Here is a 70,480-nt window from a genome sequence, read left to right on the forward strand (position 1 = left end):
ATCCCGATGAAATGGAGCGAGTGCGGTCCACCCTGTCCCTCCCACTGAACGGGGCCTGAGCAGGGACGGCTGCAGGGCTCTGACTAGGAAGTGGTGGCAGGTGGACTGGGGAGGACACCAGAGCTCAGAGTGCCACTGACCGGCCGTGACTTTCCCCCGTGTCCTCTGAGTCCCCCGGGCTGGGTTTGGGGCAGCCCCGGAATTTGAAAATGAGCACGAGGTTTGGATGAAGAGAGCTCTCTCTTGTTCTGGTGCAATTAACATTCAGCAAGTGGGCCGGGGGGGGGGGACCCCAACATGTGTGAAAGGCAATTAGGTAGCATCTATCAGAAATTGGAATCTGCCTGCCTCTTAACCCTCAGTTCCACTCCTGGAAATTTAACCCACTGAAATATTTGTGATGTGCTCAGGGGTGCTTACTGTGGTCTTAGGTGTAATGGCAACTGAATATAATCATTAATAAAGCATGATAAATGACGATAGATGAACTTACATTTAAAGTATACATAAAACAATAAAGTCTAGAATATCACACTGTGGTAATAATGACCATTTTAGAACAGTTATATTGGAGCCAGGTCTACTGGCATGGGAATAAGCTGTGATATATTGTTAAATGACAAAGACATTTGTTAAATAGTGTACACATACACCCACAACCCGGGTTTTATAATTGTGTGTGTGTGTGTGTGTGAGTGAGAGAGAGAGAGAGAGAGAGAGAGAGAGAGAGAGAGAGGGAGAGAGAGATGACAATTGGATAATTGACTGGAAAAGGAGCCGGAAAGATAAAAACCAAGCTGATATCAGCAGTTATTTCTGAGGAGTAAGATAAGAAAGATAGAAAAGGTACTTGCACTTTTTTACTAGCTGTGTGTGTGTGTTAACAAAGAACAAGTGTTTTTTTTAAATATGTTTTATTGATTTTGGAGAGAGAGAAGGGGAGAGGGAGAGAGGGACCTGGATAGGTTGACTCCTGGACATCCCCCGACCGGAGATTGAACCCGAAACCCTGGCTCGTGCCCTGACTTGGGATGGAACCGGTGACCTTCTGGGGCCCAGGATGATGCTCAGCCAGCGGAGCCACACTGGCCAGAGCAAGAACAAACATTACTCTTGACACTTTTCTAAAAATGGCAAAAGACCTACTTAGGCAAGTTTGATAGCAGTATCCTCCGGTGTTCTCATTTAGAAATTCACTCGCTAGTCTCACTGTTTCTGGGAATTTAGCGTTTTGTTCATTTTCCTTAAGGAAGGTCTATTATCTCACTTAGTATCTCCCAGTGCAGCGGTTCTCAACCTTTTTCATCTCCTGGTACACAAACAAATTACTAAAATTCTGCGGCACAAGGCAGGACAGTTTGCCGATCTGACCAAAAAAAAAATAATAGATGTAATTTTGATCATTCCCACCGGATGGCTGTTGTGGTGGTGGCCGTTGTCATGTTGTTATATGACGATCTAGAGGAAAGGTGGCCTGTGCCCTGACTGAACAGGCAGGTACTTCATGTGGGGAAAATCCTCGCGGCACACCGATGAAAAAATCGCCCTCCTGGTGTGTTAAGTTTTCTATTGTTGCAACACAAATTACCTCTGCATTTACCAGCTCAGAACAACCAAAATTAATTTTTTTCACGTTTTTATTGATTAGTTTATTTGAGAGAGAGAGAAGCATCAATTTGTAAAACAACCAAAATCATTATCTCGTCTCGTCCCTGAGAGCCAGGCGGCCGGGGGTGTCTTGGCTGGGCGCTTCAGTCAGGGTCTTTCTGGAGGTTCAGTCAAGCTGTCGGCCGGGGCTGCCGTCTCTGAAGGTCTGACCAGGCCTGGAGGGTCCCCTCGCAAGCACCTCACACAGCTGCTGGCGGCAGAGCTGGGCTCCTCGCCGGCTGGGGACAGGGGCCTCCGTTCCTCCTCACACAGGACTCTTCCAGGGCTGCTCACAGCGTGGCAGCTGGCTTCCCCTCCAAGCAGGAGCCAGGGCGACCAAGGTGGAAGTTGGGATGATTCTTCAGCGTTATCTCAGAAGTTGTGACGTACTATCCTTCTGTTATAGTCCAAGGTCACACAGACCGACCTCGGTACAACATAGGACAGGGGCGTTTGAGGGCGGGGGGTGGAATACACTAGACCACGAAGGCAGACACCATTGAGGGCTGTCTTGAAGATTGGTTACCACAGCTGCTCACTTTCTCTTCTCCCGAAGTTCATAGACCTTCTAAGAACATGTCAAGTGCAGCTCTATCCCTACAGCATCATTGGTCCATTTAGGGGCTCTGGAACATCCATTCCTTCACCAAGGAAAAGGCTATGCACTAGTAGAAAACTCTAGTGTTCAAGAAGGCCCAGCCTTTTCCTGTGAACAAAGGAATTTTGATTTCCCTAACGTGTGATGATTAAGGAGAATTGGGTGAACGTGGGAAGGTAAAGAATTGGTCCAGAAGGAAAACATGGGTAATAACCAGGCACCTCAGTGAGAATCCGTTCAACAAGGGGCCGTGTCATACGCTCCTACCTTGCAGCCCAGTCTTTCATCCTTACAAGCCAGGACCGTCGCCTCTGTTCTCAAGTGGGAATTCCCATCAGCCGCGGAGACGAGGAAGTGGAAAGCTTGCCAGCTTGAAGATCAGCAGCAAAGGCTACTAGAATCATCTGCTACTGAGAACATATTAGATGGCAATCAATGAAACCTGCGGGTTAAAGGACCCCTGTGGCTATGCCCAAGAACAACATGAAGTACTGCAAGGCATGGCATAGCTGAGCAGTTAGAAGAGAATTTCTTGACATGTGCATACCCCTGACTGCAAAAGATGCATATTTACTCCTAGGAGTAAAATTGGATGGTGTTATTCTGTATAGCGCAGGTTCTGCCAAGCATTTAAGTCTTTCATAATATGCTTGTAGATAAGATAGAGAAAGGAAAGTAAGAGTTGATTCATCCTAAGTTGAGCAATCCTAATGCAAAGAGTGCTGACTAAATCATTGTTGTCAACTTGAAAGCAGTACCAGGCCTCAGGATTTTGAGTTTGGCCTTGCCTCATTTACCATAAACTATTTGAACAAAGAAAATGTGCTGATTATATTTTCGAGTGCTATCGACTTAGACAAGCGAGCCAAGAAGCTGGATAATAAAATCTGAATTCCCCAAGGTCTCCCACAGGCTGAAATGATAGGACAGAGCCCATGGCCTGACAATGGGCAGGAAGAGGCAGCATAAAACCCTGCCCAAGTACAAAATGGAAGAGACCTGGCACAAGACCAGCTGCTGCAGGAAGGCTTGAAGGGAACTACAAATTTAATATGAGTCAGCAGCTTGCCAGCTCTGCCAAGAAGGCAATGCAAAAAATTAGTCTGCATTGTGAAGGCCACAGAGCTGGGAATCAGGGAGCTCTTGATCTGATGAAATGCGGATCTCATCTGTAAAAATGTGCATTCCTGGAATGATTGACAGAGTCCTCTGTGACCGTATGTATCTCCTAACACCAAGGTTATACCGTTCTCGGTTTATAACACTTCCCTGAGTGACCAGTCTGGTAATTCTATTTTTAAAAAAAAAAAAAAGGAAATACATTGATTTCATTCTTTTTTATGTGTTCAAACGATATTTATTGAGAAAAAAAATATTTTCCAGGTACTCTGCTAAAAGTCAGGAACACACAAATACCTCTTATCCCAGTGATTCATTCAAACACCAATATAGGCACTGTTGTGAAGAGATTTGGTCAATGTAATTAAGGTTCCAGGTTCCAGGTTAGTAAACCTTAAGAAGAGAAATTATCTGGATGGGCCTGACCTGATCACATGGGCACTTCGAAAGTAGAGTTTTCACTGGTGGCAGAAGACTAAGTCAGAGGTTCAAAGCATGAGAAGGACTTTATGCACCATTGTTAGCTGGACAATAGAGGGGACCACAGGGTAAGGAATACTGCTGGCCTCTGGGAGCTGAGAGTTGCCCCCAACTGACAAGCCAGCAAGGACCTCAGTCCTACAACCACAAGGACTTGAATTCAACCACAGGATGAGCTTGGAAGAGGCACCTGAGCCCCAGAGGAGAAGGGCAGCCCTTGCCAACACCTTGATTTTCAGCCCAGTGAGACCCTGAGCACAGCGTTGGGCCACACCATGCCCAGACTTGTAACCCACAGAAGCTATGAGGCAACAAGCCGGTGTTGTTTACAACACTAAGTTTGTGACAGTTTATTATACAACAATAGAAAACTAACACGGAATCGATAAACAATGAAGTAAGTGCTCTGATGGAGCGACGTTGCAGCCTACCTGCTTGGTTGATCCATCAAAATCCATTTCCCCTTCTCTCTCCTCAACGCATGTCAGTTTTGTTCAGGTAGCCACTCCTCACCCATGCCTTCATGATCTGATTGGCTGTACCCCTAGCTCCCAGTGAGGGGCTGGTCGGTCTAAAACAGGGTCGCTCAACTTGAGCACTGTTGACAGTTTGGCCTGGATAATTTTGGGGGGGCGCAGGGGTCCTATCATTGTAGGGTGTTTAGAAGCATCCCTGGCCGCTACCAAATGTGTGCCAGTGGCATATGCTTTCCCTGTCCCCCACGGTGACAATCAAATGTGTCTCTAGATATTGCCAAGTGTCTTTGGTCTGAGGAGAGGGAGAGGGAGCAAAATCACCCCAATTGAGAACTACTGATCTGAAGGGTAAGTTCACCCACCTTGCTGATGATTGGCTAGAATAGGCATGTGACCACACTGGGGAAATGAGGTGCAAAGAGAGTTTTGGGAGAGGTTCTGAGAAGTCTTCCTTTTCCAGGAGGGTTACTGGGAGTTACTCTTTCTCTCTTTCTCTAGATGTGGTTCCGGGAGCAGCTGCAGCCATCTCGAACCCAGCATGGCGAGGAAGCCAGTCCTGAAATCTACTCTCCCTCTAGACTGCTCGTTATGGTGAGCCAGATAATTTCCTTATTGTTTAAGGCAGTTAAAGATTATTCAAGAGAGCCCAGGGAGTAGCTGGTTTTTGCAGCTAAAGTTGCCTACCTTGTGCCAGTGTCCAAGGTGACAGCCAAGTCCAGAGAAAGATGCATCTCCGAGGCTGAGGCAAGACAGAGAGAGAAAAGAGGGTAGGCCCAGAAGAGCACAGTCCATAGAGCGCTTCACGCCACACATTTTTTAAGAAGATCTCCTCTCTTTAGCAGCTTTCAAATATGCAATCCAGGGCTATGAGCCATCGTCACCACGCTGTACATTACATCCCCATAAATTCTACAACTTTGTAGCTTTTGACCCCTTTGCCTATTTCACCCACCCTCCACTCCCCGCTCTGGCAACCACCAATCTGTTATCTGTATCTATGAGCTTGGTTTGGGGTTGGTTTGTTTTCCTTTGGACATTCCACAGACAAGTGAGATCATACGGCATTTGTCTTTGTCTGTCTGACTTATTCCTCTTAGCATAATGCCCTCGGTGCGCATCCATGTTGTCACAGAAGGCAAGATTTCATTCTATTTATGGTTGAATGATATTCCAGTGTGTGTGTGTGTGTGTGTGTGTGTGTGTGTGTGTGTCTCACATTTTCTTTATCCATTCATCTATCGATGGACACTTAGGTTGCTTCCATATCTTGGTTATTATAAATAATGCTGCAATGAACGTAGGAGTGCATATATCTTTTCAAATTTGTGTTTTTGTTTTCCCAGAACAAAATATCCAGAAGTGGGATTGCTGAATCAAAGGGTAGATCTATTTTTTTAAATATATTTTTATTGATTTCAGAGAGGAAGGGAGATGGAGAGATAGAAATGTCAATGATGAGAGAGAATCACTGATCGGCTGCCCCCTGTACACCCCCTACTGAGAACCAAGCCCCCAAACCGGGCATGTGCCCTGACCAGGAATCAAACTGTGACCTCCTGGTTCATAAGTTGAAGCTCAACCACTGAGCCACTATTTTTTGATCTGTGGGCTATTTTTCAATCTTTTGAAGAAGCTCTATATTGTTTTTCATAGTGGCTGCACCAATTATAATCGCATCAACAGTGTACAAGGATTCCCTTTTCTCTATGTCCTCGCCAACACTTGTTATTTTTATTTTTTTTTATAATAGTCATTCCAGCAGGTGTAAGGTGATATCTCACAGTGGTTTTCATTTGCTTTTCCCTGATGATTAGTGATGTTGAACATCTTTTCCTTATCTGTTGGCCATATGTATGTCTTTGGAAAAACGTCTATTCAGATCTTCTGTCCATTTTTTAATCAAGTTGTTTGTTTGCTTGTTTTTGCTATTGAGTTGTATGAGTTCTTGATATATTTTGTAGGTTAACCCCTTATCAGATTATGATTAGCAAATATTTTCTCCCATTCAGTAGATTGCTTTTTCATTTTGTTGATTGTTTCCGTTGCTGTGCCGAAGCTTTTTAGTTTGATGTAGTCCCACTTGTTTATTTTTGCTTTTGGTACTAGATCACATCACATATTTGATCCTAACACCACCCCGGAAGAATATACTATTATCCTCAACGTATATCTCAAGAAAGTCAATGGCTTATTCATGGTTACAAGGCAATGATGAGTCAAGATTCAAACGCAGATTTTCTCCTGCCAGATATACCTTCCCCCATACTTCTTTAAACCACGACTTCTTTCTCATCATCCTCCTGCTCTACAATATTCAGTGCATTCCATTGTCTCTAGAAAAAAGCTCAGACTGAGGAGCTAAGGAGTCAACGTGTTCCATAAACTCGCCTCCACTGATCACTCCACAATGTGTGGAAACAGATGATTGTTTCTTCTCCACTCGTTTTAGTCCATTACTTCATAAAGTCCACGTTTATTCCTGAAATTGTGCAAAATAGCCCTAGCTGTCAATGAGGTTTCTTCCTCTTACCTCTTAGAGCATTTACTAAGCTCATGCCACCCCATGTCCTCAGGCTGCACCACATGGGGTCCTACTAGTGGTGTCATAAAAGCACTCGCCAGTCTAGTCCCCACCTGCTTAGGGAGACCCCATCACCATGTACCGTCTCCTTCTCATTCATCCTCACTGAGGCCTTCCTCTTGGGGAGCTTCACCCCATTTCTGCACGCCCTCTCACTGTGAGAACTCCGGCGTCTGCCTTCTGAAGCCCTGCATCTCAACCCTCCCAGTCCCAGAGGGGCCGAGCGTGGTGATCCACACCCAAAAAGCAAGGCCACTCTTGGTCACCTAAAGGCCAAAGCAGCTTTGCCGGCGACTTCGCTCATTCATCTCGCACCCCAAGGACAGAGTCCAAGGAAAACAAAAACAAACCTAGTCTTCAGCCTCCTTCTGCAGCCCCTTCCCTAATGGGGCTCTGTTGGAGTGAACACAGACCCCAGGCTGCCTCCTTCCTTCCTTGTGTTTCTAGAAATGACATTAGCCACTGGGTTTTGGCGGCTTACTCTGGGCCAGGCATTCGTATGCTAAGCACCAGACAACGTACCTCATTTAATTAGCACTTGGTAGGGTAGGTCTCCTTATTTATTCATTTTTTTTCAAAATAGTCTCTTACAGCGACGAGAGCTTAAGAAACTCGCCCAAGGTCGCACAGTTCCTCAGAGCCTGGCCTCTCCTAAAGTCCTTGCTTAATCAACAGTATACTGCTCGAGGTACCCAAGGCACAGCCTCCCTCTGTCCTCGCCAGTTAAAATAAAAAGCCCTTTAAAATGAGCTCATGCAAAGCGGCTCCTCAGGCACCTGCTCGCAGACGCGCTCGGACGTGCTGTATCCGCTGTTATAAATCATTGCTGACGCATACTGAGTGCTTACTATGTGCCCGGCACTAGTCTAAACACTTTGCATTATTAATGCATTGAATCCTCGTGACAACCCCGTAGGATAAGCATTATTATGATCCCCCATCCCACAGATGGAAGCAAAGCAGCAGCACTTTGGTTGAGAAGCGCACCGCTCCTGAGGGGCAGAGCTGGGCCGAGGACGCAGGCAGCCTGGTGCCTGTGTCCACCCTCTCCCCACCCTGCCACTGGTCCCTGAACACCTACTATGCTCCAGGCACTGGAGCAGGTCCTCTCTTACATTTCCTCTCATCTTCCCAACATTCCTGCGAAAGGGTTAGGTCCTTCGTTTTACAACCAAGGAACCTGGAAGTCAGAGAGATTACATAAACCTGCCTCAGATCTTGGTTGGTAACGGTAAACATCCAGATTTCACCAGCTCGAGGCCGTCTTGTCAAATCATTTGCCTTTTCAGACTGCATGATTTTTCTAGAGCCCCAACCAGATTCTCTCTCTCCGCTCCCCCCACCCCACCCCGATATCCCCCCCGCCACCGCCCCGCTCCTCCCAGGATCTCTCTGAGAGCTCTCGCTGGGTCTGTGTTCTGGGCACCGATAGGAGGAGGAGAAAGATAAAAGAAGGTGATGGCTGCCAGCTGCAGCTTCAAACAAAATAGAGCCACATTTACAAAGGCACCAGGGCCGGTTGCCTAGCAACAACGTTCTGCCTCCCCAACCTGCTCCGTTCCATCCTTACCCGCCACGCATTACACACAGCCCTTGGCCTGCAGTGCCCTCTGCGACATCTCCCTTCGAGGCCGCCTTTGTTCATTTTAACCTGATTTTCTGAGCAAATGCTTGCAGCTGGCAACTTGCAGGGAGTCCAGGAAATAAATTTGTTGCGCAGATGGCCCTGGGGCAGGCAGAGCAGAGCTGCCCGCCCGGCACGGCCCATACCCAGGCGCTCAAAGGTTGCCCAATGCTGTGGGAAGGAGAAGGCCTCGTTTCAGCCTCTTTGTCATCTCCCTAAAGGTTTTTCGTTTCTTTCTTTCTTTTCTTTCTTTCTTTCTTTCTTTCTTTCTTTCTTTCTTTCTTTTTTTTTTTAAGAGTTTTGTGTTTCCCATATGGCAGGTCCTTTAAATAGTTCCCTGAAATAAAAGTTTAACTGGAATAGAACTAAAGTAGACTGTCTGGACTTCTTTTTCCATCTTATCTCCCATGTTTGGAATTAAGAGGCTCTTACATTTAAACTTATCTTCAATTCAGCCAGCCCAGAAGGCCTTGGGGCTATTTTTGTCCTAGAGTCTCCAAAGGGGGTCGGAGAAGGTAGAATAGACCTTCTCTGAGCTCTTCCTTCGCGCCCCAACGCCGCCGAGGGGGCAGTGGTCGTGCGGCCGCGGCCAGGCCCAGGCGTCTCTGACTTCACAGCCAGCAGGTGATGCTGACCGGGACCCAGGGCTGCCCGTCACTCCCAAGGGCCCCTTTGTCCGTAACAGGAAAGAAAAAACATTAGCAGTTACCTTTGACAACTAAGCTGGTATGGAGACAAATGTAGTCCAGGCTGGATTCACTAATAGGTGCGTTTATTATTTGTGTTGTTCTGTGTTTATTCTTTTCTGATGTTCAAAGACCTGGAAACATGCCGTCGGCCCTGAAAGGATTGCGGGTCCAGGCCACGGCGCCGAGCGAGCCTCATGGATACGACGGCTCTGCTGCCAGCGGGCCAGCCTCACGGAGGGGTTGGTGCCCAGCCCTGTGCTCAGGGCCCTGAGGCTGGGGAAATGGAAGGTCTGGCCTGGACTCAGGCAGCTTCCCGCCTGGCTGGGGAGGAAGACAAAGGCGATGGTCGCCATCACCGAACCACGGGCACCCAGCTTGGCAGCCACCGAGAAAGTCATCTAGGCCCCTTTCTTGAGCAGTTGCCTCTCACTTAAAGAAATAATGCACTTTGTTTTTTTGTTGTTATGGTTGTTTTTAAATATATTTTATTGATTTTTTTACAGAGAGGAAGGGAGAGGGATAGAGAGTTAGAAACATCGATGGGAGAGAAACACCGATCAGCCGCCTCCTGCACACCTCCCACCGGGGATGTGCCCGCAACCAAGGTACATGCCCTGGACCGGAATCGAACCTGGGACCTTTCAGTCCACAGGGCGACGCTCTATCCACTGAGCCAGACCGGTTAGGGCGAAATAACGCACTTTGAAAACACAGCAGATTGATGAGTCCAGAGAGGTGGGAGGTGGCTCTGGCAAGCATGGGGTAGACTGGATATTGGGGTTAGAGACAGTCAAGGGAGATTTCTGGGTTGGGGCTGAAGTCACCATCTACATAGACAGCAAACAGAGAAAGAGGAGGCTTGGAGGAGGAGGCAGTGAGTCTAGCGTCGGGCAGGTTAAGTTTGAGATGCCTTTGGAGGGTGACAGGCAGAGACCAGGGCTGCCTGACTCCCCACCAGGGTCCCATTTCCCTGCAAGAGGATACGGATGGAGAAATCTAGTGCCTCATTGCCTTTATGGGTCTGATGCCCAATTGGACACGGGGACGAAAGCTAGAGTCTGGGGTGCTGTGGCAGATCCTGGCCTCAGACATCCACTCTCCCGCTGAAGGCAGCTGCCATGAGCACATGCAACTCCCTGCCTTGTTCTGGCCTCCGGAATAGACGTGAGAGAGTCAATGCCCTGGAAGCAGCCCTGAACCAGTCAGGGACAGGAAGTTGGTAGATCCATATCCCAGCGTCTTCGTCCTTCAGTTGGGATAACTCTGAGACACGTATTATACAGACTTCCCAGAATTCCCCAGTGAGACTGAGGTCCTAGAGTCCTGGGTGAGGCTGGAACCATCCTGGCCATACCTTCCTCAGACGAGATGGCTTCTTTGGCTGCAGGGCTGTGCAGCCAGAGCCAGGACCAGGTGCATCTGGAGAGGACGGGTTGGCATTCTTTTTTTTTTTTTTTAATATATTTTTATTGGTTTCAGAGAGGAAGGGAGAGGGAGAGAGAGAGATGGAAACATCAATGATGAGAGAGGATCATTGATCGGCTGCCCCCTGCAAGCCCCCTACTGGGGATCGAGCCTGCAACCGGGGCATGTGCCCTTGACCGGAATTGATCCCGGGACCCTTCAGTCCGCAGGCCGACGCTCTATCCACGGAGCTAAACCCGCCAGGGCAACATTCTTAAGTTCACTCATTTCAAGTGTGTATTTTGATGCATTTTTGTGTATTGATAGAACTGTACCACCATCTAATTCCCATCACCCTAAAGAGGAAGCTAGAGCCCATTAACCATCACCCCCACTCCCACCTCCGTCCCTAGGCAAACACTAACCTACTTTCTGTCTTTATATTTTCCTATTTTGGACTTCTTGTATAAATGAAATTACATAATATGCAGTATTTTGTGTCTGGCTTCTTTCACCGAACATGTTTTTGAGGTTCATCTGCGTTGTAGCGTATACTGGTACTTCGGTCTTTCTTATTCCAAATAGTATTTCATTGTATGGATAATGCTATACTATGTATTCATTCATAAGTTTTTTAAATTCATTTTCAGCTTTACTGAGGTATCATTGACAAAAAAATAGTACACGTATAAAGTGTACAAGATGATTTGACGTATGCATACTTTGTGAAATGATCACCACAATCAGATTAATTAACACATCCACCACCTCACATAGTTACCTTTTTTAAAAAAGTCCATTCATCAGTTGACAGAGAATGAGATGTTTCTGTTTGTTTTTAATATTGCAAATAATATTGCTGTGTGTATCTGTAAACATGTTTTTTGTGCTAACATATATTTTTATTTCTCTTGGATAGACACCTGGGAATGAAAGTGCTGAGTTGTGTTAGACTTTTTTTTCTTATTGATTTTTAGATATAGAGGAAGGGAGAGGGAGAGAGAGAGAAACATCAATGTGAGAAACATGAATCAGCTGCCTCCTGCACACACCCCCATCAAGAATCAAGCCCACAAGCTGGGCATGATGTGTGCCCTGACCGGGAATCGAACTAGCAACCTTTCAGTGCAACACCCAGCCAACTGAGCCACACTGGCCAGGGCTATTTGACTTTTTAAGAAACTATCAAAATGTTTTTCCGAAGTAGCTGCACCATTTTACATTTTTATCAACAATCGATGAAGGCTTTTCAATTTCTCTACATTCTCAATAACATGTATTGTCATCCATCTTTTTTATTATAGCTATTCTAGTAAGTGTGAAGTAGTATTTCACCATGGCTTTGATTTGCATTTTCTAATGACTAATAGTGTTAAGTATTTCCTCATATGCTTTTATTGGTCATTTGTATATATTTTTTCAACATGTGTCATCTTGACAACAGACGAAACTATTTTAAAAACTATTTTGGTAGTCAGCATGGGGCATGATCATCTAGATCACATCTGATCAGCATGGTGTGTAAGAAACCTGGTTGCCTGCAGCCCATACCCTGCACTTCTACAAATGCAGGCAAAAAGTTGGGCTGACTGTTTCAGCAGACACATGATGCCATAGCCTCAGATTAAGACTGTGGTCAACCAAATATCCCAGATCCTGTTCGCATTGATTACTGTGGACTGGGTTCCTCCCTTTTCCTATCTGGGCCGTTGATTTTGTTGAGCTTAGATGCTGGAGTGAACATTTATCCCTGTTGAATTTTATCTCGTCAGTGTAGACCCAATATGGTCACCTGTGAAAATAATCCTTTATTTAAATCTGCCATCTTCCTTTACCTGCCTGGCAACACCATTTCTGACGCCAGGATATTCAAGAAGTGAGGTTATTTTAGGCGTTGTGGTGGTTGTTGTTTTTTGTCTTTTCAGAATCAAAAGGAACTCTTACTTTTCCATAAGCAATCCAAAGACTCAGTTGCAACACATGAAATTTGTTTTTTAAAGAAAAACACACCTCAAAAATAAAACTAATATAAAAGACCTACAAAACTCTGGGTTGGGTTTTTTTTATTGTTCACAATCAATGCGGGAACATGTCTTTAAAAAGTTGTTAAAAGCAAGCACTGCCATTAAACTTGGCTGCGCTTGCTTTTAACAACTTTTAAATTCATTACAACTGGTAATGGCCAGTTGTAATGAATTTATGTTTTAAAATGAGATTGATGAGAAGAGAAAGCATATGCAATGTCATTGAAGTGCAGACATTTCACATGTAGGGTATCCTGTTAACATGTAGAGTCTTTCTAATTTCACTCTCAGTGGGAATTTTTCTGGAAATGCTGGAAGTGACTTACTGCCATGTTGAGCACAAATTATGTTACCCATCACCCTTTCACATCCCACCTCTTCCTTGAAGAGTCCTCGGGCCTTCCCAAACCACTCTGACCTTCTCCCAGTCCCAAAGCAGAATGGGATCACTCGTTCTCCTCGGTTCACAGCACATCTTTCTTGGTTTGCACGGGGCCTGCCTTTGTTTTATTTTCTCTTGTTCACTCTCCATCCCCAAGCCTCCTTCCTTCCCTTCAGTTCAACTTGTTGTTTAGATAAATGTGCATTTACATTAAAGTGTTCATATGTCTATGTTTTTAAGTTACATAAATACTGTTGTGCTGTGCATCTTTTTTTGTTTCTTACTTCCGTCTTCCAACACGATGCTCCTGGGAGGCAGCGCGTGCTCCCTCAGGCTGCATGCTGTTCCAGCAAATGCGCAGGCCAAGTGTACCTTCCGTGCACTTCCGCCTGGATCCTCAGGCTGCCTCCCAAACACTCCCTGAACATCCATGGAAATTTCCTGGACTCACACTGTTCTTTATGCTGTTCAGAGGAACCGCGCATAGAGAAGCGTCCTTTCTCCTTACGGACGGTTTCTCTGAGGTCTGTACCCAAGAGACGGATTGCTGAGTCATAGGACCATGCACACACAACTGCAATAAAAACTGCCAGGCCGTTCCCTGAAGAGCTGCTGGTGTTAGCCTTTCCACACCAGGGATGCAAATGTTTTGTGTGAACCCGTTCTCGCCAGCCATTGGTATCATCAGATTTAGGGTGTTGCCCGGGTGATGAGGGGAAGTACATTCTCGGTGGTGCCTCACTGGGCTCGTCTCTGATTGCTGGTCAGATTGAAATTCCATCTCCTCATATGATTAGTCACTGAGGATTCCTGTTCTGTGAAATGCCTGTGCATATCCATTGCTTGTTTGTTTGTTTGTTTTCATTGATTTCAGAGAGGAAGGGAGAGGGAAAGGTAGAGACAGTAACATCAATGATGAGAGAGAATCATTGATCAGCTGCCTCCTGCACGCCCCTCCCTGGGGCTTGAGCCCACAACCTGGGCATGTGCCCTGACCGGGAATCGAACCATGACCTCCTGGTTCATAGGTCAACACTCAGCCACTGAGCCACGCCAGCCAGGCTCCATTGTTCTTTTTTTCTACCATTCATTTCCATCTTTTTATTGCTATCTCCAGATACCAACTGTTTTCATCAGGGTTTGTTGTTGTTGTTGTTGTTGTTGTTGTTGTTTTTAAGTTGTGGGTGAGAGGAGAGACTCCCATCCCCTGAAGACCACCCCTGGCCCTGGACATCCTAATGGAGCCCATGAAACACGTACTCTGAGAATCTGATCTTGGTTGGTACAGGAGGAAGTTGCTGTGGCTGGTGAGATACTCTTCTTCTGCAAAGAGATAATCTGACAAGAATCCCGAATACTACCTAGAGCTATCCGTAGTCAAATGCAAACATTGCACATTTAAAAGTCTAATTGAAACAAATTGGAATCTTCTTGCTTTTTATTGTTCATCTTTCCCACTAAGCTATAAGTTGCATAGGAACAGGGACCTGGTCTGTCTCTCTTGTTCACGTGCCCATGTGGGACCCATGCACAGGGTGGATCCTCAATGCATGTCCTTTGAATGGATGAAGGGAGCCTAGACCTATCAGAAATGGAGTAATAGCTCCTTATGTCTTCATATCACACCTGGGCATCAGCTGACCTTTGTGGCCAGAGATGGAGCTACTGGATGGAAGAGGCTATAAAATGCTTTGATGGGGCAAACACTGCTCAGTTAAGTGGCTTCTCAATGAGCACTTTGAATTGATCTGCCCGGAATTAAGCAATAAACAGAATAAACACGCATTGTTCCGGACCTGACTTCACCCCCTGGCCTCAGTGAATCCACACATGCCTGAGTTTATCTTTCTGATAAATAGTAATCTGAGAGAGAGAGCCTGTGGAAATGGTCTCGAAATGAATGAGTAATGCAACTGGTTACAAAGTTCTCAAAGAAAGCTTGAAGATATCTCCTCCTCATCCTCTTGGGCTTCTCTGGCCTCTGTTCACCGGTTGGTAGGATTGGAGGGCAGGATTTATATAAAGTAATAATCAGTTGTTCTGGTTTTTTTCTTTGCCTCTACTCCTCTCACTTTATTTTTTGAGGGATGAAGAAGATAAGACTGGAAAGGTTGCAGATGTCTAATGAAAGCATAATTCTTTTCTTTTTTTTTTCATAACACTAAAACTATGAGGCAAACCAGTAGGGGGTGTTAAAGATAAAATTACCACTCAGAAATCAATGGAAATGTAGTTATACGCAATTATTGCATGTTCTCTGTGTCCCCAGTAAACGAATTGACCTTTAAAGATAAAATTGCTCTTGATTGTTTTTTAAACCTCACTTTCTGTGCTTCCAAGATTGTTTCCAACTGTTATCTGTATTTTTTTTTTTAAAGCTCCAAATGGATCATTATAAATAATAGTAACCCAAACTTCTTGGATTACAAACTTTCCCTTATGTTTTAAAAATATTCATATCTTACCATGAATAAACAAATCATGGTATTGCCCTACAATGGAATAGTTTGCAGCCATTAAATCGTATTTTAAAGGATATTTTGAGATATGGATATGCTCATAAACCTTATATTAAAAAGTCAAGACACAAAACCACATATAGAGAACATTCTTTGTGTTTGGTGATGTTTAAAGTGATGATTGTAGGGTTATGAGTGTGATTATGGATAAGTTTTATTTTCTTCCTTATATCATGCATCTATTTCTCTGTAATTTCCAACTTCTCTTCACTAAATGTCACTCTTATAATCAGAAAAAAAATTATAAAAATGCTCATATATCTTTTCAATAGAATTTAATTTGTCTTTAAGGTATCTTTTGAGGTAGGTAGGAAACAGACACTTTTTTTTCTCATTTTAAAGTGGATATATACCGAGGCATCATAAAGGGTCCTGCCTCAACTCACATCATTTATACCAAAGATCCGAGTCTGAGAGAGGAACTGACCTCCCTTACATAAACCCTGGGAGAAAGGCACAGGGCTGGTCCCTTCTCTGAGCCTTTTGGCGGCTGGCTCTCAGGTCTGCCTCCCTGTCTGCACTGACTGCCCCCCACGGAGACCCAGAGAGTGAGCCGTGGCTCCCCTTCCCTGGCTCAGCTCTCTCCAGCCTTTTGCCAGAGAAAGGAAGACTCTTGAAATGTATCTCCGGATTATCACAATTGCTAAATAACCTGCTCGATCTGTGAGGTCATTTCAGATCACCAATGCTATTTATTATTTGCTGGATTACTGGACGCCTAACTTCAGGATCATAGGACTCTTCTCTCCTTGAACATTTCTTAAGAATAGGGACTGTGTCTATTCTTTTCCAAAGATTCCCTGCCAAATTCCCAATACAGCGTTATTCCACTTGTCATGGAGTCGTTCTAAATACTCATTAACTCACTAACCATCAGCCTTAGGACCTTGTACCTTGAGGGCACTATGCAACATCTTATTACCACGTGCGATGATTCATTCATCAATGTGGGATCTCTAACTTTCCATTTGGAGAATCAATAAATCTTGGGATTTACTTTTTTTTTTTTTTACTTTAAATAATTTTTTTGTTTTTCAATTACAGTTAACATATAATATTATATTAGTTTCAGGTGTATACCCCAGTGATTAGACATTATATAACTTACTAAGTGATCATCCTGATAATTCTAGTACCCATCAGATACCATACATAATTATCACAATATTATCCTACCTTATAATAGAGAAACATGCAAATTGACCGCACCTCTGCTATGCCCACAGCCAATCAGAGTGAACAAGATGGCGGTTAATTTGCATATCCAGGCGCTGAGCGGCTTGGGTCCAGGAAACATCCTCTGGACCCAGGCCGCTCCTAGCCTGTAGGCCCATGCTTAGGTCCTGAGCGGCAGGGGTCCCAGAAAGCCCCCTGGCCACTCAGAGCCTATGGGTGTAGGCGCCAAGCAACCTGGCGGGCGGGAACATCCCCGCGTCGCTATAGCGATGCGGGGATGTTCCGCCCCGCCCCCAGCAGCTTGCAAAGGCTCCTGCACAAAGCGGTGGTTTGGGGCCACGCCCTCAGCCAGGCGCCCAGGACCGGGGGCTGCCACTGGCCTCTGGGGTGTGCCGAGACCCTGGCGGCCACTGCTGTGTGCTGCCCGGGGTCCCTGCAAGCCCCCAGCCTGAGCGCCTGGCTGGGGGCATGGCCCCAAACTGCCGCTTTGTGCAGGAGCCTTTGCAAGCGGTTTGGGGCCACGCCCCCAGCCAGGCGCCCAGGACCAGGGGCTGCTGCTGGCCTCCTGGGTTTGCCGAGACCCTGGCGGCCACCGCTGCGTGCTGCCCAGGGTCCCTGCAAGCCTCGAGCCTGGGGCCCATGGTGGGGCTGGCTTCTGGCCTTGGGGCATTTGGAGACGGGGATGTTCCCACCCCGACCTAGAGGCTTTCCAAGCTCCAGCACCAAGTGGCAAATTGTGTCCATGCCCCAAGCCTAGCGCCCTCCACAGGGGGATGGCTGCTGGCCTCTGGGGTGTGCGGAGACCCCGGCAGCCACCACCGGGTGGCAGGGACACGCCCCTAGCCCAGTGGACACAACTCAGGGGCTGCATGAGCTGCAGAGGATACACCTTTTTTTAAAAAAATTTTTATTGATTTTTTTTTTTTTTTTTTACAGAGAAGAGGGGAGAGGGATAGACAGTCAGAAATATCAATGAGAGAGAAACATCCATTAGCTGCCTCCTGCACACTCCCCACTGGGGATATGCCTCCAACCAAGGTACATGCCCTTAACAGGAATCAAACCTGGGACCCTTCAGTCTGCAGGCCCACGGTCTATCCACTGAGCCAAACCATTTTGAGAGTAAATACCTTTTCTGACAACTCATTGGCTAAGCTCCCTGTAGGCCACCAATTGCAGTGTTCTTGGTAATTTGGGTTATAAGAATCCAAGAAGGTAATCTAGGGTTTTTCCACCACACTCTTGAAGGAAAAAATGAAGGTCCCTTGAGGGGTCCCAGATTGGAGAGACTGCAGGCTGGGCTGAGGGACAACATCCCCCGCTACCCTCTCTTCCCGCTGTGCACGAATTTCATGCACCGGGCCTCTAGTTGACTATATTCCCTATGCTGTACTTTACATCCCCGTGACTATTCTGTAACTACCAATTTGTACTTCTTAATCCCTTCACCTTTTTCACCCATCCCCTTAACCCCCCTCCCATCTGTCAACCATGAAAATGTTCTCTGTATCTGTAAATCTGTTTTTGTTCTGGTTGTTCATTTATTTTGTTTTTTAGATTCAATTGTTCATAGATATGTATTTATTGCCATTTTATCATTCATATTTTTATCTTTTTTCTTCTTCTTAAAGAATGCCCTTTAACACTTCATGTAATACTGGTTTGGTGGTGATGAGTTCCTGTATCTTTTTCTTGTCTGGGAAGCTCTTTATATGTCCTTCAATTCTAAAGGATAGCTTTGTTGGGTAGAGTAACCTTGGTTGTTAAGTGCTTACTTTTTATCACTTGAATATTTCTTGTCTATTTCTGCTAGCCTGCAAAGTTTTTGTTGCAAAATCAGCTGAAAGCCTTATGGGAGCTCCTTTGTAGATAACCAACTGCTTTTCTCTTGCTGCTTTTAAGATTCTTTGGCATTTTAATTATGATGTGTTTTGGTGTGGGCCTCTTTGAGTTTATCTTGTCTGGGACTCTCTGTGCTTCCTTCACTGGGTTAGGGAAGTTTTTCACCATATTTCAGGTCGTTCTGAATGATAGTTGTTCTGTAGTTTAGTTGTAATTTTCATGTGATTGTGGGAGGATGTGGTTGTGGGAGCACTGCATTAACCTACCCCACCATCTTGACCGGAAGCCTCTGTGATTTACTTTCAAGTGGCTCTTTTAATGTTTGGATGTGTCAAATGACAATTCTTTCTTTTTTTTAGCCATAGCTCTTGATAAACAAACCAACCAACCACCACCAACAACAACAAATAACTACCTGAGCTCATCTATAGAGATTTTACTTTAACTGGCCCCCAGTGGGGCCCAGGCATTGGCGTGAGTTTTTTTTAATCTCCTTTGATAATTCTCATGCTCCAGGGTTGAGAACTACTAAGTTAAAGTTTGAATTTTTGCCCTCTGACATATTTAGTATCTGTGATTATTTGATACCTAGTTTTTGGTCAAGAATGCAGCATCCAATTATAACACAGATCCCACGGGGAAGATCAGGTTTGGGATTTTCCATGTGAGTTCCAGAAATGCACTGCAGAGACAATCAAGTATTGTTGGACATTTTATATTATCCAATACCCTCAAAAGGAGCACTTAGAAGAGACCTGATTCTTAAACCGATGCCGTAGTTTAGGAAGGATGACTTCCTTGCAATATCGAGGCTTCTAATCCATGACTGTTGTGTATTCCTGCATTTATTTAGGTCTTGTATCAGTCAGGATCCAGGGAAGAGACAAAAACCAGACCTGTGATTTCGACAGGGAGAACTTAATATAAAAACTTGTGGACTGATACAACTTGGTAAAATAATGGATGCCTACTTAAAAGGGTATATGATTCTAAGGGTACAGAAGGGGCAGCTGCCAAAACCAGCTGCTACCTGTGGAGCAGAGGGATGGTGAATATGTGAAGACACTTGGAAACTTAGAAGGGCTCCTTCTCCACTGCCAAGGCTGAGATGCAGACCTTTTGGGAGAAGGTGCGGCTGCCATAGCATCATGGGGAACCACCAGCAATGGAAAACAGGAGGGTGTGGGTCTCCACTGACTACAGGAGTGGGCCCCCATTGGGTAAAGGAGGATGTTTCTAGAGGACCTGGCTGGCCAGCTGGTCCCAGGACCTCTGTTGTGGATAGAAAAGGTGATAAGGGGTATCAGTTGCTCATTCCCAACCTCAGAAAGAAAATTGTCAGTATTTCCCCCAGACTTGTTTTCTTGATGTTTTTAGAGGCTGTGGACAACACCCAGGGGAAAATCCCAGTACCATTCTACAAAACCAACTTTGATTAGCAGTGGGAGGCGACTTATGGTAAGAAAGGCAGGCTTAAAAAGGAAAAGGAGGGCCCTGGTCAGTTTGGCTCAGTTGACAGAATGTCCGTCTGTGGACTGAAGGGTCCTGGGTTCAATTCCAGTCAAGGGCATGTACCTCGGTTTCAGGCTCCTCCCCAGCCTGGGTCCTGGTCAGGGTGCGTGCAAAAGGCAATCAATCAGCGTGTTTCTCTCACGTTGATAGTTCTCTCTGTCTTTCCCTCTCTCTCCCACTCTCTCTGAAAATCAATGGAGAAATAGCCTCGAGTGAGGATGAAATAAACAATAAGGAAAAGGAGGCTACCTGTGTGGAAAGAGGGACAGTTTTGCTGCTACGCCAGCAGTCCTGGCCCCTCGGGAACCGGGGCTCACTGGTCCCTCCAGCCTCCCAGCTGCTGGAACTGGAATCAGTGCCCCGGCCCCCTCCCCATCACTCTGCTCTAAAGCATGGGGTCTGGTTTCCTGCACAGTAGCGTGGACCCAGATGTGTGAGGACAGAGTCTGTTCTGATTGGCGATTTCCGAGGAGCCAGGAGGAGAGGCTGTTCCCTGCAAAGGCAGCGATGCGGGTGTTGTGACAGCAGAGAGAGAAACAGGAGTGGGCGAGGGAACACGGTGATTGGAGACACTGTCCATTTGGCAAGAAAGAGCGGAGTCGGAGGCAATAACGCTTCAGAGGCTGTAAGATATGAGTGACTCCAGATCAATATCCAAAGAATCCTATTAGGCAGAAGCTGGTTTTGAAGCGGAATTGGCCAAGGGGGTGGAGGGGGGGTGAATTTAACTGCTTCTGGACAGGACACTGTATCTTAAATAATCTCATGGCACCTTTTCCAATGTAGGCGAGTGCCCTTCGTTGGCTAAGAAAGAGACCTAAGTGAACCTGCTGGGTTTGGAACAGGCTCCTGAGGTGCTTTGGCGACCTGGGACCCCCAGGCCCTGGCCCCCAAGCCTCTGGCCCCCAAGCTCCTGGCCTCCACATCCTCTCCAGAATTCTCCTTCTCCATCAGCTGGGCGAGTGGGGAGGGGAGGGAATGTCTGAGGAGGGTGGAGCCAAGAAGCCATGGTAAGGAGCTGAGCAGTGTCACCCCGGAGTCTGAGCAGACCCCACACAGTGATGGGGCCCAGGGGACTGGCCCTGAAGAGCGAAGAGGCTTCCCAGGAAAGAAACAGGGGGTGGGGCGCTATTCCCGAGCCTGCAAGAGATTTTAATTTAATTTGACCTTGACACCATTTTGAAAAAGGAAAGCGTCCTTGAATTCTCTCAAATGCAGAGCAGTAGAGCGTGTGTGTGTGTGTGTGTGTGTGTGTGTGTGTGTGTGTGTGTGTGTGCAGATACCGCTCCCTTGAGAAAAGTGTGAAAAGAGGGACTTTAAAGATGCATCTCTGTGAGTGCCCAGGGCATCATGGAAAATTCTATTTTAAAAGAGCTGCCGCGCCTTTAAACGACATGTTTTGGATAGCCCTCCTGTCTTTTTGTTTGGAAGCAAAACATGTCTGTTCTTTGCTTTGATTCCTCTCTAGCGATCCTAAAGCGAAGGAAACCGCACGGTGACGTAGAAAGAGAGAGGGCTTGGGGCTTCCTTGGAAATGAAGCAGGGGCTCCGTGACGCGGGGAAAGCGGGGCACCTCCCAGCCTCAGTTCACTCTGCAGAAGAGGAGGTCAGACCCGTCCTCTGGGGCGCAGAGTTCTCACCCCCTAAGCTCAGGCCTTTGTAAAACCCACCCTGCCTGTGCGCAAGACCTCTGCCCAGCGCCTCGCTCCCCTCCCAGCTGAGAATCAAAGGCTCCTGATCGCCGTCAGTTCTGTGGTAGACATTTCAGATGCGAGGGGAAGCCCCAGGACTCGCCTAAGACCACCCCAGTTCCCAGCAGTTCTGTTCCTTCCACATCTCCACCCGCCCCCCCCGCCCCCTGGCCGCCAGCTCTGTCTGTGCATGTCAGTGGGAACGCCCGGGTCAGCCGGCCCTGCCTGGCCGTGGCGTGCAAAGCCCTGGCTCCTCTCGGTTCCTTTGCTCTTGTCTGCGGGGCCTCCGAGGTTGGGGACAAGGACCACAACGTGATGGTGTCTCCCTCCGGGGAGCAGGCGTGGCTGGCACCCCGGGAGGCTGCAGAGAAGGGGGAGACGTGGCATCATCCAGCCGGGAGATGGATGGGCCCGTGGCGTTCCTCCCAGGCTGCCCACCCTCTCGCTAGAGACTTCAGTCACACATATTCCTGACATGGATGTCCAAACAGGAAGCCCGAGGGAACTGGCTGTCTGCGTCTCGTTTTGTTAACAAGCGGCTGAGAGTGGACAAGTGCGACGTGACTGCTGTAGCTCTAACGCTCTGCGGCCTAAGAAAGGGACCCTGCACGGAGCGGGCCTGACAGAAGACAGCGTTCGCTACTTGGAAATCAAGGGCTCTGCGCCGCGCAGGAGCTGCGAGCCTGTGTTTAGAAGTCAAGGCCGACCTTGGCTGACCCTTCCCTACCTGCCAGGAGCCAGCGACGCGAACCAGGTGGCCAGCTCCAAGCAGAATTCAATTACCCGGATGGCAACTGTTTCTTAATTCAAAACTTTAGCATCGCCCTTCTTTTATTTTTTCTTTCCCTCATGAAAAATGAGAGGCGGAGCGAATGCACTGAGTCTGAGTGCTGCTTGGCCATGAGATTAGCGGCCTGCAGCGCGGTGCTGGCCTCCTGGGCTGCTCCCAGGAGCAGGAGGTCCTGGGACCCCCCCACCCCCCACCTCCTCGCTACCCCCCGCCCCGGGCTCTGTTCTTAGGAAGCCATAGAATGGCTCCTCTCTAATTAGTCATTGCTTTAGCAGATGGTCTTTCTTTCTTCCTTTTTTTTTTTTTTTTTTAAAGCATAGATATTCAGACTTCTTATTCTGAAGGTGAAAATCTCCAGGCTGGGCTGGCTCTGTCATTTTTAGTGGCTTTATTCCCCTGGCCCTCAGCTGTGGTTTGGCCATAGCCAGATCAGTGTAGACAGGCGGAGGTTTGACCGACCGACCGACCTCTGCTCACCCCACTCCACCCCACTCCTGCCCTCTGTTTGCTGCTCACGCTCAGGCTCACGCTGGCTGTGTGTGCGGAGACACACCACGATGGGCAAGGAGGTGGGCGGGGAGAGGAGAGCCAGCCTGAGGTAGACGCTGCTCTGCCCTCTTCTCTAGAGCTGCTTCCATGGCTGCTGTCATCCTTCCCTGGGCCTGTTTCTTCCAGGCTGAGGAGGTATTTGAAATCGAGACACATCCTTGTACTTCTTGCACAGTTACTATGTGGCAGACAATGGTTAAGTTCTTCAGTGTATCATGTCTGCTGGTCCCCATAGCAGCCGAGGGGCATAGTCACTGATAACATAGATTCCAAAGCCCAGCCATGGGGACTCAGTGGTTGAGCGTCAACCCATGAACCAGGAGGGCACGGTTCAATTCCGTGTTGCAGGCTCGATCCCCAGTGTGGGGCGTGCAGGAGGCAGCCGATCAATGATTCTCTCTCATCATTGAGGTTTCTCTCTCTCTCTCTCTCTCTCCCTCTTCTTTCCTCTCTGAAATCAATATGTATATATATATATTTAAAAAAATTATAACCAGCCAGAGAAGCCTTTCCAGGTGTGCAGGCAGAGCTGACCACGTCTTCTTCCATACCCCCATGATGTGCTTCATAGATGCAGCATCTCTTGCTGGGTTACCCTTTGCATCTCTCTCTCTCTCTCTCTCTCTCTCTCTCTCTCTCTCTCAAATATATTTTTATTGATTTCAGAGAGGAAGGAAGGGAGAGGGAGAGAGAGATAGAAACATCAATGATGAGAGAGAATAATTGATTGGCTGCCTCCTGAACACCCCTCACTGGGGATCGAGCCTGCAACCTGGGCACATGCCCTTGACCGGAATCGAACCTGGGACCCTTCAGTCCGCAGGCTGACGCTCTATCCACTGAGCCAAACTGGCTAGGGCTGCATGTCTCTCTTTTAAGCCAGATGCTGAACTATTTAAGGGAAGAGAGTGTGTCTTGGTCATCTTTATATGCCAGCATCAAGCGTGGTGCTAGGCTCAGAGGAGATGCCCAGTAATGGCTGGTCTGGGTGTTTGCATGAACGTGCTCTGACAGTGTGGGGTGCCAGAGGTGGGGGGTAGTGGGTTCTTGCTGAGAGGGGAAGAAGGAGAGGGAACCTTTCTTATGCGCTTATCTGGAAGGGTCCACGTGTGGAACCAAGAGGCCGCCTCCAGGTAAGACCTCAGCGGTGAGAGGTGAATTGTGCGGGAACTGTTTCTGGGCCGGCCTTGTTTTCGATCACTTTCTGCTGCTGTTACAAAAACTCCCCAACTTTGATGAACCAAACCACTTTTTGATGGTTTTGTATCCTCTTCTCTCTTTTTTAAAAAAAAAAAAAATGTATTTTTATTGATTTCAGAGAGGAAGAGAGAGGGAGAGAGAGAGATAGAAACATCGATGATGAGAGAGAATCATTGATCCGCTGCCTCCTGCATGCCCCACACGGGGGATCGAGCCTGCAACCGGGCACGTGCCCTGACCCGAATCAAACCATGACCTCCCGGTACGCAACCACTGAGCCACGCCGGTCGGGCCGTATCCTCCCCTTTTAACGTGGCTTTTCACCTGGTGACAGGACAATCCGCCCGGTCCCTGAAGCCCAGGGTCCCTGAAGCCCAGGGTCCCCGCAGAGGCAGCTGTGGGCGAGGACTGTTCTCAATAGGACCAGCTTCCACAGAACTTGCTCAGTTGTTTTGCAAGGAAGATTTAAAAGCCAAGAATAGCAAATCCATCCCCTCCAGCGGTAGCACTCATTTCCTTAGTGCTCAGGGCTGTGTCCCCGGGACCAAGACTAACGGTCAGGTGAGTTACCCCCTGCCCCTCCTCGTGAGCCCACCTGAAGCCGCGTCTATACTGTTTAGATTTTCGGTCTAGATTCCTTCTCTGTTGCCGTGTGAATTTTGGTTGCAATGTCCCCATGGCTGTTGACTTGAAGAAAACACACGGTGAGTTTTTACATGCCAGGGTGCTGCGACATTTAAGCGTGTTTAGGATTGGGGTTGGGGGGCTAGAAGAAGTGTATGGGGAGAGGGTGTGAGAAGACCCCATCCTGGCTCTTAATTTCAGGGCCTGATGTCAAACACATGAGAAACGACTAAAGGAGCCTTTCTCATTGTTGTATTTACTAAGGCTGCTCTGGATAAAGGCAAATGATGGAGGTGGCCGTTGGGTTAAGGGAGGCGGAGGAAAAGGCTGAGGACTTGGCTGTGTGGTGGGTAACAGCCCCTGGGACAGGCTCTAGGTCAAGCATGTCAAACTCGCTCCTTTAAATAAAGGAGGCACGCGGCCCGTGGCCTCGAGTTTGACATGCTTGCTCTAGGTCAGTGGTTCTCAACCTTCCTAATGCCGCGACCCTTTAATACAGCTCCTCATGTTGTGGTGACCCCCAACCATAAAATTATTTTCGTTGCTACTTCATAACTGTAATTTTGCTACTGTTAATGAATCGTAATGTAAATATCTGTGTTTTCCGATGGTCTTAGGCTCTACAGCAGCGGTTCTGCTGCGACCCACAGGTTGAGAACCGCTGCTGTAGAGCCTAAGACCATCGGAAAACACAGATATTCACATTACGATTCATTAACAGTAGCAAAATTACAGTTATGAAGTGGCAACGAAAATAATTGTATGGTTGGGGGTCACCACAACATGAGGAGCTGTATTAAAGGGTCGAGGCATTAGGAAGGTTGAGAACCACGGCTCTAGGTGAAGGCTGACTTCTCTAACATTTCCGGAGGCAACACTTGAGGGCTTCAAGTCATTAACAGACAAAGTATAATCAGAAGAGAACAGAAGAACCTTGAAGGGGAATTAAGAGGTGTATGGAGTCTGAAGGAAATGTTACAGGGGTCGGAATTACTCAGCTGACAGATGTTTGATCGTCAGCGGTGTGCCTGGACCTGTGCCCTTGTCTGCTGGTGGACAGGAGGACACAGATCGGCAATGGTGGGATGGACATTGGCAGGCAGAACTCTGGTGAGAAGCACCGGCTTTAATTCAGCGAGAATGGTGGCTGAGCGGCTTTCTGAGGCAGCTAGGAAACGTAGAAGATAAAGATAGCTTGCTTATGTCCAGCTGGTGTGGCTCAGTGGTTGAGCATCAACTCATGAATCAAGAAGTCACTGGTTCGAGTCCTGGTCAGGGGCACGTGCCCAGGTTTGGGGCTCGATCCCTAGTAGGGGTGTACAGGAAGCAGCTGATCGATGTTTCTCTCTCATAGGTGTTTCTATCTCTATCCCTCTCCCTTCCTTTCTCTCTAAAAAAAAAAAAACATTAAAAAAAAAAAAAAAAGATGCATGCTTCAGATTGTTCCCTTGCTAGCTCAGGGCCAGAGACTTCCATCCTTCCAGATTCCTAGCTCATTGATCCCCCAAAGTTTTGCCTCCCACGGAACAATGCTACCCGGGTGTAGGCACCAAGCCCTTATTTTCAAGCCCTGAATTGCAATGGTGTGTTTATTCAGTTCAGCAAGTACTATTCAAAGTGCTAGCATTCTTGGCTCAAAACACTGACTTGTATCATATTTTTCATACAACTGCTGACTCTCTTCACCATGACTGGGCCAACCCGCCACACTTGGCGGCCTTGGGGTCTCGAGATGCTAGTAAAGGTCTCTAGGCCAATCCTTTCATGGTGCCCCAAGCTAGGAGCTTCAAGAGCGCGGATAGGAGGCAGACAGAATTTTTTTAATTGATTTCAGAGAGGAAGGGAGAGGGAGAGAGAGAGAGAGAGAAATATCAATGATAAGAGAGAACCATGGATCGGATGCCTCCCACTGGGGAACCAAGCCCACAACCCCAGCATGTGCCCTGACTGGGAATTGAACCTCGACCTCCTGGGTCACAGGTCGATGCTCAACCACTGAGCCACGCCGGCTGGGCACCATCCCATGCGTCTTAATTCCATAGGCCTGTCCATAGCTCCTCATTACAACCAGGCGGGATTTCTCTCCATCACTCATTTCCATAAAAAAAAGTTGGCCAACTCCTGATTCTTTACTGTATTTTTTCCCCCTTCACCTCTTAAAATTAGCCCCCAACTCCTGCCAATAGCCCTGACCCCTAAAAACACCTCTGAAGAATGCCCAGAAATGCCCTAGACCATAACGCGTAGGTGTCGTGTTTAGAGAAAGCATCATCGTCCAGGGAGCAGTAGGAGGCCGTCTGATGTTCTGAAGTGTCTGTGTTGAACCTGTTTCTTTCCACAGAACAGCTGTGGAAAACGGAAAACTTATCCGAGACCCTGACAACGGAACGGGACGCTCCTCCGGAGGTAGGATCAGCTGTGGCGGGAGTGTCTGTGGATCTGCGCAGGGCATTTTGATAAAATACTCAGTAGGCCGATGGACAGAAGTAGGGAGAAAAGGCTTTAGCCGAGGTCGTCTTGGTGGGAGAAAAGAGGCGTGTGGCAAGCTTCGGCATTTGTGAGGACAGCCGTGCGGAAAGCAATCCCTATCCCCCCACCCCGACTTCTTTGGTGCCCCGCTCAGAAACCACATTTAGAAGTAGGAAGCTGGCTTCCATTTTGCAATGGTGAGGCCAGGCTTCCCCCATCACTCGCTGAGTGGTCTTGTGAGAAGAAAGTCCTCGATCAGAAAAAAAATAGAGCTAAAGCCCTTTACCTTTCAGATTTATGAGAATCCAAGGGGATTTTACATGTAAAAGCATCACGTGGCGGTAAAGGCAAAAATTCACATTTCTGTGACCGTTTCTTCACTTCTCCCCACTCCGAAACACAGCGGGTCCTGGGAGGCCCGTCAGTGATCGTCAGCTGCCAAGTCATTAGCTCTCGAGACAAGGGCAATCCATGCCTTGATCTGCCAGGGTTATACTGTCGAATGAAAAGGGGCCATTTTACTTATGGGGAAAACAGGGATCAGCTGGCCGGAGAAATCTCCTTGTTGTACTTTGTCATTCAAACCAGGACCCAGGGGCTGACTCACCTGAAACAGGCTGAGAGAGCTTGAGCAAGCAAAACCCTCCAGGTGAGCAGTGATGGGGGCTGTCAGGACAGGTAAAGAGAACATCTTCTAGACCCTGGAAGGAGAGCCCTGCTAACACCCCGTTGGCGCCTCCTGTCGAATCCGCAGCCTTGGGAACTCTCTGTTCTGGGTTGGGAGGCTCTTGCCCCCTGAACTCAAGAATTTGAGTTCAGGTGACAGTTCTTTTTGCTCTTCCTATAGCCCAGCCTGAGGATCCCGGGAGGAGCCACCAGCCCGGGACAACGCATTCTTGGGCAAAGGGAAGAAACGGCTTCTTCTAAAGAGGAATAAGAATGACCCTGATGTTCTAACTGATCACAGGATCGCTAGTTCTTCCTCCCTTTCCCACTCCCTCTCCCTCCCCTCCCTCCCTTTCCTCCTCCCTCTTTTCTTTCAAGCTTCACATCTCTATTTGCCCATGTTCCATGAATCCTTAGAGCTGATAAGGCCAGCTCTTACTTGCTTAGGAAGTTAATATTTTCCTTGTATCTTGTAGTATTTCCCAGAGAGGTGGAGCAACTTTCTCCCGGGAGCCTTGTGCTTTCCCAGAGCAGAGCCGACTTCCTGAAAGCATTGTTAACCATCAGCAGAATACTTTGCTTTCTAAATCGTCGAGACCTGCAGCCGCTGCTAAGAAGCAGAAGCTATAATGGGAGGAAGACCCACCACGCCTCTGGACCAGGGCTCTAGGGGGCGGAATCCTGGGGTTCGGAAGGGCCCCTCAGAGCACCCAAGGCTGCGCTGGGAGAGGCGCTGCTGTGCCGGGTGGGAGGCATGGAGAGGCGCCGGACGGGCCTTCAAACCTGGAGGCAGCCCCTTTGCTAAGGACATGCATTCCTGAAGGGCCCGGGTGTTCCTTCTTTTGAAAGGCGAATCCCCAAACAGGACACTTCACGCCCTAGCCTGAATGAACTCACTGGGTGCCCTTGGGGTTGTCATTTGGGGAGAGCGCTTGGGGCCTCTGGCTAGGCCAGCTCAGACCCATTCCTCCTGGCAGAGCGGGAGGTGGATAACGGGGATCCCCGACCAGAGGAGGCTTTGGGGAGGGCACCTAAGGCTAGGGAGGCCATCTGCAGGTGGGCGCGGGGCGGGACTCCGCAGGGAGGCGGGGTCCTTCAGGCTCAGCCACACCCGACCCCCGACCCCACCTGGGCGCTCCCCTTAGTCCCAGAGGAGCTCCAGAATGCACTGGAAAGGCCCCTCCGCGCGAGGTGTTTCTGTCCCGGTTCCCCGGAGACGCGGGGAGCCCGGTTCCGTGACAATCCACCCGCACCCACTGCGGATCTTCCGTGCCCTACAAAGCAGGCCGGTCACGCAGGGCGGCGGGAGGAGGGGCGCGGCGCTCCATGGCCGCTGAGCCCCCGCCGGCCAGCCAGTCGGCGCGCCCCGCAGTGGCGCGGCCAGGCCTCCCGGGTTGTGGGCACGCGCGCCCCGGGCCCGGCGCCCTCCTGCCGGGAGCCCCGACTGGCTGCAGCCAGTGCGGCCCGGGCCTGGGGGTGGGGCCCGGGCGGGGCGGGGCCTGGCCGGCGGCGGGTGTCGGGTTGCTCCGGTAACGGTGACGTGCCCGGCGTGGGCGGGGCCAGCACGCAGGTTGCATATTTTAGGAAGTGAGGAGGAGGCGCGGGCCGGAGCTGCGGCGGGGTCTGGGGCGCGGAGCAGTGGCGGGAGGAGCAGACACGTGGCAGCAGCAGCGGTAGCAGCCCCGGCGGCGGCGGCATTGGCCCGACCGCCGGCCGTCCTCCCTCCGTCCCGCCCCGCGGCAGCCCGAGCTCCCTCCTCGCCTCGCCCCCGGTCGCGCCTGCTCGGCCGGGAGCCGCTCTCTTCTTCCCTCTGATTCTCCAGCGGCAGGACCCGGTGCCGGGCACCGACCACCGCCACCATGGGGAAGGGGGTGAGTACCGGGCGCGGGGCGCCGGGGGGCTGGGCGGGAGGCGCAGGGGGGAGCCGGGAGGGCGCCCGCAGGCGGCCGGCGGGGAGCGGCGAGGAGGAAGCGGCGCGGGCTGGCGGGCGGCGAGGCTGAAAAGACGACGCACTTGGGAAATGGAGGGAGCGCGGCAAGGGGACGCGGGCGGGCGGGGGAGGGAGCGGGGCTGCGGACCCCCAGCCCGAGCGCGCCGCGGCCCGGGAGGCTGCCTTCGGGGCCGCAGGGCCGGGAGGGAGGAGCAGGGCGCACGGGTGCTGGGCCGCCGGCGGCATCCGCGCGCCTGCCCCCTCCCCGCGCCGCCCTCACCTCGCGTCTCTCGCCTTCCTCTTTCCCTCGGCCCTGCGAGCCCGGCGCCGGCGCTCCTCCCCTTCCCCCCGGCGCTCCGCCCGGCCCTCCCGGCTGCCGTTCCCGCCGCGGTGGGCCGCCGGGGGCTTCCGACGCGGGGGCGGCCGGGGTCCGCGCTCCCTCCCCCGGAGGCCCTGGGGCTCAGCCCGCTCCCCGCAGCGGCGGCCGGCCTCCCCCGGCGGAAAACGCCGCCTTCCTCTTGCTGCGGAGCCTGCCGTGCGGGCCGGTGCCAGCAAGGGTGTGTCTGCACCGCCCTAAGATGGCCTTTAAGGTATACTTTTGAGAGCTTGACTGGAGACTTTCCATAAACACAGGATGCGCCCAAAGCACCTACACTGGGGAGGGGTGTGAGGGTTTTTTTTTTTTTTTTTTTAACATTGAACGTGGAAGGAAGACAGGCTGGCTCAGCAGGGCCTCTGGGTACAATAAACCCGAAAAAGGCTGCAGGCGGCGATCGGCGTGCAGAGCCGCGGAAGAGCTGTCCCCAAAGGGAGGAGGGGGCTCCGAGCGGGGCAGGGGAGAGCGGGCACCTCTGGTTCCTACCTTCCTGTCATCCGGGGCAGTGATAAGGCCGGGGTCCCCGACCCCAGCGGCGCCAAAGTCTGGTTGAGAGTTGATACAAAATAACCCCCCCAAAGTATCAATTCATGGGATAAAATGGCTAGGTCGTGACGGTGCTGGTAGGAGAGAACCTGCCCCCTTATCTCGGGGCCTGCCCTGGACCCGCGTTTAGTTAGGTCTGTGAAGGTCCTTGGGGCTCCTGCGCAGTGGGTGATGGGGGAGGAGGGAGGCTGCACCCTGACTCCACGGGTGACGAAGGAGGCGATGGAACAGCGTGGAGGACCTGGTAGGGAGATGTGGGAATGCACAACTTGTATCTTGTAAAAGCACAGGAGGAGGAGGGCTGGCCCAGGTCTAGAAGCTGACGGCCAGGAGCCTGTTATTCCTCGCGGTGGGAACTGGGTTAGTGGCCTGTGTTAGTATCGCACCATCGAACCCCCAAGTCGTTCCTCTAAACAAGCTCCTGAAAGCTTCAATCTGCTCTCTCTAAGCCGCTCAAAATAAAATAAAAAGAAAAGTCCATTTCCTGAGCCAGATATAACTGATTTGTGAGGGTTAGAGGTCATAGATAATGTACCTGAGGCCTAGGAAGGTGAAATGACTCGCTCAAGGTCAAATGGTTCATTAGTGGCACACCAGATGTCCCTAATTCGCGAGCAGCCTGCGGCCTCCCCAGCCTGATCACACACTCACTTCTCACCATTGCCGCATATGCAGAGCTCTGCAGTCATTCTTCAAACGAAACGGGGGCATTTGTGATATTGAATGGACCAGAGGAGATGTTCGATACGTCTGTGCCCCTTTCATAACCACACGTATGCACAGTAGTGGTAAAGACGGCAATACGCCTGGGTTGTAGAGGGTCAATCAGGATGCCTTATGGATCCTAATAAAATGTCTAGTGGCTAGCAAACACGAAATTGAATTCCAACTGGCTAACACGAGGTGATCTGCTTATTTTCTGGGCTGTATTGAGTATTTTAGATAGTCTCATCATCTGACCATTAAAGGGTGTGTGTGTGTGTGTGTGTGTTGGTGCTGGTTTTCCTTGGATAAAGTTACCCTTTTTGTCCCCAGTGACTGACGGTGATAGTCCAAATGTTCAGAAGGATATTTTATGCTGAAACGTTAGGATTTTTCCACATGAGGATTAAAATGTGGGTGGAGTGGTGACTAAAGCCCTGCTGATAATTGGTTAACCAGGAAGCCCGGTGCTGGCAGCTAATTTTTAAGGTCATTGTTAATGTCTTCCCCCTCCTCTTCCCACTACCGGTGGGAGCCTAGGTTTTGATGGCATTTCAGGTGCTTTTATTTCTCCTTAAAAATCCGGATTCCTAAGCTTTTGATAGGAAAGCGAAAGAACAGCTGAATCATTCCTGGATGAAATAGGATTGTGTCCCTTTTTTCAGTGGGTGCTTTTGCCCAGTGACGAGGCTTAAATCTGCAGCTAGGCCTGCCACCCACAACTGTTTAGCCACAAGGTACACAGATTGTGAAAGGTTGGGGGGGGGGGGGGACACCACCAGGCCCCTCACGGCAGCCCTCCATTGTTTGAATATTAGCTCATTCCCTGGAGAAGGAACCCTCGCCTGGGAGCAGTGATTTCCAGGGGAAAAGGTTCAGGTGAAGGTTGCCCAGGGGATACACCTGTCAGCAGAAATCCCGGTCCTCAGGTGGCATTATCAGCTGCCCTTTTGGAGCTCAACTGGAAAGTGTGACTAAATCTCCTCCGGCTGCTATAAAGCTAGTACTTTAGACCTAAAACTGCTCGACAGAGCCCTCGACGTGCATCGGGGCCCAGGCCTGGCCACCCGCAGGTGCAGCCCTCGGACAGGAGGCCCTAGCCCAGGAGGCACCAGCGCCGGGGGGGCCGAGAGAAGGGGTCGGGTTGCATCACACCCTTTGCCCGTGAAGTGTTTGGCGAGCGGGACAGCTCCCTGCTCTGTGTTCTTTCTGTACCCTGTTCTGAGGGTGTATCCTCTTTGGGCAACTTAATGTTTAATTTGTAGTGTTCTCTGCCAGTAAGTTTGTAACACGCCAGTGACTCACCTTGGGGTGGGAGGGTAGAAAGGGGGAGGTCTGCATCATAAACCTGAGAACCTGATTGAGAGTAGGCTAATCCTGACAACCAAAAAAAAGTGGGGGGGGGGGGGAGGGTTATAAAAAAAATCCAGTAAAATGTTTATCCAGATGAGGGCTAAAACTTAACATATGCAGACCCCTAGACGGGTTATTCCTACATTGCCTTTAAAAATAAAAAGGGGGTTCAACATTGAAAAGCACAGCAGGCTTGGTACGCATCCATGCTCCGTCCCAGAACCCTTCTAAGTCCTTGTTTTCTGATGATTGTTAGCCACACATTGACAGGTGAGTGAGGTTCTGTTCAAATCCGGCTGTGTTCTTCTCAGTATGTCCCAACTTAAGAAAGAAAAAAAAAAAAGAGGCTTTGAGATTTTCTAAGGATTGTTGTATGGAAAAGGGAGTAAGATTAGTTTTATTCGTTTAAAAACACACGGTTTAAAGAAGCCCTTAGGTGGGGTCCTCACCCTGAGCACCAAGAGAAGCCAGCTCTGCCCTGGCCGGTTTGGCTCAGTGGATAAAGCATCGGCCTGTGGACTGAAGGGTCCCAGGTTCGATTCCGGTCAAGGGCATGCACCTTGGTTGCGGCACATCCCCAGTGGGGGGTGTGCAGGAGGCAGCTGATCAGTGTTTCTCTCTCATCGATGTTTCTAATTCTCTATCCCTCTCCCTTCTTCTCTGTAAAAAAGCAATAAAACATTTTTTTTTTTTTTAAAGAGAAGCCAGCTCTGTTCTGTTTAGCTGAGTGCAGGCAAGTGGGGCTGTGGCTGCTGTTGGGACTTACAGTGGGCACTGAGGTCAACTCGTTACAAACTGTGGGCTTTCGTGTTCGTCGTCAGCTCTTTCAGAACTAGAGGGCAGCTTTCCTTCACCTGAAAAACCTATTAAGGAATGACAAGAAGGGGAAGCACCATTGCTCTCCAAAGGCGAGCTCCGTGGAGGTGTCATTCAGCACGACTGGCCTCCTATTTCATAGCATCTTCGCGTTGCCACCTACTTTCGCTTTAAAGGATTTGACGTTTTTAAAACTCTTTGTAAAAAGTCTTTCAAAATAACATGGGCTTTTCAGCCCCCTCCCCCCGCTACCCGTGATGAGAGCGAGGGAGCGGGAGCGAGAACACGGTGCTGCGGTGCCTCCATCTAGCTGCCCAGGGCTCGGTGCCAGCCAGCAGGCCCGAGGAGAAACACGAGTGTCAGATCAGATGGGCTCACAGGAATCAGAGTGGCTGCGTCTGGCAGCAGAGCACTGGGCACCGTGTGCCCTCGTCCCTGCCAGAGCTGTCCAGGCCTGCGTTACGCCGAGAAGGCGCGTCCTGGGAAGCAGAGAGAATTTTAAAATCCCCTGGCTGCTGTGTTTTGTTTTTTTTAAACCGTCCTTCCTTTCTACGTTTTTGGAAAAGGAGAGTAACCAGGCCAGGTTTGGACTTTCTCACGTTGCCATGAATTGAGTGGATGAGAGGAAATGTGTTCTTTGGCTGGGGCCAGAGAGAGACTGTTCTCTGCATATGACTCACCTCATTAGTTGTGCTGAAATCTGTTGTGAGGAATCCACAAGACGATCTTCACATTGATGTGACTGGTGTGGGGAGAGCAAATTCTGTCAGTGAGAATAGAGCTGCCTGCCCCCCCTTCTCCCTACCCCCCCCCCCCCCCCCCCCGCAGTTTTTCTCTGGTTTCATTTGGATCCTGAGCCAAGGGAATTCTGGCCAATAGACCTCATTCCTTAGTTCCTTTGTGACTTGACAATGAATTATATCTTCACGTTCATTATCTCTGTGTCTGATTTTATTCAAACCCCATTTAGTGACAGCTGTTCGATGCTCTCTGTTGAAAACGTTGGCCCTGGGTCTCCATGCTGTGTCTTTGGGGGCCCGCTCCTCAGAGCGTGAGGTTTCGGGCCTGTGAGTCTTGGCCTTGGATGTGTCTGTCCAGTCTGTCATCTTGGTGAGGGCAGGGGGTCATGTTGTGTTTCTCTCTCATCCCCTGGATGCTTCCATGGCGCCATACTTGTTTCATTGTTTCAGCTCACATGACATGTCCCCCGGGCCTGGCTGCCTTTTCTCCTCCAGCCTGGCAGCTAATGCACTTCCTGCCCCGCCTGCAGGCACCCGTGAGGAGTGGGCAGGACTCCTTGGGAGCGGATTCGGGCCGCTGGGAACCCTGGTGCCAGCTCTCTCTCAAACCCACTCTCCTGTTGGGGAGCCCTGGCCCAGGAGCCGTGTGGCTGAGTGAAAAGGGGTGTGGAGGGCAGCAGAGGGAGGAGGAGCAGGCAGGAGGTTGGAACTCCTGTCGCCCAGGTGCCTAAGGTAGAGGCAGAATGCCCCACGGAAAAGAAAGGGTTTGCTTTTTTAAATGGAAAATAAAAACAAAACACGTTCCCAGATAGGGAGTAGATCTGAAGTCCGTTGACACGTGAGCAGTTTTAGAATTCTTTTTGACCCTGGAGGACATACACTGTGGCAGGTCGGTGAGGAAATGTCCACGCAGGCAGACTGGGGAGGCCGGCAAAGCCTCTGTGACTTGGGGCTGAGGGAACCCGCAGGCCAGGGCCAGGGCCGTTTTCTTTGTCCGCTGCTGGCTGGTGGGCTGCAGCCCGGGTTGGAGGTACTGAGCTGTGTGCCTAAGTGGCCTCGGTGACCGGCTCCAGCCGTGAGAGAAGGGCTGTGGAGGCATGGTGGTCCCCCGTCCCTTCGGGGCCGTGTGGGGTAGTGCGGGTCCTCCCCCACCCGGGCAGTCCTCGGGGACCGGGCTAGAAGATTCCTTAGACATAAACTAACTGCGGATTTAGTCATTTGGGCGTGATCATTTCTCATATGTTCTGTAAGTTGTTTTCTTCCGTTGAATTTATTGGGGTGACATTGGTTAATAAAATTATAGGCTTAAGGTGTACAATTCTATAATACATCATTCGTATCTTGTATTGTGTGTTCACCACCCCAAGTCATGTCTCTTTCTATCACCATGTATCCCCCCCCCACACACACACACACCTTTTTCTGTAAGTTTTAATTGATGAGATGAAATAAAAAATACTCATGAGGTGGTGGTTGTTTTTGTAAGATTTAAAAGGAATTTTCATAGTAAGTGAGGAATAGCAGAATCTATTTGTTAATTAAGACCAAGTTATAATAACCTTTTGTAGCTCTTTGCAGAGTGCATATGCTCACCTAAACAATTGTGTTTGATGATTAATTAATATCGGATCCCAGGAAGATTGGAGGCCCCCCCCCCCCAATCGCTGCCACCACCACCACCTGTTACATGAAGGAGGGAGGTAGCCCACACCACTGCCTCTGGGCCCCAGCAGGGCCAAAGACCATCCCCCCAGCTTCCCTGCTAAGGCGGAACTTGCCAGATTGGATTCAGAGGTGCCCATTCAGTGACCCTCCTGGTCAGCTTTGGGGCAGTTACCCTTCCCACCCTCTGGCGCATCCAGAATATTTGTGGGTTTTAGAAACTGCGGTTCCCAGGTGTCCTGTTTCAGATTTGATGGCAGCGCCTTGACTAATCAGCCTTGTCAGGATGCCTTCTCTAGATTCTCTAGTGGTTACACCAAGTGTTGCTCCCATTTTAGAGATGAGGAAACGGGCTGGCTGTTCAAGACCCTGGAGCTGGCGTAGGCAGAGTTGGAATGACTTGGGGATGAATTAATAACCTATCAAAGGGCGCGGACAGCTCAGCTTCCAAGAAGCCTTGAGACTCTCTCAGCTGGTGTTTCGGAAGGCTGAACTCTGAGCTCCCGGCTGCCCCCGGGCACTGAGCTGACAGGTGGGGACGGAGGCCAGGCCTCCATGATGCACGGTGTTGAGAAAACCCCAGGGGCCTTGCCCCGGCGGAGGCTGGTAGTTGAGACAGAGTGGAGGCTGGGGTGGCAGCTCCAGCTTACGCAGAAGTGACCTTCGTCCGGGATGGAAGGGTCTCTCCTGGCCCTCCGCACTGTTGGTTTGTGTGCCCCTTTAAAATCCCGGGCTAGTCTTCTGGACCGGTCCCACCTGCCCCCGCTCACCCCCTTTCAGCTCTTTATTGCCAAAGAGGAGGAAGGAGCCTCTGGGGTCTCGGGGATGCCTCCCTCTTGTAAGGGTCCCATTTATGTTTTTAAGGGAGTGGCTTCACCTTCTGACAACATGTCTTCACCTGGGCTCCTCTGGCCAAGGATCTCCACTTCCCATCTCCTGGGCACCCCCTCCCTCCACCCCGGTCAGACGGCAGCCCCCTCAGGGTGGTGACTCGGAGAAGATGGAATCCCTGGGAAGCGCAGGACGCAGTCATGACACATTGGAAGCTGTGTCACAGTGGGCAAGCCCCTGCCCTTGTCGTGACCTCCCACTTCCTAAATTAGAACGGAGGGAAAAAAAAAAAAACCAGAACAGAACCAACTTCATTTTCACAAGTGGCCCTTTGGAGAAGGGTGTGACATTGAGCTTCCCCTGTGCCCTTCCGGAGGCGGCAGGGCCGGGGAGGGCCCCTCGGGGCATGGCGGGAGGTGCCGAGTTCCTAAGGAAAAACGAATGGGAGCTCTGCTCTGTGCCCGGAGGAGCGGGAAGGCCGCAGCCATCGGGGAAACCCTGTCATCCGTCCCCCTTGCCGTGACCTTGGTGCTTCCAGAATGCTTTTACAGGAGATGATAAACCAAGTGCTATCTTACCCGTTTTGAAGCACCGCCCCCCAGACCCACAATGTAGCCACCCTGACACACGCACACACACACGCGCGCGTGCACGCCAACACGCATACAACAGAATTTTTTCTGCTTTGTAACTGTAATGATGGAGACTGATAGGGACTTAACCTTTTGCACTTGGATGTCGAGTGTGACTCGACACAGCATTAGAATAAAGGAATCGAGGAAAAAGCAAGCGAGTGCAAAGGGTTAAGTCATGTGCTTCCCATCAAGATAAGCTATTAACCTGTTGTGTTCCTTGTTGGGAAGAACTGAATTGTATACATTGTGTACCCTGCCTGGTCTTCTGGACACAACGTTTCCTAACAGGGAAAAATCTTAAAGCGGGGGGGGGGGGGGCTCACATGTTAATACTTCCTGTGTCTCTCACCACTGTCCTCATTTAAAACGGCGCCTGGTATAGCAGGACTGATGACCAGGGGTGGGCTACGAAGGGATCTCCGTTCTCAGCCGACTTAGCCACTGCGGCAGCAGGCAAGATTTTTATTTTGTTAAAAAAAAAAAAAATGGGGATAAAACCTTGGACCATGTCCAAGGCCCAGCTGCTCCATCCTTCTCTCCCCCCCTCTTTTGGGTGGAAAATATTGAAAGTCTGCAAAGAACCCAAGCCTCCCTCGTGGGGAGAGCGGTTTTAACTCTGATTTTCATATGTTTAAATTAAACGTATTTTAACGGCGCCCCGCTTGCTTAACGAGGCCCTGGGAGCCGTATTTTAACGATCCATACAAACTGGCCACACGAGTCTCCGAGCTCCCTGCTCAGTGGCTTTAAGATGCCTTTTCAGGGCTGTGCTTTCCCATTAAATCCGGGAAGGGGGTGCCACTGCCGGCGGGTGGCTCCTCCGCTGGGAGCCCTGTCCTTTGTGTCTGCCTGTCGGTCCGTCTGTCTGTCTGTCGTCCGGCACCGGGGGCCCTGTGCACAGAGGGCCGGGCTGTGTGGTTGCTCCATCCACAGCGGAGGGAATGTCAGGAATGCCGGCTATCTTTAGACCTGCTTCATGCTCAACAGATAAGGCGGAAGCTAAAGAGCTGCTCTGTTGGAAGGAGCTGTGGGTCGAGGGACACTGCAGAGTGACCGGGGAGGTGACCCGTGGGAATGCGGCACATGTCCCCACGTGTGGGCAGGGCCGACCGGTTCGGGGCGGGGCCTCTCTGTAGAGCATGAAGCGGGTAGTCGCTTCAAGTGAGTATGGTATGTGCTTGCGACCCTATCAGCCATGACTGAAACAGACCCGTACTCCGGCGGGTTTTGTTGTTGTTGTTGTTGTTCATTTCTTTAATTTTATCTTCAGCGCGATAGAATTTTAATCTGGACTCACGTTCCTCCTCCTTGTCTTAGTAGCTGGGCATGTGCCTCCGAGCGTCCGAAATAATAGCACTGGCTCCAGGGAGCGTCCCCTTTCAGAGTGTCGCCACACCTCCTTCCTTTGCCCTTCCTAGGTGGTGGGCGGTGGGGGGGGCCCGTCTGGAGCGAGGGGCTGTTCGCCGCCGGCGGCTCGGCAGCACCGGGGCCAGGCTGTGTGGCGATGAGCGCAGGCATTTTACACGGGGGGTGGGAGTGTGCAACAAGCTAAATTTAAGCCAGGGAATCGACATTTTCTCTAGAAATTGTTCCACTTTTCAAGAGGCGTGGGTGGATCCTGTGAGTTCCCTGATGAAGCACATGCTTTCCCCACATCCTGCTCACGTCAAAACAAAACCAGCAGCTTTCGTCTGGGGGGTTCTCTCCAGGCTGCGGGTTGGGGTGGGGACCCCTTGGTTTCGCTCTTTCACGTGACGAGTTTTAAGGACTCCGAGGCTGACTCTTTCACGTGAAGACGGGAAGGTCAGCATTCTTAGGTGAGCCCCAAAGTTACTTACATTTGATACTTAGTGACTTCTTCGCAAAGCCAGGGATTTAAGTAAAACTAGTACCTAGATGTACCCTATCATCCAGTCCTCCCCAGAACACTGACCGAGGGAAGCCCTGTCGTCACCCCCACGCCACCGAAGGAAAACGCGGAGATGTAAGCGTTCGCGACTGGCCCGAGGGTGCCCAGCTCGCGCCCCGCCTGGAAGCGGCTGCAGGGCCGTGCTGAGGCCGGCCACGACCTCCCCGCGGGCGGCGCGGCGTGAGCTTAGGGGCGGCGTTAGTAATAGATGATGGCCTTGCTTCGCGTGCGGCGTAAGCGCATCAGTTTCCATGAGGATGAGCCCAGTGATATTCAGAACGATGGCTCTCTAAACACGGCTCAAACCTTCATAACGAACCACATCTTTCCGCCTTCTCCTGCAGGTTGGACGTGACAAATATGAGCCTGCGGCCGTTTCGGAGCATGGCAACAAGAAAAAGATGAAGAAAGAGAGGGATATGGATGAGCTGAAGAAAGAAGTGTCTATGGTAAGTGCCCGGAGGAACGTGGCTTTGTTCTCCTAAAGACTAATTGTATCGTATCTTTTGAGTGTATGATTCCTCCCACCCCCAACACACACACAGTCAGAGACTTGCTTTATTTTATTTTTTAAATATGTTTTTATTGATTTCATAGAAGGAGGGGAGAGGGAGAGAGAGAGAAACATCAATGATGAGAGAGAATCACCAATTGGCTGCCTCCTGCACGCCCCCTACTGGGGAATCAAGCCTGCAACCCGGGTATGTGCCCTGACTGGGAATCAAGCCGTGACCTCCTGGTTCATAGGTTGACCTATGAGCCCTCCAGCCAGGCGAGACTTGCTTTATTTTAAAAGCAACGCGGTCTTTGCACTTGTGCAGATTTTATCGAATCGGAGGGCAGCGAGAACATTTTTCGTTTTCAAAGCTGTTAGAGGGGCAGAAAAGTTACCCGGTCCCCGTGGCATAGCCAGAGGGACCCCCGTGCTTCTCTGCGCTGTGATTGCTGGGAACTTCCGGCCCCTCGGCTGTGGGACTTCCCCAGGTGCAGTCTGTCTAGAACCTGCCTGGTCCTCGGAAGGCAGGGGCGGTTCTGCCCGCTCCAGGCCGAGGGACTCCCCGAAGGTGTGTGGCGGCTGAGCTCGGCCCTCCTGCAGTGGGGACTCTCCGTGGGAAGTGGGGGGCTGCTGGGCCATGCGGCCGTGGGGAAGCAGACCAGCGTCTGCCCTGGAGAGCGCCTGCCTTTCGGAGCCGTGACGGAGTGATGCTCTCTGCAGAGCCTTTCTGTGGTCGTGCTCAGTGGTGTTTGTTTCTGCTTTTCCTTAGGACGACCATAAACTGAGCCTTGACGAGCTTCATCGCAAATACGGAACCGACTTGAGCCGCGTATGTTCTCCTTTGAAACTTTTTGTGCAAAAATCCTAATTTCCTGTCACTCCCCCCCTCCCACCCCCCCAATGTCACACGCCTGACCTTGGGGGCTCTGGGAGGAACGTGACGACAGCCGCTGTCGGGGTATCTGCTTCGTGACATGCACGGCCTGTTGTTTTTTCATACACTTTTTAAAAAGCATTCTTCCCCCTGGAACTTTGAAAGTGCACATGATCATCTCCCCCACTTTGCAGTGGGTGAGACCCAGTAAAAGGGAGCACCAGGATTTGAAACTGAATAGCTCCAAAGCCGTGGTCACTCCGGCCTTTTGATCACAAATCTTCCCTTTACTCTTCTTCGTTAACTTCCAACAATTCAGATTTTTGCACTTGACCCACTAGCTCATTGCCGTGTGCCAGAACCTTGTCATTTATTTGAAACACACACCCCCTTTTTTTAAAAAAAAAACACACACAATTCAGAGAAACCTTTAAAGTAGGTGTTCAACTCCTAGAAATTCTGGGAATAACTTGCATCCCAGCTGTTATGTAGCCATTGTCTCAGCAATGATCCCGATGTCCTAAGAAGGCGTGCTGGCCCCGGTGCCCTGGCCTTGACCCTGAGGCCCCATTGGGCAGGCTCAGCACGTCACCTGGGTCATGAAACTGACGTTTATTAGGTTCCTATGAAATCCGTTCTCTGTGACCCGAAGTCATTGTAGTCCAACGCTGTGGATCTGTTTCCTTTCCTGTGAAACGGGATTAATGACACCAAACACAGTTATCGTGGGAACCACACGGGCTAGCTTGGAGCGCCGGGTGCAGGGCCTGGCATGCGCCGTGCTCAGAGGCCCGCGGGTGGGCTCTGTGCTGCCCAGACCATCACACCGTGAACTCCAGGCCGAGGAGGGAGGGCCCTAAACAAAAGGGACATTTTCATTTGCCCTTACTGCTGGATTTCCCTTTCCCCACACTCCCGGGTTAGCTCAAATATTCAGAGTAACACGAACCCAGACTGCGTCTTCACGCACACTCTGGGCACCGTGATGTCCTTCTCTGACTTGGTGTTTGATGGTGAGAGAGTCGCCACGTTCTCCCCCGTAGTGGGAGCCCTGTGGCTGCCGTCTGCTGTCGGGGGATCTGGGTTTTGAGGCCCGTTTAGAAAATAGTGTGGACTCCTCCATGGAATCCTTCCCAGGTGGGAAGGGTGGGAGTGTAGCTGACACATGCATGTGTGTGTGGGCCCTTCCCTGCCAGACGGTTGTTTTAACATCCTCCAGAGAATAGAGTTCTACACTTAAAACAGGGCTGTTGACCTAATAGTAGGTGGGATTCCTACAGATTTTTTTTTTCTCCTTCGATGTTTATAGAGGGCTTTTTACCTCCCTGACAAATTCAATATACAGATAATTCAAAGCTCTTAATTTGCAAAACTGAACCAGTTACTGAATCAGTTACTTACATATATTGTTGGTAAAAAGTGCAGGTTAGCATGAATCCCTTATCTTCATCTTAGAAAGAAAGCATACTGGGCTTGGATTTGTCCACGGGTCAGTTTTATTTTTTTTAAAATAGATTTTATTGATTTTTACAGAGAGGAAGGGAGAGGGATAGAGAGTTAGAAGCATCGATGAGAGAGAAACATCGATCAGCTGCCTCCTGCACACCTCCTACTGGGGATGTGCCCGCAACCAAGGTACATGCCCTTGACCGGGAATCGAACCCGGGACCCTTCAGTCTGCAGGCCGATGCTCTATCCACTGAGCCAAACCGGTTAGGGTCCACGGGTCAGTTTTAAAAACCATTTCCGTCTGGATGCCGTGGGTTTCTCGGGAAACGTGGGCTGTGGATGGGGATCCTCACCAGGACTCGTCGGGGTTGGCCTTGGCGTGGGAAATCTTTCCTTCCGGACCCTTCGTTACGGCATTCCAGCTCCCGGGTGGGTGTAGTGCCTCGTCGGGGGCTGGAGCGGTACGTCTGATCTCCGTTCCTCTGCTTCTCAGGGCTTAAGCACTGCTCGCGCTGCCGAGATCCTGGCCCGCGACGGTCCCAACGCCCTCACCCCCCCTCCCACCACCCCCGAGTGGGTCAAGTTCTGCCGGCAGCTGTTCGGGGGCTTCTCCATGTTGCTGTGGATTGGAGCGATTCTTTGTTTCTTGGCTTACGGCATCCAAGCTGCCACGGAAGAGGAGCCTCAGAATGATAATGTGAGTTCCGCGCCCCCGCACGCTGGATGCACGCAGGGCAGCCTCTTGGTCTTGACTGCCCGGTCGTGTTCGGCTGCCGCTAGCGTCTGGATGGCTTTGAACGCCAGGGAAAAGCAGTGTCGGCCACGGTTGCCTTGAGGGCCCGTCCATCGCTCCTCCGATGGGGGTTTCTCTTCCCATCCCCGGTCCTGTGGAGGCCCTTGCTAGCTGCCCGCTGCCCTGCGTGGCGCTGCTGTGACGGGCGGCCTGCGCGGGTCCCGGCCTGGGTCCGGCTGCCACTCGCTAGATGACAGACCACGCTGTCAGCCTTGATTGGCACGTTACTACACGTGTCCGGAAAGGTTTGCTAGCTGTTTTTCCAAACGTCACAAGTTCCAAGAATGTCCTTAGTTTGATGAAGCAGGAGAAACTCTTATCAGAACATTTCCAAAAGTCTATCCGGTTAGTGACCCAGTGACTGTGTGCCTCCATTTAAGACTCTGCTAGGCATGGTCTTGAGAAATATAAATGTGAAGAGCCGAATGCTCGATTTCTGAAGCCTCGGTCCCTGTTAGAAACCTGGGTTTTCGTCCGTCAAAAATTGAATGTTCCCCAATCCTTGGCCCGGAGCCGTGCGGCGCTAACACGCTTGTCCCCTCCCAGCTGTACCTCGGCGTGGTGCTGTCGGCTGTCGTCATCATCACCGGCTGTTTCTCCTACTACCAAGAAGCGAAGAGCTCCAAGATCATGGAATCCTTCAAGAACATGGTTCCGCAGGTACGGCTGCTTTGTCCTGTCCCCGGGCTGACTCGGCCCCGGCGTGGGAGCTGGTGTGCAGGCCAGGTTTTCCGGAGAATTCAGTGACTAGAGGAGCGGGGATGCTTCCCCTCCCACCCAGACTGTGCCTGTCTGCCCTCTGGACGGAGAGGGGGCAGGTGCCATAGGAAGGAGGGGACCAGCTCTCGGAGAGCCGTTGAGCGTCTCTTGTCACTTGGACAGATAAAAAGGTTAATGTCGCTGTTAGTGCGAATAAAAATAATACCCGTTATGCATTCGGGTGATTAGAATTACACATCATTGGGTAGCTTGATTTCTTTTTTTTGACACGGCCTTCCGTTTGGTATCGTTTTTCCCTGATTTAACGGTGTAAACTTTTCCCCTCCCAAAGCAAGCCCTGGTGATCCGCAACGGTGAGAAGATGAGCATCAACGCGGAGGAGGTGGTGGTTGGGGACCTGGTCGAAGTGAAAGGCGGGGACCGGATCCCTGCTGACCTCAGGATCATTTCTGCCAACGGCTGCAAGGTAGGTTGGCACGGACCCCCGCCGTGTGGGCATCGGGAGCGCGGCAGCCCGTGGCGAGCCTGTGCCCTCACGGCACTGACGCCTTTCCTCGCCGACAGGTGGACAACTCCTCGCTCACCGGGGAGTCGGAGCCCCAGACCAGGTCTCCCGACTTCACCCACGAGAACCCCCTGGAGACGAGGAACATCGCCTTCTTTTCCACCAACTGCGTGGAAGGTGGGCCGTGGGAAGGCACCGTTGGCGCGGCGTGGCACTTGTCTTAGTCGTTAGCAACAAAAACAAACAAACAAAAATCCCAGACACGGTTTTCTGTTTTCACGTCATTGGCTCGGTTTCTGAAGACACTTCGGTCCAGCGCAGCCGAAGGGGCCGCCCGCTGGCAGGGAGCCTGCGGCCGCTCTTCCCCTTCCTGCCCCTCCTGCGGCTGCGCGCCTCCAGCTCGGCGTTCGGAGCCGCTCACTGCCCAGGGACGGAGATCCCTTTGCCAAAGTCTCTGGTTTCAAACAAACAGCATATAGCACCCAAGAGCTGGCCCTTAAAGATGTGTTTCTTCTTTTAAATTTTTTTTAAAAATTTAATGCAGAGAGGAAGGGAGAGAGAGAGAGAGAAACATGGGATCGAGCCCGCAACCCGGGTATGTGCCCTGACCTCCTGGTTCATAGGTCGACGCTCAACCACTGAGCCACACCGGCCGGGCAAAAATGTGTGTTTCCGCCTTCTTGAACCATCCAGGCACCTGCAAATTCTGCGGCTGCTTCGATAACCTCTGGTGCACTCCCTCCCCCTTCCAGGCACTGCCCGCGGCATTGTCGTGTACACTGGAGACCGCACCGTCATGGGGAGGATCGCCACGCTGGCCTCGGGGCTGGAAGGCGGCCAGACGCCCATCGCTGCGGAAATCGAACATTTCATCCAGCTCATCACGGGGGTGGCCGTGTTCCTGGGGGTGTCCTTCTTCATCCTCTCGCTGATCCTCGAGTACACCTGGCTGGAGGCCGTCATCTTCCTCATCGGAATCATCGTGGCCAATGTGCCCGAAGGTCTGCTGGCCACGGTCACGGTACGAGGCTGCGCTCGGGGTCGGGTCGGCTCGGCTCAGATCTGCTCCCGTGGGTGTGAGGCTCAGCCACCCCCTCCTGGGGGCCGCCCGCCTAGGTTTTATTGCACCCGTGTTTGTATAGAGATTTTCTCGAGAGCCACATGGTGGGCTTGGGCAGTGGGGGACCTCGGCGTGTCTCATGTGGACGATAGTGATCCAGAAGCATGAACTGTGTTCTAGTATTGTCACGTGTTCCGGAATAGCCTACGGAGAAAGGAAACCTGGGGTTGAGGGGGGGAACCGGATGTGCTAAATCCCGGCTGTTTTCACTTAATGTCTTATTTGGGGGAGGGGAAGCCCCCTATACATGGCTCAATTATTATTATTATTATTTTTATTGTTATTTATTTTTTTATTATATTTTAAATATATTTTTATGATCTCAGAGAGGAAGGGAGAGGGAGAGACAGATAGAAACATCAATGATGAGAGAATCATTGATTAGCTGCCTCCTGCACGCCCCACACTGGGGATCGAGCCTGCAACCCCGGCGTGTGCCCTTGACCAGAATCGGACCTGGGACCCTTCAGTCCGCAGGCCGATGCTCTATCCACTGAGCCAGACCAGCGAGGGCCGGAACAATTACTATTTGTTCAGACTTCAGAGGGAGGTTGGAGAGCTAACTTGAGACACAGCTCTGTGTGAGGGTGCAGCCACCACGTTAGAATCCCCACGCGGTGGAGACGGGAGTAATCGGTTCCTGACGCCCTGTAGGTGTGTCTGACCCTCACCGCCAAGCGCATGGCCCGGAAGAACTGCCTGGTGAAGAACCTGGAAGCCGTGGAGACGCTGGGGTCCACGTCCACCATCTGCTCCGACAAAACCGGGACTCTGACGCAGAACCGCATGACGGTGGCCCACATGTGGTTCGACAACCAGATCCACGAGGCCGACACGACGGAGAATCAGAGCGGTGAGGCCCGCCCCACGCCGCAGCCTCTGGTCCACGCTGCTTTTTTTTTATTTTTTAATCATTTTGTAAGGAGTCCAGGGTGTAGATTTTCCTTTTTTTTTTTTTTTTTTTGCATGTCAATAGGAAAACTGAATTTGTCATACAAACATGGTTGGAAAATTCCTAAAACCTGATTTATTCCACTCTCACGGGATTTAACACAACATCAACCCACTGTTTGTCTTGATCCCGTCAGGTGTCTCCTTCGACAAGTCCTCGGCCACCTGGCTCGCCCTGTCGAGAATCGCCGGCCTCTGTAACAGGGCCGTGTTCCAGGCCAACCAGGAAAACCTGCCCATCCTGAAGGTACGTCCCGCAGTGCCTTAGCCCTCAGGCGGGGGGTTGGGGGGGGAGGGTACCACCCAGGGACCACCTGGGAGTGTTGTTCTCAGGTAGCACGGCCTCCGGCCTGTAAGGACAGCTCCTTGTGGGACGCGGGGATGGTCCCGGCGATGCTTTGCCGTGTGGCACCTTTGCTGCCTGTAGATCCTGAAGCACTCGCCGTGCCCCACGTCCATTGGGAAGAAGCGAGTCTACAGTAAAAACCGGCCGAAGGCGGGTGGGCGAGGGGAGAGGCCGTCCTCCGTGCAGACCTCAGCGATAGGAAACCCAGTTGTGTTATTCTGGTGTCTCAGGCTGTCGCCTCACCTGGCGGGCAGCGGGGGCGGCTCCGTAATCGCATTTGCATGTCCGGGTGCAGGAGGTTCCAGTAAATCCCTTAAGCCATTTATTTTCTTAAAATAGCCCAGCCGTTTCTCTTATCTTCTTTGTCCTTAGCTTGCTCACTCATGACGCAAAAATAAGCTCGGCCTCATGAGGTTTTGCTGGGATGTCCGGAGAAGACCGTGTCAGAAAGGCACGGGCTGCCCAAGGCCCCTGGGGACATGGAGGCCCGGGCTGGCTCGCCCTGGCCACGCCACGCCGCCTGTAGTCAGAGACCCGGTGGTCAGAGAGGTGGCGGCCCAGATGGGACGGAGGTGGCTTCTGCTGGGCAGATAAAGGCTCTTTTATTTCTTAAAGGGGACTGTCCTCTCTGATGGGAGCAGAGTGTTTGTCTTTCGGGATAAAACGTCACACGTTTTCCCCTCCTGCTTCCAAGAAGAAATCCTCTAGGCTTCAAGCACAGGGGCTCGCCAGCAGCAAACCTTCCCTGGTTCAAAAGCCCCAGAAAGGGAGCTGGAGATGTATTTCCCAGCATTCCAGGGGCCAGGGCCATGCCGATGGGATTGTAAGTGTGCGTTACCTGAGGTGTGGGTTTCGGCTGGAACGTTGGCTGATTGTGTCCCTGTCGGGGCTGGCAGTGCCTCTCCGTTCGCGTCCGTCAGGCCCGGATATCGCCCTGCAGCCGTGTTTGGGGTACGAAGTCCTCTGCTTCACCCTTGACACGGACCGTGTGTTCCCAGTGCCGGGACCCAAGGCGTGTGCTTGCAAACTGAAGGGCGGTGGGAGCGCTGCGAGTGTGTGCTTTCTCACTAGGTGTTCTCAGACTCGGAACCAGAAGTGTGTGTGTCTGGGAACCAGAGGTGTGTGTGTCTGGGAACCAGAAGTGTGTGTGTCTGGGAACCAGAAGTGTGTGTGTCTGGGAACCAGAAGTGTGTGTGTCTGGGAACCAGAAGTGTGTGTGTCTGGGAACCAGAAGTGTGTGTGTCTGGGAACCAGAAGTGTGTGTGTCTGGGAACCAGAAGTGTGTGTGTCTGGGAACCAGAAGTGTGTGTGTCTGGGAACCAGAGGTGTGTGTGTCTGGGAACGGTGGTGGCTTTGAGGGGAAGATAAAAATAGGCTCAAGTAGGTTGCAAAGGGTGTCTTGCTTTTCCGAAGGGCAGGTGACACCTTCAGATAGCGATGTGGGCGGGGGACGGGCCTGGTGACCTGCGTCTGAGCTGCTGCTCCTTCCCCGCCCTCCCCTCCTCCTGCCCAGATGGGGCCACATTCCCGGTCACTTTCCCTCGCCCGAGGTGGCGCCTCAGTGCAGCATCTTCGGGGAACCTAACACATGCCGTCTGTGTCCACAGCGGGCAGTGGCGGGCGACGCCTCCGAGTCGGCGCTCTTGAAGTGCATCGAGCTGTGCTGTGGGTCCGTGAAGGAGATGAGAGAGCGGTACCCCAAGCTCGTCGAGATACCCTTCAACTCCACCAACAAGTACCAGGTCTGAAGCTGGGGGAGGGGGGTCAAGCGATGGGGGGTTGGGGAGGGGCAGAGAGGGGAACGAAGAGAACCGTGGAAGCACTTGTCTCCCTCCGGGCGTGGGACACGCGTCAGTGCCTCCTGAAGGGGCATCGCTCACACGGTATGGAAGCCTTTGCTTTGGAGCTTACCGTGGACTCCACGTAGGAAACCCTAATTGGTTTGACTTCTGTAGGATGAGGGACGTATTTCCTTCAGGGAAATGCTGTCTGTCGACACGTGTCGTCGATGTGTGACTGTCGCCGTGCTGGCCTTTTCGGTAGAATTCAGAGTATGTTCCGTGGTGTGAGGCAGGTTCAGACATGAGGGTCTCGTTTTTTTTTGCCGAAACAAATGCTAACGGGTCAGGGAGCTCCGTGCTCCTCCAGGGAGCGCCTCGCCCTTTCATCCGAACAACCCTTTCCTTCCAGTTGTCCATTCACAAGAACGCCAACACGGCCGAGCCCCGGCACCTGCTGGTGATGAAGGGGGCCCCGGAGAGGATCCTGGACCGCTGCAGCTCCATCCTGCTCCACGGCAAGGAGCAGCCGCTGGACGAGGAGCTGAAGGACGCCTTCCAGAACGCCTACCTGGAGCTGGGCGGCCTGGGCGAGCGCGTGCTGGGTACGTGCGGGACAGCGAGGCACCACCCTGGCCTCCCCCCTCGACACACACACACACACAACACACACACACACACACCCCACCCCCCCGTTGTGGAGACAGGAAGAGCCGGGGGGGGGGGAGACCCTGTCTGACCTGGGCTGCTATGTCCGTGACCTCTGAGCTCTGGCATTGCAGTGAACTCCCAGGCCTGTAGGTGAGCCAGCTCCCGGCTGCCCGGGATGGTGGTGAGGTCGCAAGGGAATGTGGGCATCAGCTCGTAACGTGGGCGCACAGCGAGCTGCTGGCGGGGAGCTGCCTGCCTCCTCTGTCGGCCGCTGCAGGTTAAGGTGAAAAGGGCTTTTGCCCACAGTGGAGTCTAACTGCGAAAGCGGCACCTGTAGGACGCCGGTCGGCAGAAATCGTTTATGTCATCTCCCTGTTCCCGCAGCTTAGGGACCTTAGACCTGATGGCCGGCCCACGCTGGCTCACCTGCTCCCTCTGCAGCGGGAGGCCTGGCCTCTCTGTGTCTGTCCAACCGGAAGGTCCCTCTCCACTCCACGTGCTCTTTGTTTCTCCATCCATCCGTCCTCCCCGCCCCCAAGTAGGAGCGGTCTCTCCTGTGAGCCCACACGGCACCCACCGTAGACCCCTTTCGAGTCCACTGTCACCCTTGGACACGTGGGAAGGAAGGGGACGTTGTGACTGGTGTTGTGAACGAAGCTGATGGTAAACCCCTTGGGCAGACCATCTGCGCTGCATTACCCCCAGCAGCCAGCAGGGCGGCCCGCTCTGCGCCCGGCATCTGGTTTGTGTGAATGAATGGTGAGCAGGGATGTGGCCTCCTCCTCCAGCGAGGGAAGCCGAGACACCATTCCACGACGTGCCAGGTCTGAGCCACAGAGTGGGCAGGTCGGCAACCCTGAGCCCCGCGCTCAGCCCACGCCATCGTCGCCCTCTCCACACTAAACAGTGCCTCTTCCTCGGAGGCCTGGTTTTCCTTTCAGAGACTCATTCATGTGCGTTCCACGAACCCTTCGTGCTGTTCTAAAACTGGACTTTCACAGACAGCCCCGACTAGACACGCAGGGGAAGGTGGACGTGCAGGCATCGCTGTCCTGCCCCGTCCCCAGGCCTCACGGCTCCCGCCCCTCCCTGCAGGCTTCTGCCACCTCCTCCTGCCGGACGAGCAGTTCCCCGAAGGGTTCCAGTTCGACACGGATGAGGTGAATTTCCCTGTGGAAAACCTCTGCTTTGTGGGGCTCATCTCCATGATCGACCCTCCCCGGGCTGCCGTCCCCGACGCCGTGGGCAAGTGCCGGAGCGCTGGGATTAAGGTAGGCCAGCCCGCCTCCTGGGCACCCCCTCCCCTCACCCCCGGTGCCTGGGGCACCCTCCAGGGACGTGGCCCCTGGCAGCCACGTGGCCAGCTGGTTTTCTCACCTCCGCTATCCCTTCTCCAAAGCTTCCGTTCCCGTCGGAAGAAAACAATTCTACTAAAACATCGGTGTAAACAGATGAGGGACTTTTTTTTTAGAAAACCTTTTTGGGGAAAGACATGTAAGCAAATTAAAAAGAGCAGAAGACTTGCTAAGGTCTTAAGTTTTTTAATTTTTGATTCTAAACATGCCTCGTACAGGAAATGGCTTGTCTTCTGTGCTTTTCACGAACGGGTTTTAATGAACGTTTGGAGTCTGACGTCTTGCTCCACAGCCGCGGGTTGCTGTGCAGGCGTCCTCACACGGGGAAGCTTTTTCATTCCCGTGAGTCGTAACTACTGCCCTGAACGACTCTGAAAAGTAGTCCCTGTCGCTGATCACGGCCTCCTGCGTGCATTCCTCTACGATAGCCCTTGGGGCGGGGAGAGGAACAACAAGTTGACATTGTTGTCACGTGTCGCTCTCCCCCCAAGTTGGGCCCCCCTGAGGATGCCGGTGGCACCCCCCCCTGCGGTCCCACCCGCACCGGAGTTTCGCATCCTTTTTCGCTGGTTTGGGTAATTCGAGAGTTTTATCTGACTGTGTAAACAAAAGAATAGACATTGTGTATCCTGGGGGATCGGTACCGAGATAAAACCTGGGTGTTGGCGTCTGTGTTTTCCCTCCGTGAACACCCAGAAAGGCTAGCATTCCTTTCCTTAGGACGTGCCAAGCTGACCCGGCCCTCGGCGCGTCTTCCTGCGCCAGGCGGCCTCGGGATGGTGCTTGCTTCGCAGCGGCACCGGCTGACCGCCCGCCCTGCTCCTTGTCACAGGTCATCATGGTCACCGGAGACCATCCCATCACCGCCAAAGCCATCGCCAAAGGCGTGGGCATCATCTCCGAGGGCAACGAGACGGTGGAGGACATTGCTGCCCGCCTCAACATCCCCGTCAGCCAGGTGAACCCCAGGTGAGCAGCAGGCGCAGAGCGGCGTCGGCCTCGAGCGTGAGGACCGTGGGGTGAAGAGCTCCCGCCGGGGCCGGCGTGGTTTCCTTCCAGGTCACCTCTGAGTGGGGAATGCCCCCCCGGGGCCAAAAGGGGACCCGAGCCGGTCCTCGTGGCCAGCTCGGGTGGTGCTCGCTGTCCTGAGCACGTGAGAACGTGACGGGGTCAGGTGGGTGCCAGCCGCCCCCCGGCAGGGCGGGGACTCGGGGCGTGGTCACGCGGAGCGCCCGGCAGCCTACCTTCCGCTGTCACGCCGCTGACCACTGGGCAGTACTGCCTAGCACCTCGTCAATTTCCAGTGCCACACACAGGGCACACACAGTCGCCCAGGTAGTTCAGGGCAAAAGGGAAAATAGAAATAGGTTTGTTTTTCATGTTTTAAGGCTTAGGGCCCCTTCGCCCATCTTTGGGGGTTAGGGGAGGGGTTCGTCTCTCCTCGGCTCCTGTCTAAAACTCAATCATCCGATCTCGCCGTGTATTTCACGGGGAGAGGGAGGTGACAGGCCTGCCCTGGGGGAAGTGATAGAGTGCAAGCGCTTTGTAACCTACGAGATACCGTGCGGAGAGGAGCTTCCGCAGGACGGGACGTTCCCCGGCTCTGCGCCGCTCACGGGGTGTCCTGCCTCCTGGGCTGAAGTGGCGGGTGACCTTTCCCCCGGGTCCGATCCCAGGGACGCCAAGGCCTGCGTGGTGCACGGGACCGACCTGAAGGACATGACCCCCGAGCAGCTGGATGACATCCTCAAGTACCACACGGAGATCGTGTTCGCCAGGACCTCCCCGCAGCAGAAGCTCATCATCGTGGAAGGCTGCCAGCGGCAGGTCAGTGCGCGGCCGGACAGACACACAGCCAAGCGGCCGGAGGAGAGACACGGCCCAGCTCTCCTCCGACTCGGTGCCCGCGTGCCAGGGAGAGGCACGGGGAAAGGGCAGCGTGATAGCGCTTTAGTGGAGACACGCGCTTCACTGCAGAGCAGCCAGGCTCCTGTCCATGCCGGCTGGGGGGGCCAGGAGGAACGACCTTGAAAAGTTGGGGGGGGGGGGTAAAAGAAAGGGGTTTCCCCGAGTGCTACTCACCACGTCCTGGCTGGTGGCCCTTGCTAAAGGAGGGTGAGGGGTTTGCTGCCACTCCTCGGCTCAGTGGCTTGGGAGCAGGTGTGGGTCTGAGACTGCGCGTCTGTGGGGAAGGAGCCGTGTCTGACGGGGACAGGCAGGTGCAGGCGGCACCTTCCTCGTGCCCATCGACACGGCTGTGACCCGCACCCTCCTCCTCCTGGTAGGGCGCGATCGTGGCCGTGACCGGCGATGGTGTCAACGACTCCCCAGCTTTGAAGAAGGCGGATATTGGGGTTGCCATGGGGATCGCCGGCTCGGACGTGTCTAAGCAAGCTGCCGACATGATTCTCTTGGACGACAACTTTGCTTCAATTGTGACTGGAGTGGAGGAAGGTGAGGGCTACGTGTGAACTGTTCGCCACACCCGTGGCCCGACCCTGCCCGTCAGGATCCGTGGCTGTGCGTGGACAGTGTGGGCATGGGCAGTCTACGCTGTCAGCGAGACGGTAAAAACCTTGCCTTTCCTAGGCCGTCTGATCTTTGACAACTTGAAGAAATCCATTGCCTACACCCTGACCAGTAACATTCCAGAGATTACCCCCTTCCTGATATTTATTATTGCGAACATTCCGCTGCCGCTGGGCACCGTCACCATCCTCTGCATTGACCTGGGCACGGACATGGTGAGTGCGCGTCCGCGTCCACACAGCCTAGGGCAGTGGTCGGCAAACTCATTCGTCAGCAGAGCCAAATATCAACAGGACAACGATTGAAATTTCTTTTGAGAGCCAAATTTTTAAAATTAAACGTCTTCTAATGCCACTTCTTCAAAAGAGACTCACCGAGGCCGTGGTATTTTGTGGAAGAGCCACACTCAAGGGGCCAAAGAGCCGCATGTGGCTCGAGAGCCGTGGTTTGCCGACCACTGGCCTAGGGTTAGGGGCAACATCCGTGCTCCCCGGGCCCACGTGACCACCGTTAGGAAAAGAACCCGGGAGCAATTTCCAGCATCAGGGACTCAACGTCAGGCTTCAGGGCATAACTGTCAACACCTCTTCATCAGACAGGAGTCTTGCCTTTTGTATAATTTTGCTGCTTTATTTGTACGGGGTGGGGGGGGCGGGGGAGAGGTTGTGGGGACTGGAATATCTCCTGGTATGAAAAGCTGATTTTTAAAGCGGGGGTTGGGGGGGGGCCAGGGATTTTATTACAAAAGGTGGTTGATGCCTGGAATCCCTTCCTCCCCAGGTCCCTGCCATCTCCCTGGCCTACGAGCAGGCTGAGAGCGACATCATGAAGAGGCAGCCCCGAAACCCCAAGACGGACAAGCTGGTGAACGAGCGGCTGATCAGCATGGCCTACGGGCAGATTGGTGAGCACCCAGCCGGCAGGAAGCGGGCGAAGGGACAGAGGCTGGGGAGGTGCCGCCTCAGAGCCAGGATCACCATGCCGGGGCGGTGAGGGGGGGTTTAAAGTCCTCCTCCATGGCTGCTCGGCGCCACCTGTGACCGAGGCTGCCCCTTTAGGTGTTGGGCGCGGGGCCCAGCACGGGCGCTGCCTGCATCACCTCGAGGGGGGCTTTGCCTGGGATGCGCAGGGTCCATCACTGACCTGGCTAGAGGGCTGGGCTTTGAAGAAGTTACCTGGGTTTAAAGGCTTGGCTGGTCGGTCACCACCCAATGGTGACCCTGGGCTTGGTTTCTGTTCCGCCTGCGGAGTGTGGCCAGCTCACGGGCTCCGGGCGGTGGGCAGTGGAAATGCCTTTGATCTAAATCCTCTGCCTCGTCTCCTTCAAGGGAACCTGGTGGGGCCACCGTGAGCCCCCGTTCTGGTTCAGGGGCTTCCTCGCTGTGGGCACTCGGAAATGGGGCAGATTAACAGCCGCTGACAGCAGAGTAATTGGCTGGTAGCCCATCCGACTCCGCCAGGAAGACCTAGTTATGAGCAGAAGGAAGACTAGGTCCAGGGTGTGGGGTGACATTTTGTGCTGAGGAACGCGGGGGGAGGAGAAGGATGGGGTCAGAAAGTGCCACATTCGTTACTTCCAAGGTGGCCGGCAAAAGGCACAGGGTACAGATGTTGAGGGATGGGGGGGAGTCCATTTCTCAGAGACTGAAAAGTCAGAAAGAAACGATTCTCAAGGTCACGCCCTGCATGAAGCTGGTGCCCGGGTAACAGAGGGGTGTTGGCGAGCAGGGCCCACCTGTCTTACCCTTTTAAGTTCTAAAGAGGTGACTCAGAGGCGAGAGGGCCCTGGGCGAGTGCCCCTGGGTCCTGTCCCCTGGTCCTCGCTGGTGAGGAAGCAGGCAGCACTCCTGAGTCTGACTCATCAACCAGATCCCCCCCTGGGGGCGCCCCCAGGCCTGCTGCCCCATCAGGAAGGGGGTGGAGACGCCCTGTCCCAGGCTCGGGCGTGAAGGCTGTCTTCCCTCCTCTCAGGTATGATCCAGGCCCTGGGCGGCTTCTTCACCTACTTCGTGATTCTGGCTGAGAACGGCTTCCTCCCCATCAACCTGCTGGGCATCCGCGTGGACTGGGACGACCGCTGGGTCAACGACGTGGAGGACAGCTACGGGCAGCAGTGGGTGAGTGCGGCTCCGGCCCGCGCCTCCAGCCGCAGGACGGCGGCCACAGCCGTCGCCGTGCTGAGCCGCCCGCCTGTGCCTTTCAGACCTACGAGCAGCGGAAGATCGTGGAGTTCACCTGCCACACGGCCTTCTTCGTCAGCATCGTGGTGGTGCAGTGGGCCGACCTGGTCATCTGCAAGACCCGGAGGAACTCCGTGTTCCAGCAGGGCATGAAGTGAGTGGAGGGCAGGCCGGAGCCCTGCTCGTTTCTAAGCCCTTTCGGCACCGGGCGGAGTCCCCGGGATCGAGCTTGGGGAGCAAAATGGGGTTTTCTACGTTTTTTCCCATGGACCTCGAGTTCCTGAGTGCGACCAATACCTGAAGGACTGATCTGCCTTTTAACGCTTCACGTTCGAACAGTGGTTCTCAACCTTTCTAATGCCGCAACCCTTTAATACAGCTCCTCATGTGGTGGTGACCCCCAACCATAACATTATTTTCGTTGGTACTTCACAACTGTAATTTTGCTAGTTATGGATCGTCATGTAAATATCTGTGTTTTCCGATGGTCTTAGGCGACCCTGCTAGTGGTTCTCAACCTGTGGGTCCGCGACCCCTTTCACAGGGGTCGCCTAAGACCATCGGAAAACACAGATACTTACATGACGATTCATTAACAGTAGCAAAATTAGTTATGAAGCAGCAACGAAAATAACTTTATGGTTGGGGGTCACCACAACATGAGGAACTGTATTAAAGGGTCGAGGCATTAGGAAGGTTGAGAACCACTGCCTTAGAAGATAAACTTGTGTTTGCCTTGCTAAGCATTCACCCCCCCTTGATTTTAGGAACAAGATCCTAATATTTGGCCTCTTCGAGGAGACGGCCCTCGCTGCTTTCCTTTCCTACTGCCCTGGGATGGGAGTCGCCCTGAGGATGTATCCCCTCAAGTAAGTCCCCCTCTTCCGCGCTAACGAGTGGGAAGTAGTACGTGTGGCTGTGCCCTCGGACACGCAGCAGTCGCTCTTACCTGAGCCCTGTGGGTGGTGTGCGCAAGGACTCCTCTGGGAGGAGAATTAGGAAAGGGTGATGCATCAGCAAACCCAGAAACTCGCCTGGTCTCCCGGGTCAGGAGGGACCCACGCTAGCGGGGCAGGCTCTGGCTCCTGCTCCCCAGCTCCCTGCATCGGGCCCCTCTCCTGCCAGCCACAGTGCAGCCGTGAGAAGGGGCCAGCTAGGGGTGTCCTGGAGTTTGGGGACCCAGATTCAATGACCTGCTTACCTCATCACTGTGTGTCCCATTGTGAGTCCCACCTTTGTGGGCTCCTGAATCCTCTGCTCTCAGAGGAGAGAGGCTGGAGGCCCCTTGCTTTGACCCCAGAATGGGGAGCGTTGAAACACTGAGTGTGTGGTGGTGCCTGCAGACGGGTGGAGCTTAAGCAGCTGCCCCCTGTTCAATACACGGAGCCACAGCATGGAGGGCCCTACAGTACAAACTGGACTTGAGGCATCAGGGGACGCCCGGGTGGGTGTGTGCAGGTGTCGGCTGGCGCACGGGCAGCCAGGGCCTAGCTCATTATGGTCCCAGCCTGTCTTCCTCCCCCGCCGGGCTGATGGGTAAATCCACACTCTTCCTCTGCCTGTGGCTCCGGCTGGTCCCTCCCGGCTCGCCCTCCTGCGTGTGCCCGTGGCACCTCGTCTGTGGCCTCGCTTATTCGTCCTTTCTGCTCTGCTAGATTCTAATCTTAAGGCCTGGGCCACGCTGTTTTGTTTTTTACTTTGTGTCCCCAGCACACAGGTGGCCCACGACAGGGGCAGGCGTGTCCCAGTGGAGTCTAGCATCCGGGGCCACTGTTTATCAAGGGGAGGCTAGGGGCTGGAGCTCTAAAAGGCTGCAAGTCCCACTAAAGTGGGGTCGGCCCTCGGGACACCTTGCTCTGACTAGGGATTTGTTCGTGACACTCTACCCAGTTTGGAAGGTGAATTAATCACGCTGGTGCCCGAGTCCAGTGAGGACCCCGGTCGCTACGGGGCAGGGCACGGAGGGGAGGCTGGCAGGGAAGACGGCGTGGCCTCCAGGGGAGGCCGCTCAGGGCTCCCGGCTCCGGCCCCTGACCTGTTAGGGCGCAGCCTGTTCCTTCCCCAGGCCTGGCACTCGGGACACCCCGCTGAGTGCCCCACAGTTCACTGTCAGACCAAACCCAGGGGGTGCATGAGCTGGTCGTGACCCTCACTGGCAGTTCTTTGTCTGCAAGGGGCACCACTCCCTAAACACTTCGCAAAGGGAGGAGAACACCTGCACACACCCACCCGGCCGTCCCCGAGGGGGAGGCTGAGGCCTGAAGTCCAGTTGGTACTGTAGGGCCCTCCATGCTGTGGCTCAGTGTATTGCACAAGGGGCAGCTGCTTAAGCTCCACCATGTCCTTCCACACAAAAATCCACACTTGCCTTGTAACCCGGTTCTCACGAAAACCACGCCGAGGCTGGCTGGCTCGGGGCTCCTCCCGCCTTCCCTGGGCCCGGGCGCGGAGCGGCAGTCTTGTGTTTCAGGCTCGGGGTGTGTGTGCCGTGTCAATCGTATCTGACTCTGTTTCAGACCTACCTGGTGGTTCTGTGCCTTCCCGTACTCTCTCCTCATCTTCGTGTATGACGAAGTCCGAAAGCTCATCATCAGGCGAAGCCCTGGAGGTAAGAGAGAGGCATCGTTAGTTGGGGGCGGGGGGAGGGAGGGGAGGGCTGAAGTCTGTGGGCTTTTGTTACGTTTCCTGTGAAGTGTCTCGGCTCCGCCTGACTGGCTGAGGCCCTCAGACCAGCTGAAAACTGGCTCCAGTGACAGTCCCGTCCTCAGAGTCGAACCTCAAGGTGTCAAGCCAGACAGGGTGCAGGGGAAACGCCCTCCGAAACCTAACCCGCCTTTCCCTTCCTTGCCCGCCGCAGGCTGGGTGGAGAAGGAGAGCTACTACTAGCACCCGTCCTGCACGCCGTGAGCATCGTGCCACACCGCACCCTCACCCACCCTTTTGTGTACTTCAGTCTCGGAACTCAGAACTCCACCCTGGTAGGAAGCACTGAAGCATGGGGGAAGCGAGCCGTCCCGGAATGAAGCATGTAGCTCTATGGGGGGAGGGGGGGGGGCTGCCTGACAAACATCGTCTGTGGGAATGACCGCGGGGAAGGTTTTTATGTGCCTTTTTGTTTTTGTAAAAAGGAAATCATGGAAAGACCGAAAGAATACATTTTATATCTGGATTTTTACAAATAAAGATGGCTATTATAACGGAATTCTGTCTCGTGCCCTCCTCACTTCTGCGGACCGGATGTGTGTGTGTGTGAGGGCGGCCTGGTGCTGGGCGCCCCAAGCCGGCAGCTGCACCAGCATCACCTGGGACTTGGCGCAGCCAACAGCTCTGTGGGGGACGCAGTCACCGGCTGGAGTACCTGAGCGCCCCCACCCCACCTTGCTGTGGGCTCCCTCTGGTACGGCTGTTACTCCCCCGTTGCCCTCACAGCCAGGCACGTCCCAGGACGGATTTCCAGGTGCTCAGTGTGATCAACAGCAGAGGAGGCCCCTCTCCCCCGACCTGCCGTCTCACTCAGGTCCCCACAAGTGTCTCTGGGCCAGCGTTAGTCCGAGGAGCAGAAACCTCCGTCTCCCAGCCCCCGTGCTCATCACACAGCACGCCCCTTCCACGCAGCTGTTCCCACCCAATGGAGCATCGCCGCTCCTGCCGCTCAGAAGGCACGTAAGAAGAAGGTGAGAGCGAGCTGTTTACTTCAGGGTCGAGTTGAGAACACCTGCTTTCAAAGAGCGAGTGCGACGGCCCCTCTCCCTCACCGCTCGGCACTCCGTCCTGGGTGCTGTGTGTGCCCGCGCCTCGGGCTGCCCTGGCTTCTAGCAGGTCCACGTCCTTACGTCGCACCAAGCCACGGTCCTGATCTGCCAGGTGATCCGAGATGGTTCAGGTGTTTTGTTCTTGGAAAAGCTTTAATTCCTTGCTCATGGCTCTTGAGGGATCACCTGGCAGATCTTGAGTGCTGGTCACTTCCTGGCTGAGCAGAGGGGAGGGGCGCAGTAGTTCCCACATGCTAGCGGCCACCGTCCCCCAGCCTGTCCCGCGGGTCCATGACTCCTAGCTTAACCCACGGGCTCTCCCTCGTCTCGGGCACCTGATTCTAGGATGATCTCTACACACGGAGGCAAATCCTCCTTAGAAACAGCCACTTTGTCCATCCCAACGTGAGGAGACTAGGATGAGGCCGAGGCACCCACTGAGACCTCGGGGTCAGAGGCGGGGGGATGAGGCGTCATGGGTCCTCCCTGGGACGTCATGTAGTTCATAGGCTCGCGGATGACGGGGTGAGGCTACCCGCTGCGCTCAGACTGCGGGGCCTTGTCAGGCTAGCTGCGTGTTCCCTCACCGCCAACTCCCACGCCTGCTTCCTGGCACCCCTGTGGGCTGACCAGCGAACACGTGCTACTGGGACGAAGGTCCCGGGTGCTTCCTCACTTAGGAGAGTGTGGAGCAGCCTGAGACCAGGGCTCTGGAGAGGGCCCCCCAGACGCCCCTCAGCAGCCCCAGATTCCCAGGAACACCCAGAGGGAGGCTCGGAACTCCCACAAGAACTTCCTGCCTTTTTCTGTTGGACAATCCCTTGAATGAACGCTCTCTAGCCAAACATTCCACCTGGAGAAAGCAGATAAGCCTTGGGTAAAACTGGCTCCAAAACCAGGTCCCCCAATGGGCCGATCTTCCAAGCTTCCCAAAGGCAGCGAGAGTGAGTCCTCGGCCCGTTTCTGCACGTCCACACCCTCTCACCTGGGCCCCGCCTGTAGCAGCGAAAAGTCGCTCCCGCGCCATCGGGACCAGCTCCTGAGGACTGGCCCGGCCACTGTCCACCCTGCAGAGGTGCTGCTGAAGCCGCTGACTGCCCTCCAGTGCCCTCCTGACACTGGCCACATGCCCCTCTGCCCCCCTGCACCGCTGAGCTCGCGACGCTTCTTTTCAAGGTCCCGACAGGCCCCTGGCCTCTGTCCAGCTCCTTGCTCTCACGGACAAGCTCCTGAGAACAGCCACCATGGCTGCCCCCTGCTTGCTCACCTCCTCCATGTACACCGGCCTCCCAAGCGTCCTGGGCGAGGACACGCTGACCTGCTGGTTACCGCCAGTGGCTCTGCCAGCCCTCGCGGGGCCTGTGTGCCTCCTCTGCACGCTTCCCGAAACCAGGCGCCTCATCTGTCATCGCCTCTGCCCACTCCTCCGCCTTCCCCTCCTCCTGCTCCCCCGCTGAGCCGCTAGGTCCCACAGGGAGGCCCCACCCCCTCCCCTGCCCGCTTCCTCGCCTCCCTGGGGCTCCCAACGCGTTTCCACCTCCAACCCGGTCATCTGAGCCCCGGGCCCGTACGTCCAGTGTCTGCTGGACACCGGTGATTGTACGGAAAGAGCACAGCACCCCGAGATGGCAGACCTGAGCTTGAGGTCCCTCAGAATGAACTTGCTCTAGGCCTGGGTGGGGAACCCTTTTTCTGCCACGGGCCATTTGGGGATTTATAACATCATGCGCGGGCCACACGAAATGATCAGATTACTAATCAGCCTGCTGTGGGTGGTCACACATTTAACTCCCTCACCCCGAAGGCCTGGGCAGGGCCAGACCAAATGATTCCGCTCCCCTGCTCCAGGCAATGACGCCCGTCCCCTGTCAGAAACCTGGAGGTCATGGGAGGCTTCTCTCGCCCCTGCCTGGCTGGGGCCCCTCCTGCCGGTGGCTGGTGATTCCAATGTGGTAGCTGAGCACACGGCCTGTGGCTAACAGCCTACACACAGACATGACACAGAGTGGAGCCTCTGTGCTTGGTTTTCTCTGGAATCAGGGTGACGGTCAGTTGTTAAAGGATTGGGTGAGAGTGTATGTGAAGGGGTGAACAGTGGCCGGTGCTCAGTGAATCCTGTTTGGCCACCGCTGCCCTGCACATCTGGACGTGGCCGACCGGACGGCGTCCTTCCTGCCCTCTAATCCAGGGGTTCTCACAGCGCTTGCTCAAGACCAGCGTTGCCCGGGAGCCTGTTAGAAAGGCACACTCTAACTCAGACCGACCGAGTCAGAAGTGGGTGGGACCCCGCAACCTGGTAAGCCTGCCAGGTGATCGACGCGTGCAAATCCGGGCACCGCTGCTCTCCCCCGTCTCCCAAGCTCCACGTGGCCACCTCTTCACCCTCCATGCCTCCACCCCAGACCCAGCCCATCTGCTCAGCGTTCACACAGCTGGGAGTGAGTCCTCCTGTGCTGGACACGCTTCCCCTGGGCATCACCCTTCCTGCCACCGCCGTGTGCCAGCTGCCTTCTCCCAGCTGACCCACGGGCCCTTCCGGATACCGTGCGGGCCGGCCCTGGGGCGTGCCTGGGCTCGGCCTGACGGGCTGAGGCCATCGGACCAACTGTAAACTGGCTCCAGGGACAGTCCCATCCTCAGACTCGAGCCTCCAGGTGTTAGGCTGTCGCACGCCTGACGGTGGCCCTTCGGCCTCTTGATTGGTGTGTCCCCTGGATTCCTGAGCACAGAGACCAGGCCATCCCCTCCCCAACAGCTGGCACAGTCAGTGCTTCTGAGTCAATAAAAGCTTATCACCAGACTTTGCTGCTGCCCAAGCAGCCATATGGTAACATTTTGCCCCCACCTGTGTCTGCTTTTTGAATCAAGGAAATCTATGCCCAGGCTGCTAACAGTCTATAAGTTAGAGTCTCTCTCTCTCTCTCTCTCTCTCTGATTTTGAAGTTGGAAATGAGCGTGTATTGAGAGAGGGTCAGTCATGGCATTAGGGTGGCAGGTGATGGCTGAAGGTAAAGAAGATGAGGAGATCTACAAAGAGACAGACACCCCCAGGGACCCGGTCCCTGGGTTCCAGAGCCTTTGCATCCCTGTGCTGGGCCCCAGATGGTCTCACAGGAAACCCTCCCCAGCTACCGCTTGGTTGGGACTATTAGCTGATTCGTGCTCTTCTTCCTCACGGAGCTCACAATTCTATTTATTACTCAATGATGCGATTGATGTAATACCCACTTTCCCTGCTAACCTAAGCTCCATGAGGTCCGGCCGCCTGTCTGTCCTTTTCCATTTTATCCCTGGCGCTCAGCTCACCACTTGAAAAAGAGAAGCCAGCAGTCAGAGGCCACTGCTTCCCATTTAAAGAGAAGGGTGGCCGTTCAGTTAGTTAAAGATGGTGACGTGGGAGGATCTGAACTCACAGCCCCCCGCACGGACCCCGAATCTACAGCCACATACGGAACAGTTTCCTCTGGAAAGAACCTAAAAGCTAGCTGAGCAACTCCTATACACCTGGCAAATGGGGGGCTGGAGCGGGGGAGCCTACATCAAAGCGGGTAGGAAAGGCTAAGACGCAATCTTGTCATAGACCCACCAGGCGTGGCGACCCACATCTCTGAGCTCCCTAAGAAGCGAAGGGTTTGAGCCCCACATCGGTACCCCAACTTAAGACCTGCTCCGGAGAGATGAGCCCCCGAAACCTCTAGCTTTGAAAACCAACGGGGCTCGGGCCCAGCTCAGAAGAGCAGCCGAGAGCAGAAGTGACACAGGCCTACTTGCTTATCTTAGGGCCGTGGTCGGCAAACAGCAGCTCGTGAGCCACATGCGGCTCTTTGGCCCCTTGAGTGTGGCTCTTCCACAAAATACCACGGCCTGGGCGAGTCTGTTTTGAAGAAGTGGCGTTAGAAGAAGTTTAAGTTTAAAAAATTGGGCTCTCAAAAGAAATTTCAATCGTTGTACTGTTGACATGTGGCTCTGCTGACTAATGAGTTTGCCGACCACTGTCTTAGGGCATCGGCCTGTGGGGCAGGCACCTAACAGCACGCACCTGGGGCTGCTGGGTGCTCTCCGGGGTAGAGATGATGGACACTGTCCTTGCGTTCCCTCTGCCTCCTGGCTGGCGGCATCACCTCTGCACTCGCCCTCCGTGCGACCCCAGGTCGCCGGTACCTCCTGGACTCATCCTTCCTCTTAGCCGCAGCCCAGTGCCCGCCTCTAGATCACCTGGCTCTGGGGGCCACGGGGCTAATGCTCTGGGGTCCCTCAGACCAGGAAGCCAGGGAGAAGTTCTCAAATGGGCTGCTGACCCCCAGCGCACAGCAAGAGGCAACAGCGGAGGAGCCCAGTCCTATAAAAGAGGCCTGTTTATTAGCTTCTCTGCAAAGCTGTGGCCGGGGCAGGCTTCTAACTGAACGGGTCTAAGGGCCTCGAAGGCGGGCACGATCTTCACCCCTCCCTCTGCCAGGCCCCGAGCACCAGGATCTCCCGAGGGGGACTTGCACACACACCTGTGCCCCGGCTTTTGTCTGGGGCCCCGAGCACACCCCTTGATCAAGTGCACATGGGACATTCTCCAGAACGGATCACACGTTAGGCCACAAAACGGGTCTTAATTTAAGCAGATTTGATATCCTAACAAGCATCTTTTCTGACCACAATGATATGAAACTAGAAATCAATCACAAGAAGAAAACTGGGAAATAAACAAATACGTGCAGATTAAACAGCATGCTACTGACGCAGAAACCAAAAGAGGAATTTAAAAAAACACCTTGAGACAGATGAAAATGGACATACACATACCAAAACTTACAGATGCAGCAAAGGCAGTTCTAAAAGGGAAGTTAACAGCCACCACTACATCAAGAAACAAGAAAAAATCTCAAGTAAGCAACCTAACTTTACATGTCAAGGAACTAGAAAAGGAATAAATGAAACCCAAAGTTAGTAGAAGGAAGGGAATAACAAAGGTTAGAGCAGAAATAAACAGAGACTAAAAAGAAATAGAAAAGATCAATGAAACTAAGAGCAGGTCCTTTGAAAAGATAAACAAAATTGGCCAAAGTTTAGCTTGAGTCAAGAAAATCAGAGGCCTTAAATAAAAGCAGAAATGAAAGGTGTGCCACGCCAGCACTGCCAAAGGTGAACCTGAGGAGGGGCGGTGAAGGATTGGAGAAAAGGCAGACAAGAGAATACAGCTGGGGCTTGGTGGATCTCCCATGCCTGGATGAGGACACAAAAGACCCAGCCTGCAAGCCGATGCTTTATTTTATAGTCTGATTAAAACAAGGGTGGATTAACAGGTATACAGATGCTCTTGTTTTGGCAACACTTGCTGCCCCTCCCACAGCCCATTAGCTACTTAGGAAGGAATGAGGGAGGGCTACAAGGTCAGGCTTAATTATGCTAGGAGAGCTCTGCCCTCCAGGCTGGGACCTGTTTGTGGCCCTGTCACAGGTCCGCCCGAGGCCTGACCCTAGAGCCGCTCCCTGCAGAAAGGGGAAGCATTACACCTAATACAAGAGAAATGCGAAGGATCACAGGAGATTAGTATGAACAATTATAACACCAACATATTGGACAACTGAGAGGTAATGGATACATTTCTAAAAACACACAATCTACCAAGACTGAATCATGAAGAAATGGAAAATCTGAACAAACCGGATTACCAGAAAAGATACTGAATGAGTAATTCAAAACCTCCCGGCTAAAGTCCAGGACCAGTCTGCTTCACTGGTGAATCTACCAAACGTTTAAAGAAGACTTAAAACCAATCCTTCTCAAATTCTTTCAAAAAAAAACAGAAGAGGAGGGAACACTTCCAAACTCATTTTATGAGGCCAGGATTCTCGAGATACCAAAGCCAAACAAGGGCAGCACAAGAAAATGAAATGACAGGTCAGTATCCGATGAATATAAATGCGAAAATCCTCAACAAAATATTAGCAAACCAAATGCAACAATACATTTAAAATATCACTGATCATGATCAAATGGGATTTATTTAGGGGGTGGGGTGGGAGGGCGACGATGGTTCGACTTCCGCAAATCAATCAACGTGATACACACTAATCAAATGAGGGATTACAACCACGTGATGACCTCCATAAATGCAGAAAAGGCATTTGGCGAAATTTAACATCCACCTGTGATTAAAAACTCCCAACAAAGTGGGTGTAGAGTGACCATATCGCTACATACTAATGGCCATCTGTGATGAACCCACAGAGAACATCGTACGCGATGGTGAGAAACCAAGAGCTTTTCCTCTAAGACCAAGAACAAGACAAGAATGTTCACGCTTCACACTTTTATTCAACACAGTATTGGGAGCTCTAACAAGAGCAAGTAGGGAAGAAAAAAGAAAAGGCACCCAAATGGAAAAGAAAGAAGTAAACGGGCACTATGACATGACATTATAATATAGAAAAACCCTAAAGACTCCATCAAAAAAAAAAACCAAACTGTTGGAACTAAGACACAAGTTAGTAAAGTTATAAAATACAAAATCAATATGCAAAAAATCTGTTGTTTCCATATATTCATAACAAACTATTAGCAAGAGAAATAAAAAAAAAAACAATCCATCTACAATTGTATCAAGAATATAATACCTAGAAATAAATGTAACCAAGGAGGTGGAAGGCTTGTACCTGAAAACGGTAAGACCCGGATGAAAGAAATGGAAGAAGACAAATAAATGGGAAGATAGTCCATGCTCATGGATTGGAAAAATTAATATTGTTGAAATACGACAGATTCAATGGGACCCCTATCCAGATTCCAATAGCATTTTCCACAAAACTAGAACCACACACCGCCACCCCCCCCCCCCCAAAAAAAAAATCTTAACATTTGTTTGGGGCACAGAAGACCTTGAAATGTCAAAGCATTCTTGAGAAAGAAAAACAAAGCTGGAGGCATCAAGTATCCTGATTTCAAACTATATTACAAAGCTACCGTGATCAGCATGGCACTGTACGGCATTGGCAGGAGAACAGGACACCACATGCAAAACAATGAAGCCGGACCCCACTTTTACACTACACGTCAAGTTAACTCAGAGTGGAGGAAAGACTGGAACACAGGACCGGAACCCATCCGACTCCCACAAGAAAACACAGGTGATGGTAGGATGTCTTGGTGATAACTTTTTTGGTTTTGGCATCAAATGCAAAGGCAACAAAAGTAAACAGAAACAACTGGAATGGCGTGAGATGGAAATGCTTTTTGCACAGCACACAAAACAGGCTCAGAGAAGTGGAGTAACTTGCCTGAAGCCACACAGCTGGTAAGAGACAGAAGTAGGCGAGTCTGCCTCAAACCCAGACAGCTGAGCTCAGAATCCGGGCTCCTACGACTCTGAACCTGGCACTGAGACACAAGCCCTGGGGAAAGGCCGGCGTGGTGGCAGAAGCGGGTGCCGGGGCCAAGAACTGGGGGAGAGCGGTATTTTCACCCAAAAAACGAAAAGCACGGAGGGTGGGCGTCGGTGTTAAAACATAAGATCATGGAAGGCTTCTTGGAAATGAAGCACATGCTGCTGAACGGTTACTCACATGGGTTTGCCCCCAGGAGCTGCTGGGGGCCGAGCTCAACTTGTGTCACTGGGCAGCACGTAGGCTCTGCCCTGCGAGGCCCTGCCCGCCTGCCCCCAGCTGGTGTGCCCGGGAGGCCGCCCTGTGTAGAGGGTGCTCACTAACACGCGTTCCGTAGCGTGAGTCACCGCTCCACTTAAAACGGGCTGCAAGGGTTTCAGTGTTTCCTAGGCCCGTGGTCGGCAAACCGGGGCTCGTGAGCCACAGGCGGCTCTTTGGCCCCTGGAGTGTGGCTCTTCCACAAAATACCACGGCCTGGGCGAGTCTATTTTGAAGAAGTGGCGTTAGAAGAAGTTTAAGTTTAAAAAATTGGGCTCGCAAAAGAAATTTCAATCGTTGTCCTGTTGATATGTGGCTCTGTTGACGAAGGAGTTTGCCGACCACTGTCCTACAATGACTGACATCTGAGGACATGATTGCCCACCACCTGAGTTTCATCCGTTACTGCCCTAGAGTCGCGTGTGGGGTTCTCTCCCAAATAACAGAGGGCAAAACGCTCTGAGCCAGCTCTCCCCGACATGCATGAGGCAGGAGAGGAGCCCGGGGCCTCTCAGGCCACCCCTCCCCTCCCCTCACTTCTGGTGTCAAAGGGCACACTGTCTAAGGGAAGGGGACTCCCTCACTGAGCAAGGACCACACGCCTACAGCCCTGCCCTCAGGGCGCATGCCTCTTTCATTTAGTCTACGAAGCGGACAGAGATGGGCGCCCTCCCTCCTTCACGGCTGGGGAGCCGAGGCTCAGAGATGAAGGAACTTGCAAAAGGTGGCTGAGGAAGGGACTGATCCGCTAGCCCTGGGTCTTTCCGCCACATCCAGCTGCCGCCCTCTCGGGACAGAAAAGCATCCCCTGTTGCCATTGGTGGTTTCCACCCCACACGCACGCTCACGGAGCACCCCCGATACTTGTGGGTCCGCGTGCCCAGGCGTCCGTTCGGTTTACTGTCCCAAAGGAGCAGGGGGTGGGGAGGCCGGGCAGCAGCTCACTAGATGCTCAGCAAACAACTTGCCCGCCGGGCACCCGGGAGACCACACTTCCCGAGCTCCCCCGCGAGGTGCCCCACGCAGCCAGGCCTGGCTCATCAACCCTTCCCCACACGGGTCTCCCTCTGCACCCCCGGCTGGACGGGGAAGAGGCAGCTCGGCCCGAAGCCTGGTCCTTGGCTGCACATCCAAATCACCTGGGGAGCTTCCACTCTCTCACGCCCAGGCCGCCCCCCAGACCAGCTGAAGCCGGGTCTCTGAGGGGGGCCCAGCCGTGGGGGGTGGTTGGAGTTCCAGGTGCGCCCTGTCCCGCGGCAGCAGCATCCCCTGGGAACTCTCCAGAGACACAGAAGAGCCAGCCCCTGCTCTCCATGGATGTCCATGGGATGTGGCACGGAGCTTCTGCAGCCACCTCGCCACCTGCCTGGGGGATAAAACCTCCGTGAAGGCCCGGCATCCTTGGTGGCATGGTGGAGTCTGTATCGGTGACCTCGGGGGGGGCCCTGCCCCACCTCTGGACTTCCTTTTAAGTGAGATGACCAATGTCCCTCTGGTCTCAAGGAGATTGGGCCAGGGTTTCTGCTGCTTGTAGGGGGAAGGCTTAAAGGGAGAAGTGTACTTTCTCTTTCTTTCTTCTTTCTTTCCTATTAACAATTAATTTTGTACTCCCAACTGAAACAGCATGGACCTTTGTTATGTCTCATGTACGTGGTAGTCTATTCTATTCTTTTTTTTTTTTTTTAATAGCTGGCGTGACCCACTGAATTGATCACACAAGCTACCGTTTAAAAAAAAACACTGCTCTGGGTCTCAGATCTCTGAACCGAGGCCTGAAAGAAAAACAAGCTGCGGTCACATAAGATAGGGGGCAGGGAGAGGGTTTTTTCTGCAAGGCCCTCCAAGGGAAGGGGCCAATCAGAGGTCTCCTTCCCCGGAGGATGACCAGAGAGAGCCCTCGATAAGCCGTGGGGATTGGCTGTGTCCCTGCCCACAGCCCTCCTTCCCCTGCAGCCTGGTTCTGTGCAGCGATGAGGCTGGAGCTCTTATCTCCCCTCCGCCTGGCCCTGCAGACGCTGCGGGCCCTGCCGCATGCTAATGAGAGATGGCTGGGAGGATTACAGGGCCCTGCCTGGCAGCTGTGCCCGGCTCTCAATTCAATCCCCGGTGCCCCACAGCGTCGGGGCTCACCTTGATAAGCCCCCGTGACAAGGCAGGGAGACAGACAGGGCTTGTTCTCCACGGAGCACGCACCCTCTGAATGCGGTTTTTGTTTGAGCCCCAAGGCTGAGAACATTCCGTGGCCTGGTGAACTCCCCGTCTCCTCAAGGTCCTTCCTCAGCATTCCTCTTTGGAGACATCTCCCACGGCTGGCCCTGCTCCTGCCCCCTGGCTGTCGGGCGGTTATGTAACTCGTGGGAAGCCCAAAAATGCGAGCAGACGGCGTCCTCGATTCCTGGCAGGCGGGCTGCTTCGCGTTTTTAGCTGGTGCCGAGAGACTGGCTTCACACACAGCCGCGCGTGCACGCACACATCCCTGACTCATAACCACATTTCTGCTGCAGGTTTTTTTTAAATCCAACATCTGGAGCCACAGAAAGGTGAAAGCATAGGGCATTTTGTCCCAACAACTTGTGGGGAAGAGGAAGTGCGTTCATTAGAACAGGTGGATGGGAAGGACTCCCCGGCAGGGCACTGCAGAAACAAACCCCAAAACTTCCTTCTGAGGGTCTGGCTGGGCAGCAGGTAGCTGGCACCTGAAGCCCCTAACCGAAGCCTGCTGAGGGTGGTGCTGAGCACGCAGGTTCAGCATGCATCTATGACAGAGTTTCCACGAGTAAAAGGTTAGTGAGGGAAGCCTGATTTTGGGGGTGGAGGAGAACCCAGAAAAATGTGTTCTGCAACATGTTTTATTGGAGGCCCCGAAAATTAAGCTCCAGAAAGCATTTCACTTAAAGCAGAAAAAAGTGGGCGCATGCGTAGGGTCGTGTCGCTGTTCAGATCATACTGTGTAGTCAAGAGCAGACACGGCGCACATTCCGGCTCGGCTGCTTTCTGGCTGTGACCTTCAATAGGTCTCCCCATCTCTGAGTCTTAGTCTCCCAGCATGTCAAGTGGCCAGAACACGGTGAGGCTGTGACGATTTAAAGAGATTGGGGAGCACTTCGTGCAAGGACTGTGAAGAGAAAGTGCTCTGTAAACGTAGCTGGGACCACAGTTCACTTCAAATTCAAGCACAGCACCTTTCATTTGGGCAACGGAATGCGGAGATGCCAGTTTTCTTCTCTCTACTGCTCTACAAAGTCAGATTTACCCACGGGAGGCGGAGGGACTGACCAAGCAAGCCCTTCAGTTGGAGTGCCTCACTCCCCTGGGATCCCAGTACCTTCGCCCGCTGGCTTCTAGGGATCCCGCTGTCCTGTGCTGCCCTGGGCCTGCTCAGGCAGAACAAGCTGTACCTGTGCTCCTGGCTTCTGAGCCCGAGTGTGAGAACTGACGGGTGCAGCGCCCGCAAACCACAAGCAGGGCAGATGCACGGGCAAGAGCCTGGCGCAGTCCTGCCGGGGCCCTGCCCCCTGGACTCACAGCTTCTGCCTTTCCCCGCCGCCTGTGCTCAGGTGCTGAGGGGGGTGTGTCCCAGCGTGCAGCCCGCAGAGACCATCCTGGTGAAGCAGAAGTGCTACCATGTCCCACGTCCTAACTAAGCGCATGTTCTCTGTGTGCACTTCCCGCTTAGTTCTCACAACGCACCTGCCGACTCCAGCTTACGGGTGCGGACACGCACCAGGCGGCCGCGGCCGGTGTCCACTCGTCAAGGGCGGTGGCGGCTGGGAAACGGGCTGATTTTC

At 52.7% G+C, this 70,480-nt stretch overlaps 1 protein-coding gene across 1 annotated transcript; it reads left to right on the forward strand.

Moving 5' to 3' along the window:
- The first annotated feature begins 29,656 nt into the window (after positions 1-29,656).
- On the forward strand, positions 29,657-58,511 carry ATP1A1 (ATPase Na+/K+ transporting subunit alpha 1). Its single transcript, XM_054711411.1, has 23 exons — positions 29,657-29,933; positions 39,907-40,011; positions 40,828-40,887; positions 42,875-43,078; positions 43,721-43,834; positions 44,226-44,360; positions 44,459-44,576; positions 45,152-45,420; positions 46,174-46,372; positions 46,608-46,717; positions 48,424-48,558; positions 49,007-49,199; positions 50,341-50,516; positions 51,433-51,569; positions 52,277-52,427; positions 52,886-53,054; positions 53,190-53,344; positions 53,910-54,033; positions 55,101-55,246; positions 55,333-55,463; positions 56,077-56,178; positions 57,826-57,917; positions 58,167-58,511. Exons 1-23 carry the CDS (start codon positions 29,922-29,924, stop codon positions 58,193-58,195), a joined length of 3,066 nt encoding a protein of 1,021 aa, XP_054567386.1. The 5' UTR covers positions 29,657-29,921; the 3' UTR covers positions 58,196-58,511.
- The last annotated feature ends 11,969 nt before the right edge of the window (positions 58,512-70,480 follow it).

The sequence above is a fragment of the Eptesicus fuscus genome, chromosome 22, assembly GCF_027574615.1.
Source record: "Eptesicus fuscus isolate TK198812 chromosome 22, DD_ASM_mEF_20220401, whole genome shotgun sequence".
NCBI lineage: Eukaryota > Metazoa > Chordata > Mammalia > Chiroptera > Vespertilionidae > Eptesicus > Eptesicus fuscus.

What these genes read in the sequence shown, in the direction of transcription:
- ATP1A1 (XM_054711411.1), top strand. An exon ending in TGAAGAAAGAAGTGTCTATG is followed by an intron (nt 40,012 to 40,827) that starts GTAAGTGCCCGG and finishes GCTTTTCCTTAG; the next exon opens with GACGACCATAAACTGAGCCT. An exon ending in GCCGGAGCGCTGGGATTAAG is followed by an intron (nt 50,517 to 51,432) that starts GTAGGCCAGCCC and finishes TCCTTGTCACAG; the next exon opens with GTCATCATGGTCACCGGAGA.